General features: G+C 43.4%; 1 protein-coding gene across 1 annotated transcript; it reads left to right on the top strand.

The window, feature by feature from the left end:
- The first annotated feature begins 13,063 nt into the window (after positions 1 to 13,063).
- LOC147894334 (Clathrin adaptor complexes medium subunit family protein) lies at positions 13,064 to 64,673 on the top strand. Its single transcript, XM_087384497.1, has 14 exons — positions 13,064 to 13,259; positions 39,885 to 40,120; positions 40,394 to 40,488; positions 56,933 to 57,136; positions 57,258 to 57,374; positions 57,474 to 57,602; positions 57,939 to 58,065; positions 59,647 to 59,750; positions 60,090 to 60,194; positions 60,291 to 60,385; positions 61,300 to 61,387; positions 61,628 to 61,688; positions 61,817 to 61,890; positions 64,335 to 64,673. The coding sequence occupies exons 2-14, from the start codon at positions 40,063 to 40,065 to the stop codon at positions 64,431 to 64,433; spliced, it is 1,356 nt and encodes a 451-aa protein (XP_087240623.1). The 5' UTR covers positions 13,064 to 13,259; positions 39,885 to 40,062; the 3' UTR covers positions 64,434 to 64,673.
- The last annotated feature ends 7,416 nt before the right edge of the window (positions 64,674 to 72,089 follow it).

The raw sequence follows: 72,089 nt of genomic DNA, 5'->3' as shown, positions 1-72,089 counted from the left end.
GAGCTCAAGAAAGCAAACCAAGTTCGCGGTGTCCTAGTAAGAGGACCAGTGTTGCTTTCCTTTTTCGAGTAGCACAGCCGGAAGTGCAAGAGTGCACTGTCTCAGATTGAGACGCCCTTCGCGGTGTGGCGAGAGGGCAGTATATGCTGTGGGCAAGGGAAAAGCCCTTGGTGACTTTATTTTTCTGATTCGAGGCCGTTTCAAGGCCCGTTTTGGAGGCAGAAGTTCACAGGCACTCAGAAAAAGGCCCTATTTTTACTGTGCGACCACTGCTCTGCAGGTCGGTGAAAAGTTGCCACAGAAGATTGCATCATATGCCTATGCACAGAGATACTAGGAGTTACAGAATCATCCTTATTGCCTGTTGATGCAAAATCGTCACTAAGAAGTGACTATGTGGTCAAATACCACTTTCGTCAGTTTTGCAGATTTGCCCGTGTGAGGCAGAAGCTCTGTTTTTTGCAGTGACAGAATATTTTGTAGTGTTCTACAATGGCGTCTGATTCTCTTTCACAGATTGTCACTGAAAAGCTTGACAAGAACAACTTCCAAGCATGGAAGTTTAGAATTTCCTTATGGGAAAAGGATATTGGGAGTTCATTACAGGAAATGAAGAAGAACCAATTCTTCCTAATGTTCCCAATCAACAAGAAATGCAAGCATTTAAAGGATGGCATGAGAGAGCCAGAAAAGTTATGTACTGGCTGTCTATCAGTATTTTGGATTCTATGATTATGCATATTCAGGATGCAAGTACGCCAAAGGAGGCATGGGATACTTTGGCAAAAATGTACAGCACAAATACGCAAGCCAGGAAAATGCAGCTCAAGCAACAGTTGCACAATGTGCAGAGAGAAAATATGAACATCAATGACTACCACATGAAGATGAAGAAAATTGCAGATGCACTTGCTTCCATTGGGTCGCCAGTGGAAGATGATGATCTATTTTCTGTGACCTTGAATGGTCTAGGAAAGGATTATGCATAGTTCCGGACATCCGTTGCCGTCCGTGAAAAATTTCCTGATTTTGAGGAGTTGTTTGCTCTTCTAATTTCTGAAGAGTAGAGAAATGGTGGTGCATCTTCTTCAGGAGGAACTTCAAAAGAAACTGTCTTCTACTCAAATGCTGGAAGAGGTAGAGGCAGAGGTAGAGGAGGCCGATCTGGAGGTCGTGGTAGAACTCAAAATATGCAGCAAACTCAAGAAAACTAGTCCTATGGAGGAGGACGTGGTAACTCTAGAGGCAAGGGGAGCCAAAGAGGTCGTGGTGGATGCCAGAGAGGCCAAAATGCAAACAGCAATGTTGAATGCTACTATTGTGGTAAAATGGGTCATATGGCTACAGACTGCTACAAAAAGCAGAATGACATTATGAATGGAAAATTGCGGCAAGGCAATTATGCATCTTCTAGTAGACAGGGTGATGACAGAAATGAGCATCTATTTATGGTGCAGCACATAACCAATTCTGTGACAAGTGCAGAAGCAAGATATGGTGTGTGGTATGTTGACTCAGGTGCGTCAAACCACATGACAGGTCATGCAGAATGGATGCAAGATGCAAGGAAGATGGAAAGACCAGGATTTGTGGAGATTGGTGATGATACTACACATCCTATTGTGCATATTGGTAAAATTCCTTTGTCTATGCAGGATGGGAAAAAGAAATAACTGTCTGATGTATTTCATGTCCCGAATATCACCAAGAACCTGGTTTCTGTTGGTCAAATGGTTGAGCAGGGCTTGTAGGTCAGATTTAATCCTCATGGATGCTTTGTTGAGGATATGAAAAATAACGGTCGCTTGATAGCAAAAGGAAAGAAGAAGAGCAAGATGTTTACATTGGATGCGGACATGCCTGAATTGAGTGCAGCAATGTTTGCACATGGGACCAGTGTAGCTGCAGATATTGATATCTGGCATAAACGCATTGGTCATGTTAATGTACAGCGACTTAAATCAATGCAGGCCCAAAATATTGTTGCAGGATTGCATAAATTCAAGGTTGCAGAAATGCATAAGGTATGTGAAGCCTGTCAATTTGGAAAACAGGCAAGGAAACCATTTCCTAGGCATGTTCAAGAGAGTAAGAAGCCATTGGAATTAATCCACTCTGATGTGTGGACTACTAAAGCTGCATCTATTGGAGGCTGTCATTATTTTGTCACTTTTATTGATGACTACAGCAGAAAAGTTTGGGTGCATTTTATGAAAAAGAAAAGTGAAGTGTTTGGGCATTTCAAAGCTTTTAAAGCTATGGCTGAAAAAGAAAAGGCCTGTAAATAAAATGCCTTAGGTCAGATGGAGGGGGAGAGTACCTCTCAAATGAGTTTGCAAGGTTCCTGCAAGAGCATGGCATAAAGCAGCAATATTCATGCAGTCATACCCCACAGCAAAATGGACTTGCAGAAAGGAAAAACAGGCATATTGGAGAGGTATCTTGGGCCATGCTAAATGAAAAAGACCTGCCAGATTATTATTGGGCTAAAGCAGTTGCTACAACAGTTTACATAATGAACAGGACTCCCACTACAGTAATACATGGCATGACGCCAGAGGAGATGTATACTGGTAGGAAACCAGATATTTCTCATTTGAAAATTTTTGGTTGCATTGCCTATGTTCATGTGCCAGATGAGTTGAGATCCAAGTTGGATCCAAAATCTGAGAAGTGCATCTTTATTGGTTATTCTCTGCATCAGAAAGGGTATAGATGCTATAACCCTTCTACTCGTAAGTTTACAGTGAGCAGAGATGTTTTTGATGAGATGAGCAGCTGGTATAAACCAGTAAATGTGATGATTGATGTAGATGCACAAAATGGTAATGCTGCACAGAATTCACACAGCAGCAATCACAAAATATTAGTGGACCTACAGTGTCCTCTAGCAGTGGTTCACATACTTCGCCATGGACAGGCAGATTGAGATCAGGAGAATCTCCTCAAAGCAATGCAGATAGTGGTACACAGGTATCACGAAAAGGAAAAGAGAAGGTAGATCAGCCCATGTTTGATGTGAATGCAGGTCACTCTTATGTGGATGGTGAATCCAGTGGCTCAGAACAGAGCATTGATGATGAGTTGGGTATTCCTTCTGTTGTTACACCCGGAGTAAGGAAGACCAGGGATGTTTTGAGAGCACCTGGAAGTGAGCCTATTTTGCACAGGTCTACCAAAGCTAGATATCCTGTGGATAGGCTGAAATATGATGGATTTACAGCCATTCACTATGCCTATATGGTCAAAGTGATACAGGAACCAGAACCCACTTCTTTTGAGCAAGCCATGGGAAAAGAAAAATGGGAGAAAGCCATGGATGAAGAAATGGATGCCTTGGAAGCAAATGCTACATGGGAATTGGTGCCTTTGCCTAAAGACAAGAATGCAATTGGCTGTAAGGGTTTATAAGGTCAAGCACAATGGAGATGGTTCTGTGAACAGATACAAGGCAAGATTAGTTGTCAAGGGGTATGCACAGACATATGGCATTGATTATGAAGAAACATTCAGTCTGGTTGCAAGGATGGCAACTGTAAGAGCAGTCATTGCTATGGCTGCATCAAAGGGATGGTCTTTACATCAGATGGATGTAAAGAATGCCTTCTTGCATGGTGATTTGCAAGAAGAGGTCTTTATGGAGCAGCCACCAGGTTATGTTCATGCTGCTCATCCTGAGTTTGTTTGTAGGTTGAAGAAAGCCTTGTATTGCTTGAAGCAAGCACCTAGAGCATGGTCTGACAAGATAGGACAGTATCTTGTCACTATTAGCTTTCAAATTTCCAAGGCAGATTTCTCACTTTATGTGAGAAAAACAGATAAAGGTATTATGCTGCTTGTCATTTATGTTGATGATTTGATTATCACAGGTGATAGTGATGAAGATATCCTTCATGTGAAAATGCTATTGAAGCAGAAGTTTGAGATGAAGGATTTGGGAGAGCTGCATTATTTCTTGGGCATTGAGGTGATTAGAACACCAAGTGGGATACGGCTCTTGTAGAGGCAGTATGGATTGGACATGCTGTCTAAATATGGGATAACAGGCTGTAAGCCTATTTCAGTTCCTTTGGAGCAGAATGTGAAGCTGAGCGCAGATGCAGGTGAGCTTCTGGAAGACCCTACTATGTAAGACGCATAGTAGGAAGTTTGATTTATATGACTATTACCAGGCCAAATTTGAGCTATGCTGTTGGATTAGTAAGTCAGTTTATGCAGGCTCCAAGGAAACTGCATTTGGATGCGGCTAGACGCATACTCAGGTATGTGAAGTCCACATTGCAATATGAACTATTTTATGAGGCTGGGGTTCAGATATAGTTGCATGGATACACTGATGCTGATTGGGCTGGTAGTATTTCTGATAGACAATCTACCAATGGATATGTGTTCTCTTTTGGGAGTGCTGCAGTCACTTGGAGCAGCAAGAAACAGCCTACAATTGCCTTGTCGAGTACAGAGGCTGAGTATAGGGGTGCAGCAATGGCTGCATGTGAGGTAGCTTGGTTGCATAAGCTACTCTATGATATGCATCAGTCTAAAGATGGGCCAGTTGTCATTTATTGTGACAACATGAGCACTATACACTTGGCAAATAACCTAGTCTATCATGCTAGAACAAAGCACATTGAGGTGCATTATCACTATGTGTGGGAGAAGGTTTTACTAGGTCTTATTGATCTAGTTTATGTCAGCACAGAGGATTAGGTAGCTGACATATTCACAAAGGCATTGGGCGCAAAGAAGCTGCACAAGTTCAGAGACCTGCTTGGTGTGCAAGAATTGGGATTGAGCTCGAGGGGAAGTGTTGAGATATCGAGCTCCACCACTCGTGATGCGCCAGGGTGACCGTTGTGCATTTATGTCACCGACTTGTTAGCTGCAGATGCAGATGGTACACCGCCCACGAATAATAGCTGGATGATAGCTATCCTTATGTACTCTAGTTTGTGGCTCAGTTAGTATGCCACCTTAGTTAGCTGAGTTTGGTTTGAGACCCACATATAGGGTTCTTCTATTTCTTTGTACAAGAGTTCTTTTGGCTTCACAACTAAGAAGAGGAAAACTGTTTTCAGCCTCCACCTTTGTGTGTATTCCCCCATTGTGTATGTGAGAAAGCCGCAAGTGAGACTCCTTCCTTCTCTCCCAATATCTTCACAAATGGTTGGCTCAAGTGAGGGCCACTACGGTGGTTCATTGAGGCCTATTTAGTAGTCACCGTCATGGTTAGTTGAGGCATATGGCTAAACCATCAAACAGTTCTCCTCCATACTGTTAAGGCAACTTTGTTGCAAGCATCAAAGGCTAACCATAAGTCTTTTCAACACAAAAAATTGGTGGCTTGAGTTTTTATTAATTGAATGTGGCCATGGGCATGTGATTAAGTAGATCACTACAGCGGCCCATAATGCCAGGCATGGTGGCTCCTTCATGATTATTTGAATGGGTGACATGTGATTAATTGGTGGCTTGATTTTTGATTAATTGAATGTGGCTCATGATTATTTGGATGGTACCACTGGGCTTGCATGTGAGTAATTACTGGTTAATTACCCGTCACCCGCATGGATGGGCTTGCATGAGATTTTATGTCCCCATTGAGAAGTGATATTTTTCTATTATTTTTAGTGCGGTTAATTACTAGTCACCATAGTGGTATGTGATTAAATAGTGGCCCATGATTCTATAATTGGATGGGCTTGCGCTCCAGTCTAAATTTTACTCTAGCCTTCAAAATTTTAGGATTTCTTCCAAAATTGTGGCTCTATTTGGAAGCCAATTTTTTTAAAAGGCATTCTAATGAAGCATTGATGGCAAATAAAGCCTCTAAAGGTTGCAAAATACAACATCACTAGGCAGCTACACATGTGATTGATTAGCGGTTTGAATTCTAATTAATTGAAGATAGCTCATGATTATTTGGATGGCACCATCGGCATTGCATACGTGCAATTAATCTTCAAGTCACCACAGTGGCCCTATGGTTGATTAATTGATTGGTGGCTTGAATTTTGATTAATTGACGGTGGCTCATTATTATTTAGATGATTAAGTAGAGTGCCATTGTTACTATTTAACCGTGGCCCCAAGCATGGAGAATCCTATTTGGCTGCTTTGCTCCATGCTCTCCACTTCTAGATCTCATTTGCTCATCCACTCCCCTGCTCTTCTATTTGGCTACTTTGCTCCAGGCTCCCCACTTCTACCTCTCATCCACTCATCTTCTCCCTTGCTCATCTACTCCATTGCTGATCCAACACCCTCATCTCTTTTCACCTACCCATCATCACCATGCCTCCTACCAATCCACATTTTATCCCCCCTTGTATTAACATGATCTCCCCATCTTGTATTCTTTCTTCTTCAAGGTGATGGCATTGCATCCCATAGGATTTTAGATGCGGGCACTTGTGCATAGTTTTCAAATTCTCCATTGGCTCCCCAAAATTTTCCATGATGCCACCTTGGATGGCATCTACACAGCTGGCCTCTTTTTAGTTGTGTTCTATAAATACCCTATAGATGTTTATGAAGGGCTAAGGGTTTTTATGATAGAGTTCTATTTAGTTGTGTTCCTGTTGTGTTCTATAGGTACCCTATTTAGTTGTGTTCTATAGATACCCTATAGAAATTTATGAAGGGCTAAGGGTTTTTATGACAGAGTCTTCTCTCAAAAAGTTAGATGCAGCAAGCTGGCTTGTATGACTATGATAATGTATTACTTTCTATCAGCAAGCCTCAATGAGGCTCTCAACAATGACTGAGTTATACAATATCCTCTTTGGATGTAATCTCTTTTGTTCAAATTTTGCTCAACGAGGCCCTCAGCAATGGCTGAGTTGTTATCCTCATGGGATGTAATCTCTTTTGTTTCAACTATAATATGATACTATTGTGACAAAACATGTCTTTGGATGTAATCTCTTTTGTTCCACTTTTGCTCAATGAGGCTCTTAGCAATTGCTGAGTTGTTATCCTCACCGGATGTAATCTCTTTTTTTTCAACTTAATATAATACTATTATTACAAATATGTCTTTGGATTTATTTTCTTTTGTTCAACTTTTGCTCAATGAGGCTCTCAGTAGCAATGGTTGAGTTGTTATCCTCACCAAATGTAATCTCTTTTGTTTCAACTTTAATATAATACTATTATCACAAAAATTATTACTTACCAAATGAAAATGGTTCTAAAAAAGCACAAAAATGATATACGTTAGCCCTCATTTAGGATTTACTACAACTAGCATGGTTGCTGCTAGTTGCAATCATTGCACAAGCAATAGTTGTACAAGGAAATACATTTTTCTTGGTTTAGGATTAATTGCAAGCAGCACTAAAATCACTCCAAGAACTAGCGGGTTGGCTGGTTGAAAAAATACATTTTCCTTGGTTTAGGATTAACTGCAACTAGCACTAAAATAGCTCCAAGAACGAGCGTCGTGGTTTTACAAGGAAATACATTTTCCTTGGTTTAGGATTAAGTGTTAACCACTTATTTTAAACTATTAATGCACTATCATTACACTATAACAACATGTTTTTCTAACCACCAAGCTAGTGTAGATCTGCATGCAAAGTACATTTTCCTTGTACCAATGCAAAAAAGCTGATGTAGATAATGGGTGGTGAGTTGCAGCAAAAGTCCTACCGTAGATAGATGATAGGTGGCAAGCTGCGGGTAGATGACGGGAGGTAGAGAGCCATCCTGAGTCAACCAATAGACTATGCAGTCAAAACAGAGTCTGATGCACAAAGATGCAACACAGAGATTGATCATTGCACAAAGGAGGGTAGAGCTCCTCATATAGTGACATGTGTCGAGCTCTGTGGTGTTTCGAACAACAAGTTTTAACAAATTTTATCCCATTATTACATTAGCGTAGCAATCATTACACTGGGAAAATTTTCAACAAGAGCACAAGTCTACCCCAAATTCAAAATCTCACCAAACCAGCATGTCACTTTTGGCCCCAAAATTGCCCCTAAAATAGTTTCGCAATTGGCTACACCTGATCGTGCATTGACCCCTCCTTCAAAAGCAACATTAATCAATTTACTCTGTGGGTCCCAATTACCATTGCCTTTGTCTTGGCTATGTTTATCCGCATGCCTGAGTGGCAAGTGCTGAATTTTCCCAGTGCATCCAAATGTTCTTGCATGCCCTTCTTACTCCTTGTGAAGACGACGACAATAAGGTTTCTCACCATAGGCATGCAATAGTTTTTTGCCATCTTGCTATCTCCCCCCTTGTGTATCAGTACAATACTACTAAGTTGCCATTCTAAGGGAAACCCTTCATGTAGATGCATATTCATAATCTTGGTATGTGTTTTCTTTGTCTTCTCTCCTGCCCATGCTAGCATTGTAGCCACTAGAGGCATAGTCATAATCTCGGTATGTGCTTTCTTTGTCTTCTCTCCTCCTCATGTTAGGGTTGTAGCCACTAGCCCTTGTGTGTCAAGAGCATTTCCATTTGCTATCTTTTTCAGCCCTTTTCCTACATCTTCTTCTATCATGATGTCATTTGCTACTTTGATGGAAAAGTCATGATCTACGTTTCCTTCCCCCTCTCTTCTGTAGAGATCCTTGATGAAATGTATCATGTCTACTACATGTAATTTTTGAAAAATCTTCTTGGGATTTCATTTTAGATCCTTGAAACTTTCAAGCTGCTTGCTCTTAAGGAATATTCTCTTTTTGTTCCTTACCACCTGTTTGTATGCTTGAGCTTTTCCCTCTTTCTCGTTTGTATCTATTAATTTCCAAGTTGTATTTCCATTTTTTCATTCTTGGTCATACTGGTGGTTGCATTTTTTCTAATAGTCCTCCCTTGCTATTAGTGAAGCACTTTTGGGTTGTTACCAATAGCAATTCAGTTATGCATTTGTTCATTGCATGGCAAATAGAAGGCATCTAACTTTGTGATAGGCTTGTCTCTATTTCCTCTCATAAATATGTGCTTTTTTGTAGTCCATTCTTACATTCTTAATGGGGTTCACAATAGTTTTCTTATTTTTTATAACATTCGTTGTACCTATGATGCCTAGATACATTTCTCTATGGCCGGTGAACTGGAAGAGTCTCCCCCTCATTCTGGAGATTCAAGCATGTGCCTTGCAAATTGGCTTATGATCACATAGTCAATACACTTGAACCTTGAGGAGTTTTGCATGCGTAACTTTCTGTGCCTTTGAAATATGAATTGCCATTACAAATTTGCAACCCAAAGCATCCACATAGGGTGAGGAGTTTTGATGCCCTTTTCTTGCCTGTTTTTTCTCCATTGTCCTCTTCCAATTCTTCCATCCATTGTGATTATGCCTTGCATCAAGCCTCTTCTTGCATTGAAATCCGTTTTGTGAGGATAATTGGATGCTCTTAAGAATCCTAGCCATGTCCTCCTCTAAACGCATAAAAAGAGGGTCTTCACAAGATAAATGGCTATTTTTTTAGTTGATTGAGTTATTCGCAGTTGTAAAGTACCATGCTGCCATCCTAAAATTTGCCTCTTCTACTTGTATATCTAACTACATATATTGTTTATATGGGTCGTCTTTTTTATGATCTTGATTGTTTTTTCTAATGTCTTTGTGAGGTAGCATGCTATCCCACCAAAACCTCTCCCTCCTATGTGTGTTTTTGTGTTCCATGTTGTGTTTTCAAGAGTCCCTCCATTAGAAAGGATTCATTCCCCTCATGTTCCGATGTCTCCAATACTATAAGTATATGCGTCTTTGCTATTTCGTCTTCCAATGCAATGACCTTGTCCAAATTCCATCCTCCCACATTCCATATTTTGATCATGAGGGTCTGAAGTCCTTATTTATGCCTCTCCTCTCTTTTGCTCTTTCCTATAATGACAGCTTTCCTATCTTTCATGTAGGCATTCTTTACTTCATTTTTGGCATTTCTAATGACCTCAAGCTCCTTGAGTTTTTGGGTGTACTGACTCCTTGTAAGGTCTTCATTTATCCATATGGAGTGTTCCTTGTGATGTTGGTTATGATGATTCAACACTTTGAGGCAGGATTATGCGTCCCATAATTTAGTAATTATTTGTCTCGATTTTTGTCCTTTCCTCCCCACTCTGAATGCATCTTGCCATGTTGTTGCAGATATGTGCATGGTATTCTAGAAAAACATCCATGATGACCTTTTCAATGTTCTCATTTTCACTCTCCTCCACCCCCACAATTCTCATGTTGAAGGCTTTTTCTTGTTGCTCTTTTGTCTCTCATTTTATTGTTAACTAGATCATCAATAATATTGATGATGTCTTTTCTTTTTGGCAATTATTGGACCTGCTACTGTTTTGTCTTTGCCTGCATTTTTAGTTCAGATATTTCCTTCTCTATTTTCTATTCCATGATGTGTACTTTGGCATAGCTTGTCTCTATTTTATTTTGCATTGTTGACACTTTTTGAGACAACACGTTCACAATGTCTCTCAACAACTACTCAACTTCTTGAACCAATGGGGCATTCTCATTGTGCATTTTTTATCAAAGCCTCATAAAATTTCCCTTTGAAGACTCATATAAATTAGAAAGGGGGAGCATAATCCTCAAAGGAGATCTTTTGAGACCAAAATATGAGACTTGGATCTCGTATAAGCCTGTCTATGGTTCCATATTCACTCTACTCACTTAAAAAATTCACACCTTTTCAAAACCACAGCAAAGCGAGCCCGAACCAATTGCAAACTTCATGTAAATTTTGGGACAAAATTCACATATTTATTCAAAAAAGCATTGTGTTACAAAATTTTAGGGAACAACTGCTCATAAATATCAACTATCCATAAATATTATCTTTACATTATCAACTCCTGTTACAATACTATGTTTCCAACACTAGATTTTTCCAAAGAGTACCATTATTCAAGTGATATATATTCTGCTTTTGCATGCAGAGATCATAAGAATAAAGCTTGGAACACGTGGCACTGTGCTACTGGTAGAGTTTGATGGACTTGCATTGACCATGGAGTCTGATGGACTTGCACTGACCATGGAGTTTGATGGACTTGCATTGACCATGGAGTTTGATGGACTTGCATTGACCATGGCTTCTTCCATAGCCTTCTATGATGCTCAACATCCTCGTTAACTTCAAGAGGCGCATCACTAGACTAGGTGCCTTCACGCTTGGAGGAGAGCCTCCTTCAGTAAGCTCAAAATACCTCAGGGTAGACTTCAACAATCCCTTGATATGTTGGTTGCAATGTGGCTGCGTGTAGCGAGCATCCACCGTGAAAAATCTAGAGGCCACATCATTTGGTGTAATAGAGTATCAAGCGATCATTGACTTCTACAAGCATTGAGCCCACACCATATCCATGCCACGCCCTTGAAGCAAGATCATCCATGATGCAAATGGGTAATACTTACCTGCTTTGCAACATCTTAAGCACACACCTAGTAAAAGGCATTCAAAATCAGCACCCTAGTTTATACTTCCAAAACATAAACGACCTATCAAATATATTTCCACTATTCAAACAAACCCAGTTCTTCATTTCATCAGTGCCACAACACACATACAATTCGACTCATGACTCTATATCTTCCATGTTAATGCTTTTGGAAACCGTTTGGAAGTGTAGCTACCTGATGTCCTTTAGACCATACCCAAGCATGCAAAGCCCTACACATAATCATCCCACCCATAAGTCTCTTCCTACTGCACATAATGTATTTTTGAATAGCCTTGTACATAGCTCGTACGCTCTTCGCAGAACGACTTGGCACACCATCTGGAGATGCAAATGGAATAGAGACCCTTTCCTCTCTATCAAACAAAGGTCTACAAGACAACATGACTCTGAAAACTTTTTGACAGCGCCAATAAGAGACACGTGTATGTGAGCACCTCCTACACCGATTGTCATGCTCACCTCGTACCAAAAAGTTGACTCGTGCTATTGAAGGTGAGAAGGATGTCCGACCCTCGTACCCTCCTCACACTTTACCGATAGGTGGTCTGCCTCTACCCCTTTTCACAACGTTTGACCTGCATGCAGCTTTACAATCGTTAGACCCAGAGCATAAACACAACCCGCACAGTGCACTAACTCAAAAACACCAACCTTTGTGCTTTTGGGCCTCGGCCCTTCGCTTGCCTCATGTAGCCAGTTTGCAACGCCATCGACATCCTTCTCACCTTCAATAGCACGAGTCAACCGTTTCAGCTTCATCCTCCACTCTCCTCACCTCCATCTTCGCTCCTGCCACCCTCACTCCCTCTAAATCCCTACATCTCGACATGGGCATGAATATCTATCATGGTGGAGCAATTTAATGCTCTGCCTCCTTTGGCTTGTCCCCAACTCGTCGTTGCCATGTGGTGAGCATGAAGAGGCTTTTGGGCGCTTCTACTTAACTACCCTAATTTGACCACTAACCTTACATTATGGCCCTAAACCTTATATTATGTCCTTATACTATCCGCCCCCGGGTCCCCCTCATCTTTTACTGATCACCCATTAGAACTCATCGCGGGCACCTATTGGCAATGAAGTTGGTTGCTCACTCCAGCTTCTCTCAGTAAATGTCTACTTGTAATATTTGATTTTCGCTACACTCCAAGTTCTCTCAGTAAATCTTTGCTTGCAATATCTGATTTTTGCTTCTAATATCTAAGCTGTTTGTTACGTAAGGGTCAAGATCCATTTGCCAATTCTTGATGATGAGAGAGAGAGAGAGAGAGAGAGAGAGAGAGAGAGTTTTAATTCACAACACTAGCTTGCTAGCAAGCCAATAGGGTCACATAAAGGATCAAACAAACAGAGAGCCGTGGAAAGAGAGCCTTAACTAAGGCCGTTTACACACTTGGCCCACCGTGGGCATGCCCAAGGTTCATGGACGGGCAGGATTGCCCGCCCATAGTGGAGATGCATTCAATGAAAGTTTTGAGGGCTTGAGCGCCCATAGTGTGTAAACACCCTAATTAAATACACAAGTGGTCCTCTGCACGCGGCCACCTCTGCTCGCGCCATCTCAGTGGTCCCCTCCATGCCCACTCGCCATCGCCCTTAAAATATGCGGTAAATCCCCTGAGAGGGAAGAGCCGGGAAAGCAGCAAGCGGGATTCCTCAACCGCAAAGATCCACGTGGGATGTAAAACTTGATGGTGTGAATGTTGTTTCCTTAGGCACGTTGTTTGTATGAGCAGAAGTTGCATCGGTTATTGGGGATCTGCCCTCTTTGGATTTGACAGTCATGCAGCGGACTGAAGATCTGAACTCGATCTCGCAAGGTTTGTAGCCTCTTGCATTGCTTGATCTTAATTATCGGTTGGTTGCAGCCTACTTCCAAATTGCTTGTTAAGAGTAGCTATTCTAGTTTGAATGTGTCGGAATAGGGATTATTTGACTGAGTTGATTGAGTCTGCACTGTCACAACTGAGTGTACAACTTTTCGAAACTTTCGTCATTTGCTGGTTCTACGTCTCCTAGATATTGTGTCTGGAGGGAATGGCGATGAGGAAGGAGTCGCATCCTTTCTTGTCGATGGATTGCGGAGATAATTCCCAGCGTTTGTTCCTATGATGTTTCAACCTGTCGACTTAGGCAATCTCTCGCATGAATTTAGACGAATCTAGTAGGGAGGAGTGGTGCCTCAGATCGCTTTGTCACACCCAACCTTGAAGATTGTCCTGTATTCGCTCTGTTGTGCAGATTCAAAGTAAAGGGAAGCCCAAGTCCCGAGCAGGTTGTGTGCATCGTTCATTGCTACATCTTGGTGACAAGCAAGGCTCTGCCTGCAAAAGGGTAGGAATAAACGAGCTTTGATTTTGAGCTCCTCACCTGTAGGGCGCTGATGGGGAGGCCTTTTACATCATGTTTCAAAAGAAAAGACAGAAAAGTTTATGGATTTATTCTATTGAAACGCAAGTCTTATGATGAAAGCAGTACTCCTCGACCCATCTATGCACTCTGGTAACTCATCCACGAGTTGCCAGGGTGATACAATGTTGTAATTACGAGAAAACTGACATGGGAACTCCGCTTTTATGTGACTAAGTTCCTTGTGGAAGCCCTTAGTGCTTGAACACATTGTCTAGACGTTGTTAGGTAACCTCAGAACTCAGGAGCATCAGATAAACTCTGGATATATGCACTTGAAACCACTAACCATATCGCCAGAGTGCATTTCGACTTAGTCGTTTCTCTGACTACTCAGCTCTGCACAGCAGTCACACTATCTGTGACAGGGCCTCGACCATCCTGGATGCTCCAGGAAGACCTGCAATTGCCACCATACAGCATTTACCCATTGCTGCACCAGACATCATGTTCTGGCCTCCGTACATGGTGCTGTATCATCCATACTTGTTGCTGCAGCATCCGTACAGGTATGTCCTCTTTTAAAGCTACGTTGCGAGCCCCAAGTCCTGGACGTGTGGCAGCCCACATGACAGTCTATACTGCAGTCCACATGGCTAACCTGTGGATGTTTCCCTCATCCATGTGGCATCCAAACTTGATGCACACACAACAGACTATCAAACCCCCCATTCATACATTGGCACCAAGTCCTTGTGCTCTCCTCATATGGGGGCTCACAGGTGGGACGATGGACCCTATTTTCCAATGCTCCCTTTCATTGTCACACCGTGGCCCTCAATGAGCCAAAGACATATATACTCCATCTGCTCCCTTTGAGACAAATGTCGTACGAACAGGGCTGGCATGCTATACAGCTCAGGTACAATCTCTGGTTACACCCAGTTGTCCCTCTCTGAACTTGGGAACCTTCTAGATCCTGAAGGGAACCAAGTCCTCTAGGCCTGTTTCAACCCATTATGCAACTTGCATGATTGTCGTCACAACATACATCCAGAAACCTTGAAATTAGTACAGGCTGTCTCCAGACAGAAGCTCGAAATGAGGTCCTCTCAGGTTAAAATCCTGAGCCCACCAAGATATAGTTATGTAGATGCTGTGGCCCCATCATCATCAGTGTCAACTGTACGTAACAATTCACAGTAGTCCTTGGAAGTGTCCCTTTTCTTACTGGTCTCGCCTTTCTTTAACTTGCCCTTCGCTTTACCTTTGGTAGTGATGTTGAACGCTTTCTTACTGCCATTCCTCGTAGATCAACAAGGGAACATACTCCTCGAAGGTCAACATCTTTGATGTCTCTCCAGCTGTGAAGGTTGTCACTAACCCAATGAAGGTGCTTGGCAGTTTGCTCAGCATGAGTGGCCAACTGATTGCTTTCCACCTTTGGACCCATAGCGGCCACTTGATCCTTTAACACTCAGACCTTGAAAAGATGATCACTCACTTGGTAACCTTCTTCCATGTTCAGCTTGAACAATTGATTTTGGAGCATTACAATGCGATGGGTATAGATTGGGTGGTTTGTCCCATCCAACATGCCCATCACACCAAAATTTTGGAATTGGCATTGGCGTGTGGTCACCATTCGCACCTGTGAGATCTTACTTCAAAAGGAATTCTTCTACACACTGACCTGCTGAGTCGAAGTCAATCTTTGTATTGGATGGCTTGATCACAAAGGCATACACCTCTTGGCTTCAAATTCAGCCTCCAATGTAACCCTAATCTTTGTATTGGATGGCTTGATCACAAAGGCATACACCTCCTAGCTTCAAACTCAGCCTCCAATGAAACTCTAATCTCTCATATCTTAGCGGCCACTTGATCCTTTAACACTCGGACCTTGAAAAGATGATCACTCACTTGGTAACCTTCTTCCATGTTCAGCTTGAACAATTGATTTTGGAGCATTACAATGCGATGGGTATAGATTGGGTGGTTTGCCCTGTGAGATCTTACTTCAAAAGGAATTCTTCTACACACTGACTTGTTGAGTCGAAGTCAATCTTTGTATTGGATGGCTTGATCACAAAGGCATACACCTCCTGGCTTCAAATTCAGCCTCCAATGTAACCCTAATCTTTGTATTGGATGGCTTGATCACAAAGGCATACACCTCCTGGCTTCAAATTCAGCCTCCAATGAAACCCTAATCTAAGCACACAAATCCTATGTGTGAGAAAGGCCTACCTCTTACGACGTCTCAATCGTCGAAAGATCCTCTGTGCATCAGGTGGCATCAGATGACCCAAAGCCCACTCTTGTATCAGATGGGCTCTCGCCTCTCTGCACTCATCGTCGAACCAAGGGTTTTGGGGCATCTTCCCCTCTTGGATCCGCATGGGTCGGCTCGTGGGAAAGGATCTGGTAGCAATGTCGTGTACCACGGAGACCAAGGTGTCGGAGGCACTGGCGAGGTCTATATCATCTCCAAGTAGAGTCAGGAGCTCTGTAGCTAAGTGATTCACATACACTGGGTCAAGGGCACGATCAAAATGGATCTAGATGTGTACAGGCACGTGGGGGACTCTCTGTGTGGTTGGCATAGTGGCAGAGATATTGGAAGGCCAAGTATGAGTGGTTAGCTTCGAGTGGTGGGGGTATGGCTAAGTTGTGTATCCGTGAGACAAAGTCTGGTGGGCCTAGTAGATAGTCCACTGTACTAGACCCACCACCATGCGGGAAGCAGGTGAGTCTCCCAGAAGATGACCATCTATAGATAACCAGGTCGTGGGTTGCCCCCAGCTCAAGTAGATGTCGTATACCCTGTCACCTGTGGGGCATCTACAGAATGTCTCAAAATCCCAAGCTCAGCTGCATCTAGCTCCGGGACTATGTGTGGATCTCTGTCATCTGTGAAGTCAAGCAGGCCCACTTGTTTATGCCCTGTTAGTGCATTGAAATCCCCCAGATGTAGTGTGTCTCCTTGTCTAGAGAACTCCGTGATGTCATCATGGATCGTCTCATATGGGCTGTGTCCATCTGTAGTGACCTCTCGTGCATAGGATGATGTGTTTGGAGGGAAGTAGCACACCGCAATGAAGATAGGTCGGGCATCTGGAAGCTGAACTCATATCCACATGCTCCTCTCTTCGGCCACAAAGATAAGTGATCTCATGTGATTTGAAAAGGACAACCACTCCCCCAGAGCCTCGTACTCTGCTCTCTCTCCTCAACTCCCTCCTGTGAGCTGACTCCCATGTGTATCCTGTTACTGTGGGCAGCCCTCTCTTTGGGCTTTCGCGTGTCTCGATGTAGAAGATCACATCTTTGTCATTATATGTCTCCAAGAAACCTCCTTGGTCAGACCATAGTGTGCCATTACAATTCAATACTACTATTTTCAGTCCGGTGTGTGCACACATCCCATGGGCTTGACACCATTATAATTCTCCCTCTTCCTTCTCATTCTTCTCTTCCTTTACCTCCCTTTGTCGGACGATAACCCTACCATCCCTATATGCAGCTGATTTCCCTGCTTCCCTTGCTACCATTACTCGTACCATACCTTCCGTCAATGCTCCTATTGTAGAAGTATGAGGTCATCATCTAGGTAGAGCCTGGTTCCCTTCAAAGTCCCTCTCGTGCTCATGAGGGTTTTTCTGTCCATGGCTGTCTGGAACTTCAGCACTAGTGGCTTAGTAAGTGCCTCAAGTTTGCCCACCCTCCAAGCTGTCTCGCAAGTGAGGTTGACCCCCATTTTGGTGAACAGTGTCTTGGCATCTCCCATTGGTAGGCCCCTCACCAAGACATTTAGTGCTTTGCTGGTCCTCTTTTCCTGCTCAAGTGCTTCGGAGATGAACTCTTTCTTTGGGGCTGTTGTGCCCTTTTTGAAGAGAGAGAGAGAGAGAGAGAGAGAGAGAGAGAGAAGGGGGGTATTAAGGTTTGCGAAAGGCAAAAATGTCTATGAGATTAAGGAGCCGAGAAACATATGTAGGCCATCTTCTCCCGGTCGTATTGATGCCCTTTGGGCCCTGGTATGTGGCATGTAGCATTAGTTATTGGCACTTTTAGTGTCTTATGACACCTAGTACTAGTGGTACCACTAGGACACTAGGTCCTAGGGTTCTCTTTTAAAGTACTTTGTACTTTCATTTTCCTTCTAGTTGATGTGACGGCTTCCACTTATTGGTCCACTCTTGTGCATCCTTTTGCTTCCGTGAGCCTACAGTGGTATCAGAGCACTTCCTTCTTGGACCTGCTCCCTACTCCTAGCTTCCTGCTTCTAGCTCCAGCTCCCGCATTTCAGCTCCATCGTTAAGCTACAGCTCCTGGACTTCCCGCACAGCTCCTGCGCGTCAGCTCGTCTGTACGATTTCGCACAGTTTGTACAGTCGTACGGATTTTTGTACGGCGCGTTAGCTCGTCTGTATAGCCGTACGGATTTTCCCGAACCGCGTGCCAAAAAATTTATCCGTATAGATCCGTACGGCTGTCCATACAGTCCGTACTATGCGGCAGAAATCTGTCGTACAGTTCCGTACGGCTGTCCATGCTTATGCGTCAGATTTGATTGTATAATTTCGTTTGTACTGTTTTGTACTTGCAGGATTCTTTTGTAGGCTCAGTTGTGCTTTCAGCCATTGTTTGGCTTCGATTTTGGGAGCAGACATTGCAGTAAATCTGCAATTTTTTTGTGACATTTGGGGCTTTTGCATTTGGGCTATGATTTTGCAGGTAGATTGCAGATTTGCAGACAATTTGGGGATTTTCTTGAACCTGCCCCATTTTTGGCTCAGTTTTGCTCTACAAATTGGGGCTTTTGGGTCTATTGCAGGCAGATTGCACGATACTTTCAGATTTGCAGTGAATTTGGCAAGAAATTGCAGACCATTTGATCACATTTGCAAATTACAGCTTAATTTGGGGCTTTTCCAGATTTGGACAACAAGTCCTTTTTTTTTTGCAGTTGCAAGCCTTGAGGCTATCTTTTGGGTTACCTTGTCAGTGCATTTTTGACTTGTCCCATTTGCAATGGCTGGCAACAATCATGATTTACTTGGCATTCTTCGTGAAGATGATAAGTTGGATGGCACTAACTATCTGATGTGGTCTTATCTCATGAAACATATTCTTGTTGCAATACATTTTTGGAATGTTTCTGGGATTAATATGAGGCCAACCAATGCTACAGTGGCTGCTCCTAATGCTGGTCCCTTTGCAGAGGGGACTCCTCCTGATGCTTTATCCTCTAGCACCCCTATTGCTGCTCCTCCAACTCAGGAACAAACAAGATGGGATGCAAGAGATGCAAATGCACATTCCTGTATTGCTTTATCATGCAAGAGAATCATTATTCCACACATCCAGTCATGCAGGACAGCAAAGGATGCTCGGGACAAATTGGCTTCTCTTTATCAAATTCGCAATGAGGCACGTGCTGCATATTTAAGAAGGCAATTGCAGGAAGTCAGCATGAATGAAGGTGATTCTATGGATGCATACTTGACCAAGGTCAAGGACCTCATGGAATAACTTGCCAATATTGATGAGGTGGTGCTAAATTTTCAGCTTGTCAGTACCACATTGAATGGGCTGCCAGATACATATCAAGGGTTTGCTAGAACCCTTCGACTAGTGGCCATAGGTAATCCAAACCACTACTCCTTTGATCAGTTAGTCACTTTGCTTTTGCAGGAAGAGCAAAGTCATGCTAATAGGCAAGCTACTATTCCTGATCATGCATTTGCTTCACAGGAGCCAGGAAAAGGCAAGGCTTCCAAGCCTATGGGCAAGCCTAAATATGCGCCTAACAATGGCAATTCCTCCAATGCATCTCAAAATACAGCATATAAGTCAAAGAAGAAAAGATGCAACTATTGTCGCAAGCCAAGGCATGAAATTTTAGAATGCAGAAAGCGCATTGCTTCGGAGAAGATTGACAATCAATGCCTCACATGCACATGCTCTCCAGGATGATTGGGCATGGGCTGTCCATTGCTCTTTTGAATGAATCAGGATGCAAGCTTGTCACCCTCAATAGAGATAGGGGGGGAGAGTATATGTCAAAGGAGCTTGATGCATTTTTGTCTTCACGGGGCATTGTTCACTCATGCACTATCCCTTACACTCCTCAGCATAATCTTGTTCTTGAAAGGAAGAACATGTCCACTACGGAGATGGCCAGAGGCATGCTTAAGGCCAAGTCCTTGCTCAATAAATTTTGGCTTGATGCAGTGATGTGTGCCAACTATGTGTTGAATAGATCACCTACAAGGGCATTGAGGACTGTTACACCTTATGAAGCATGGAAAGGTAGGAAGCCTTCACTTTCACACATGAGAGTTTTTGGGTCTCTTGCATATGTTTATGTACCATCTCAGCTGAGACATAAGCTTGATGATAAGGCAATCAAATGCATATTTATTGGTTACACCCAGGAGAGCAGAGGGTATCGGTTGTACCAACCAAGTACTGGAAAGATTATTGTTAGTAGAGATGTTATCTTTGCTGTTCGGCTTCTCTTGTGGACTGCAAAGCTAAGCCAGAAGTTGACATGTTTGATGCCTTTGACTCTTGGTTACCTTTGCTTCCCTCAGAGGGGGATTTCGACCAGCAACATCAGCCTCCTGCGGGCCCTTCAACAAGCAATGATCAGCCAGCACCCCATGCTGATTTGCAGGTTCCTCTTCTAGCACAAAATGATCCCACTATTCATGATGCAGTGATTGAAGAAAGAGCTGTCAATAGATAGCAAAGGCAAGTTCCCAGATGGCTTCTTGACACATTAAGGGACATCAAACAAGATCAAGAGGACCTCTTGCTGCCCAGACAAGATCAGGGAATAGACAGATGCATGGTCACTTTCTTGAGTTTGCACTCGCTACAGCTTGCAATGAAGAGCCTTTGTGCCATAAAGATGCTTTTGACAGCAAAGAGTGGATGGATGCCATGAGAGTTGAGCTACAATCTATTGACAAAAATGATACATGGGAATTAGTAGATCTCCCTCTCGGCAAGCATGCCATTGGTACCTGGTGGGTCTATAAATTAAAAAGGAAATCTGATGGCAGCATAGATCGACGCAAAGCACGTCTTGTTGCAAAAGGGTATGCCCAACAACAAGGCATTGACTTTGAGGAGACCTTTGCTCCAACTTCTAGGATTACTACTATTAGATGTGTCATTGCCATTGCAGCACCACCATTGGCAAGTGCACCAGCTTGACATCAAGACTACCTTTCTTCATGGGGATCTGCAGGAAGAAGTTTATGTGACACAACCTCCTGGCTTTGAGGTTGTTGGCTCTGAAAACAAGGTATGCCGGCTGAGAAAAGCCCTTTATGGTTTGAAGTAGGCACCCCGGGCATGGTATGCTAAAATTCATGCACACTTACTACTTCTTGGTTTTCAAAATAGCCCCACAGAGCCCACTCTTTATGTCCGTGGGAGTGAATCTGATTTTATATGTGGATGACATGCTGATCACGGGCCCTGCAAGCTTTTGAAATGTCAGACATGAGACAGTTGCAGTATTATTTGGGCATTCAGTTTGCTCATGTTGAGGGGGGTATTATGATGTCCCAGTCCAAGTATATTGGACAGCTCCTTGATTGTTTTTAGTTTGAGGATTGCAAGCCAATCTCTACTCCAGTGGACCTTGGCTTCAAATTTTCAGCTCATGGTGGGAGCTTACCATGTGATATCACTCTTTACCAACAGGTTGTTGGATGTCTCATTTACTTATGCCACACCTGACTTGACTCATAGTATGCAGTATCCCAGCTTGACAGGTTCATGCACATGTCCAGTCCATAGCATTGGCAGGTAGTGAAGAGAGTCTTCAGATATCTCAGAGGCACTCAGGATTTAGCCCTCTTCTATGGTGATTAGGGTTCACTTACCATGCATGCTTACATGGATAGTGACTGGGTAGGTTGTTGCGACACCAGAGTGTCACATACTGGCAACTGTTTTTTGCTTGGTAGTTCATGTATCTCTGGGCTCAGCAAGAAGCAACCAACAACTGCCACATCCAGCTGTGAGGCTGAGTACAGGGCAGCCTTCACCGCTACAGTAGAGTGTGTCTGGCGTCGACAATTACTTATAGATCTTGGTATTCTCAAGACATCCTCCACTATTGTCTACACTGACAGCCAGAGTGCTTTGGCCATTGCGTGTAATCCAGTGTTTCATGCGCGTACCAAGCACATTGAAGTTCACTATCATTATGTTCAAGAGCGGTCGTCAGCAGGAGACAGAGAGTTGTCCCACCTTCCCACAAAGGACAACATAGCAGATATGTTTACAAAGGCACTTCCTCGTCCCAAGTTCGAAGTCTTTCGACAGGCTTTACACTTGGTTTCCTTTGTTACATGATCTGGCATACCTTGTACATTCAGGTGGCTATATCCTTTTGGATGAACATGTGCCACCATGACCAGAAAATACCAGGTATTTTGAGGCGTTTCTAGAATACTTCAGCCCATACCATGGAGGGGGGTTTGTAGGCCATCTTCTCTCGGTCGTATTGATGCCCTTTGGGCCTTGGTATGTGCCATGTGTTAGAATTATAGATATAATTCAGCAGTGACCAATGTAATTTAATAAGGTAGTTAGGGGCACTTTTCCCTCTTTAAGAGGTTTTTCCTCCTAATCGCAATTAGTTCACTAACTATGGTTAGTGACTACTAAGGTTTTGTCACTAGGACAAAACCTTACCTCTCACTCATTGAGTTGTACTCTTCACACTCTTCTATTGCAACTCAGCTTTCAGCTTTCAGCTCTCAAGCCCTCACTCTCTCTTGCTCTCTCTCACTCTCCATTCTCTCACATTTGGTATCAGAGTATTAGATCCAGCTCCCTACTTCTTTCTTGTTGAGCTCGAGCTACAACCCATGCTTCGCTGCTACACCTCGTCCGTACAGCCCGTACGATTGTACGGAATCCGTACCGTACATGTCGTACCGTATTTGCGTCGTACATCACGTCCGTACAGCTCGCCGTGGTCGTCGTACATCGCGTCCGTACAGTTCGTCGTCAGACTGTACGGTTCGCCGTACAGTGCCGTATAGCTCGTCGCCACCAGTGATTACTTCAATGATGACAATACAAATGACACTGATGACTCCTATGTCTCTCTCTTTTGATTGTGCTGCTACTATTTTTTACTTCAAGAAGATTTCTTAGAAATGTTTTGATGAAACTCTCCCATGGGGGCTGGTTGTTCTTTACCAAAGAACATGTAAATATTTATGATGATGATATTCTAATACAACGAAAACTTTTTCTACCCAAAAAAGATAAAAAATTTTCCGAAATCAATTACAACGTTGACAAGTACTTTTTTCCCCCTGCTTAGATACCATCAATTCCTTTGGCTTAAATATTTATGCCATGGCATTGACAACACAAAAATGTTGTTGGTAGTAGGAGAGGATAATATTAGTGATATTACCAAGAGTAGAAGGCATTGTCACACATTGTCAGCTAACAATTCCAACATCAATTACATGCTGACAAGTCCATTTTTGTCCACTACTTAGCTACCATCAATGCATTTGGCTTGAATATTTATGGCATGGCATTGACAACACATCTATGTCCTTGGTAGTAGGAGAGGATAATCTTACTGATATTACCAGCAGCAGGTTTACAACTACAAATCTACTTAGAGATTCAAAGGCCTCTACGCTGGATGTATTGGAATAAGTAAAGGAGATAGACATGCTATGAGGATGTCATTAATGTTACTATCTTTAAAGTTATATGCATATTTATCTGTCTAGCATTAAGGAAACATATGAAATTTTAAATAAATTATAATTTTTTGCTACTCAAATAGGAGATTTATAAAATCTTTAATTGTTTTGTATCACTCGCTTTTTTTGGCTCTCGCACTTTTTGGTAATCCTCTTGAGAGAGACTATCCTGGATAAGGCTTCCGTTCTTAGGACTGAGATGAAGGAGAATTGTCTCGTGCTGCGGTACTAATGGGACCACATCATGGCTTTGTAAAGATACAAGTTGGAATTGAGACAAGAAAGCCGAGCTATGGCCAGAGCGAGCAAATGGCCTAAGCAAGGATGGTGGGCTCTTTGAGACACAAGAAAAGGGAAGGGAGTCAAAGTCAAAGCTGGGAAAAGGAAGGATTGCAAGGCTGGTGGTGAGTGTGATCACCAACTACATTAAAAGGGCAATGAGAGGTTGCAAAAGGGAAGGGGGAGAAGAAGGCAAAGGGAAGGGTTTGATGAGGCAACTGGGGGTGGGATTGAAGGGGGAAGGAAGGCCAAGGAGATGGGACGGATGATGGTAATAGAGGGACCAAGGGTACCTCAACCTACACAAGGCCCTAGAGGAGTCTCATCAGTCGATTGGGAACAATATGCTGAGGTGTCCGAGGACGTCCTGAGGTTGGAAGAGACCTCATTCTCACTGGCTGTCAAGGATGTGCATGGCATCTTCGATTCTTTACAACTTGTTCGACTTCTTACGTTCCACACGAGTCCAATCCCCCTCGAAAGGCTTAACCCAAGGGATCTAAGACTCGTGTTTTTGTTTGACTGTGCGGAGAGGCCTATCGTCTCTCCTCTCGACTGTGCGGGAGGCACAACTTGTATTACGAGGGCAAACTCTCACTAGGTGCTCCTTCTATTTGCACCTAAGACACTGTGTTCAGAGGCCTAAAACCTTGATCCTTTGTCTAAACTCACCATTGTCCAAGGTCTCTAGAAGAAACTCCTTGAGCAAGACTCTAGGAACTCTGCAATCACCCTGAGCCACGCAACACCACCATCCGCAAGGACCAAGGTTATTCTGGACAGGGACTCTTAGCACAATTCAAAGGCAAGCCTTGATGGAAGAACGAATGATTCTATATTCCTTCGAGAGCCTTGAGAAGCATAACATCACTAGAAACCTCGACACATGATGTGTCATCTCCATGTCGTCTGCCATAAAACCGTGGTACCAAGGTATGAAGAAATTGGGCTCTGCTTCACAAGGACCTTGGAACATGGGGCTCAACTCCACAAGGGCCAAGGAAGCTGGGGCTCTGCTCCACAAGGGCCTTGGTAGTGACGCCTCTGCCATGGTCACCTTCTGAAAGGGAGTGAAGGGGGAAGAAGAGCAAGAGAGTGAGAGTGAGAGAGAAACACTCAAGTGCGGGTGTGAAAGAATGATGAGCCACACCACAAACTCACTTGTGTTTTATTAGGATTAGGTTTACCCTATGACTGTCTTAAGACAGTCATAGGTGTCCTATCTTTTAATGAAGGGTTGGCAATGTGCCTTTACCCCAACAACCTCCCACCTAAAGGCCAATGTGCCTAAAGGGGAGAAAAGAATAAAAAATTACAGCAATATACAGTTACTGTATACAAGACCATAAAGTAAGAATGGTCTCATCCTAATCCCATGATGTGGCGGCAATGTGCAAACCGCTCTGTAGGCAAGCTCTTAGTGAGCAAATCTGCAGGATTATCATCAGTATGCACTTTCACAAGCTCAAGTCGCTTGTCTTCCAGTACCTCCCTGATGAAATGATATTTCACTTCTATGTGCTTGGTCTTCTGATGAAAGACCGGATTCTTTGCCAACATGATAGCACTCTGACTATCACAATGCAAAACTGGCATATCTCCTATAATGCCCAAATCTCCCACCAGCCGAGTAAGCCATATTGCTTCCTTGCAGGCCTCAGTGTCTGCAACATATTCAGCTTCTGTGGTTGACAGTGCAACGCATTTCTGCAACCGAGACACCCATGATATAGCACCTCCTGCAAATGTGAAAATATAACCGGTAGTAGACTTCCGGTTATCTGCATTCCCTGCATAGTCTGAATCTGTAAAACCATGCACCAATGCATCTTGCCTACCATAGCATATGCACAAGTCTTTGGTACCCTTGAGATACCTCAAGACACCTTTCACTGCTTCCCAATGCCGCTTGCCTGGATTTGCCATATACCTGCTGATGACTCCCACCGCAAAAGCAATATCCGGACGAGTGGCAACCATGGCATACATCAAAGATCCAACTGCAGATGCATACGGAACCTTGGCCATTTCAGCCTTATCATCATCTGATCTGGGGCTGTCCTTACTGCTGAGTTTTAAATGTGGAGGCAACGGGGTACTAATAGACTTCCCCCCCTCCATTTTAAACCTCTGCAGTACTTTGTCAATATACTCCTTTTGTGACAGAAACAAAAGTCCCTTGGACCTGTCACGAGTAATCCGCATGCCAAGAATATAATTTGCATCACCCAAGTCTTTCATATCAAAAGACTTATGCAGTTGTTTCTTCAAAGCACTAATCTCATGCTGAGATTTACTGGCAATAAGCATGTCATCCACATATAGAATGAGTAGCATCAAAATGCCATCCTTTGCCCGTTTGGTGTACAAGCAATGATCGGTCTCACACCGATGATACCCTTGGGACTGCATGAAGGCATCAAACTTCTTGTACCATTCCCTTGGCGCCTGCTTGAGTCCATACAAGCTCCTCTTGAGCTTACACACAAGCTGCTCTTTCCCTTTAACAGCATATCCCTCTGGCTGACTCATATAGATCTCATCATGGAGATCTCCGTGAAGAAAAGCTGTCTTCACATCCATCTGACATAAATCCATGTCGTCATGAGCAACAAGAGCTAACACTGTTCTCAAAGTAGTCATCTTGACTACAGGGGAAAAAATCTCATCAAAGTCAATGCCCTTCTCCTGCTTAAATCCCTTGGCAACCAATCTGGCCTTATACCTCGGTAAAGCATTTGAATCCACTTTGACTTTGTAAACCCACTTGCATGGCAAAACTTTTCTGCCTGCAGGTAACTGCACCAAGTCCCATGTATCATTCTGAAGTAGGGAGTCCATTTCTGATTGCATGGCTTTCTCCCACTTCTTTTTCTCTGTTCTTCCCATAGCTTCCTTGAAGCTGGAAGGCTCACCACAATCTGTCAGCATGATAAAATCAGCCACATTATTGGCCTGGAACAAACCTGGCAGGAGGCCGTTGTACACGGGAGCTCCTCCTAACAAAATGTTCCGGATTAGGCTGCTGTCCAGCCTGTTCTTCATGCATGACGGGTGGCTGTACCACCATATCTGGCTGTTCTACAGCCCCATCTGCTGGCATATCCAGTGGTGCATCATTGGCAAAATTATCTGGCTGATTTTCAGCCTGTATACCCTCTTGAACAGGGTTATTTGCAGCAGCCTGCTGCTGCATATAAAAGGGCATTCTTTGCTGTCCAACATCATCATAAATAACCCTCTTGTATTCCACAGGTTGCACGGGTTCCTTGTGTACACTATCCTCTTTAAAGATGACATCATTGCTGCGTATAATCTTCCGTTTAACGGGATCCCATAACCTGTACCCCATTTCACCTTCGTCACCATAACCCATAAAGATGCATCTGATAGACTTTGGATCCAGTTTGGTGCGTAGTTCTTTGCGTACATGAGCAAAGCACTCGCAGCCAAATACACGTAAGTGCTTATATGAGGGTGGCTTACCAGACCACACCTCCTCTGGCACTTTCAACTCCAAAGCCTTGTTTGGCGACCTGTTAATAATGTGAACTGCTGTTTGCACGGCTTCTGCCCAAAAGCCATGGGGTAATGCAGCATAAGACAACATACATCGAACCTTCTCCTGAATAGTTCGATTCATTCGCTCACTTACACCATTTTGAGATGCATTATGAGGGGCTGTGAGTTCCTGTTTGATGCCCTTAGCTTCGCAAAACTGCACAAAAGCATGTGACACATACTCACCTCCATTATCGGATCTGAGGCATTTCAGCCTGCGACCTGTCCGATTCTCAACCTGAGCGACAAACTTCTTGAAAGCATCTAAGGCATCGCTTTTATGCTTCAAGAAATAGACCCACACTTTGCGTGTGGCATCATCAATAAAAGTAATGAAATACTTTGCACCCCCTAGTGATAACTATGGCATCTCACACATATCAGTGTGCACTAGATCAAGCGGTGCTCTATTCTGGGGAGTTCTCCTCTTATGAGGAGTCACAGAATGCTTGCCAAATATGCAATGATCACAAGTAGGCAAATCTGAAAAAGAAAGAGATGGCAGATAACCCAAACGTGACAGTTCTTGCATTCCTTTAACGGACATGTGTCCCAACCGGCTATGCCACAATGAAACCTTTGGTAGCTCGGTTATGGCAACAACATGATTACCTACACTGGAAACATAAAGAGGGTACAAGGTATCACTCTTAAAACCCTCAGCCACTACAACCTGGCCATCAGTAATCACCCATTTGGAATCCCCAAATGTGGTGTGGTAACCACTGTCATCCAACAAGCCAGTGCTAATCAGATTTTTCTTGATTTGCGGCACATGGCGAACACCATCAAGCATAAATGTGCGTCCATCAGGAAACACTATCTGTATACTGCCAATCCCTGCAATCTGACATGCATAGTTGTTCCCAAGGTGAACAACTCCATGAGTACCTGTGTAGGAAGTAAACCACTCCCTATGAGGAGTAACATGAAAAGAAGCACCTGAATCCAAGAGCCAGGTGTGCATGTCATGGTCATCAATAACCAAGGTATGTGCAATTACAGCAGAAGAACATAATACCTCATGTCTGTCACTGTTACTGTCCTCTGCTGCAACATTCACTGCATCCAAGTCATCTACCTTGGCCTTGCCTTTGCCTTTGCTTCCACTGCCTGCATCCTTTGTTTCAGCCTTCTTGGCTTTCTGATCCCGTATGAACTTGAAGCACTTAGACTTCACATGTCCCTTTTTGCCACAGTAAAAGCATTCAATATCCTTTTTGCCACGGGACTGACTGCGGGATTTGGACTTACTAGCAGATCTCCCCTTCTGCTGAGTCCTGCCTCTATCCTGTACCTGCAAAGCATTTGAAGACTTGCTGCCCGCATTATTTTTCCTGCTCATCTCCTCCATAAGGAGAGAGCTCTCCACATCAGCATACATAAGAATGACATTTGAATTTGACAGGGTGGTCTTGAAAGTGTCCCAACTCTCAGGGAGGGTACACAACAAGAAAGTAGCCTTAAACTCCTCATCAAGGTTCAGTCCCTGTGCAATAAGCTGTGTAAAGATGGCATTGAACTCACTCACGTGTGAGGTCATAGGTGTACCTTCCTTCATGCGAAGATCAACCAGCTTCTTCAACCAATAAACCTTACTGGCTGAACTCTTTTGGGCATATAACTCTGCTAGCCTCTGCCATAGGCCATAAGAGGTCTTTTCAGTCTGAACATTGAACACAAGAGTATCAGAAATAGTAAGCATGATAGCTGCCCTTGCGGACAAATCAAGCTCTTCCCAGTCATCATTTGTCATGTCAGATGGCTTGACACCCTTCAGCCTTATGGGCTTAGAAATCTTCTTTAACAGAAGTACATTCAAACACTGTTCTGCCCATAATGCATAGTTGTGTGCTCCTTCCAGTTTCTTTATGTTCAGAATCGAAGAATCACTTCCCCCTGATGCCATATCAAATAAGGAAAGTACCTGACTCCCTGGAAGTAAAAAAGACTGAATAAAAATTCTGATTTCTCAGAAAAACCTGCTCTATTCAAGAGCCAGAAGCACTCTCAATGGTGTTGTTTTTACTGTCAGGAAAATCTGCAGCAAAACAGTAAATGACCCTGCAAATACTGTACCTTCTGACACACTGTACTGTGCTCAAAGAGGCATAAAGACAGTAATTTCAGACTGCTGCAGCTGCTCAACAAGTGCTCAACAGTGCATAATCATCTGACAAACCACAAACACTGCTGTAAACACTGCTGTACTGACTGTACTGATCACTTCTCCCACCTCAGATGAGGTATTGCACTGAGTTAAATTGCAGAAACCACTTGGCAAACACCCCAAAAAAAAATGACACTTCAGCCTGTCACATAACCTGCAACAGTAAATGGAATAAATCCCAAGCAATCACCCTTATACCAAGGGGAGAAAATGCATCTGAAGATCTCTGTCGGTAACCCAAGTGCTATCAAACAAAGTCTGGGCAAAAGCCCCTTGATCTGACACCTGAATCAAGTGGAGAACACCTCAACACTGAGGTAGCATGCAATATGAAAATCTCTCTGACAAAATCATCCACCAATGTAATGCATATACTGCCCTGTGTAGAAATGACATACACAGATCCCAACGTACAAACACTCAATGAGGAACCTTTCTCTGAGTGTGGCACAAGAAATGTGACGTGCAAGAAAATGTCACCTCGACATTGCGGAAATCAAGACAAATGTGTGCTCTCTGGCACCACACTGCCTCAAGGCATACAATGCATCACCTTCCGGGCAAAAGCCCTATGATCTGCTCACCTGTAAACTGAGATTCAAACCCAGTAAAAGCATATGTCCTCTTGCAAAATCAAGGCATTACATTCCCAGAACAGAATAACTGTGCAATCAACCACACACTGTGGTTCCTTCACCTCAAGCACGAGATGAATGAAAGTACGTGCTGTACTTTCAAGATAAGACAGTTTTGTGAACTGAAAAATGACCCTGAATCAAGAGGAATGAAGAGCAGAATGCTGTTTCAACTCTCTTTCTTCCCCAAACAAAAAATGCCTTTTGTACTTTCGTACTTGCTGTACTTGTACAACAGCTAGATCCAAAGAAAAAGAAATTTCTTCGGACACAGATCCCGAAAAACCGAAATAATGTACCTCCCTGCTGCACAAAAATCGAAAAAACAGCTCCCTGTACCTGCGCTGTGGAGATCCGTACGGCAGTACGACTTCTGTACGGAATCCGTACAACAGGTACGGATAACCGTACCTGAGCGCGCTGCGCGCTCTGGTTTCGCGCAGCCTGATGCTGTGCACAGGCTGCTCTTGCACAGAAGAGCAGCTAGTAGTTGTTGGACAAGGGAAGGGCCCGCGCCAAAACGATGCTCGCGCCCTAGCTTGGAAATGCGCCGCCGCCCTGCGCCAAGATCTGCTGCGCCGCCGTACCCGCGCTCGCTCGAAGTCCGTCCGTACGACTGTACGGATGACGTACGGTCGTACGGCGCTGTCCATACGTCCGTACGGAAGGGGGGTGGGTAGGCTAGGGAGTGGAGGGGAATGGCTCTGATACCAGTTGAAAGGGAGTGAAGGGGGAAGAAGAGCAAGAGAGTGAGAGTGAGAGAGAAACACTCAAGTGCGGGTGTGAAAGAATGATGAGCCACACCACAAACTCACTTGTGTTTTATTAGGATTAGGTTTACCCTATGACTGTCTTAAGACAGTCATAGGTGTCCTATCTTTTAATGAAGGGTTGGCAATGTGCCTTTACCCCAACACCTTCTAGTGCCAGAGTTTCGTGAATCTAGTCTCAAACTTGACTCTGAATGGGCATGCAGTCCTAAAGGAATTCTATCTACTGCTTATTCCAGGAAAGGGAGTTCTTCGTACTGTCATCCGTACTTCCGTACTGGACCTGCTTACGTTGGATGGACAAAAGCAGTAGAGCCTAATCCGCCTTCACAGCCACCCTCATCCACGTTTAAAACACCCGAACAACACTATCACAAGGCCAAAGGCATTCATTCAACATCCTTCTCTACATATACCTTCTAATACAACTCACACTCTGGCCTCACTTCCCCGGAAGCCAAAGAAACTCAAAAAGAACCTAGTGGACCACACAGCCCAACACAAGCTCCTACTGATGACTGAGCTCAAGCTCACTAGGCCTTCAGATTCTCTAGAAAACAAGCTTCCCTTACAAAGCATACCAACTCACGGCCCTCTTGTATCCACAGTATTGATCCAAGCCTCTGTGGTTGAGATCCTCTCCCATTCGAAAGCTCCCGACAGCCATTGCTACAGCTCAACTGTCAAGCATCATTCCAAACGGCCTTCATCTCTATCAACCTACGTACCTCTTCCATTGCTTCCTTCTTGCTCACCAAGCTCCCCTACACTGTGAGCCTCTCTTGTGCGGTTCCTTCTCCCTTTGATTCCTTCCTCCCAGCGTACCCCTTTATCTTTATGCCAGCCTCCCTCCTTTACTCTCCCGTCATCCTCCGAGAGCTCTCCTGCTCTCTTTCTCTTGTGTTGTTCCAAGTTCTCGGATAAAAGCATAGCCCTTCAGAAAGTAGCGTCTGCCCCTATGCTTGTGTTCGCCATCAGCTCGCCTCCGATAATTGGCTCATCCACCAAATCACGTGATTATCCGCCTTCTTTAACTCATCGCCTCTCCTTCATGGGATGATCACAGCATTACTACCCTTCTCTTGCTCACATAGTTGCTCACATAGTTCATGGAGTTAATGGTCACTGTCACCCAGCTCCGCCCAACCTGCAATCGTGAACTTGGTTGAAATCTACACTCTCTAAAATTCCTCGACCTCTGCTCCTTCTTCAAGCTCACGTCCCGGCCGCTCTTGGTTGCTATTCACTTGCTCAGAAACTCCTATCAACGAGAGCCTCTCCATCTCTAAACTCACGTATCACCCGGGTTGCTATGAACTGCATAGCGTGCTTTTGCTCACGGAGTTCTGCTATGTGTGCCCAACGACCCCTTCATTCACAACTTGCCACACCCAGCCGGACTCCCAGCTAAGGCAACGACCACCCTTCCGTCACCCCTCCAGTGATCACAGCCCATAACGCAGCCTCCCCTTCCGTTCGGAGCTTTCAGATCATCACGCCTCCTTCTATCCACACTTTCACTACTCAGCCACTTTCCTTTTTTTACTCCCTGCGCTTCCTCCTTGTGATCCCCCAGCTCGTCCGGTCTTCCCTCAAGCTCTTCTTTCTGTATCGCGTCGCCACTCCAAAAGCTTCCTCGCTCTATCAAAAAGAGTCCCTCCTCAAAGACACTATCCCCGTCTCAAGATCTCCCAGCTTGCAGAACAAACGACCTCCGTCGTCTCATGAGGTCCTCCTAGCCCACACAGTCCTTGTAACCTCACAGCTTCTCTTCTCACAAGTCTTCTTCATCAATGTTATTTTCTCTTGACGTAGTCTGCCATCGCAACTTCTTTACTTTCACAGAGCATACTAGCTCACAGACTCCCTTACGTGATACCAACAGCCTTTTAAAATTGAGACGCCACCTCCTGAAACTGATCGCTCATCACTTCGAGTCCCTCAACTCTTTTGCTCTCAATCCTTTTCCATCAGCCCATGACAGTCCTGTTGTCCTCACCAAGCTCTGTTGAGGGATTCCCCACTGTCGTGTACCCCTAGCTCGTCCGGTCTTCAAGCTCCTTCTGAGCTCCTTCTCCCTGGAGCACACCGACCTCCGGCTTCCCCCCCCCAGCTCACCCTCTCCTCGTAGCATGCTACTTGCAGTCGCCACCTCGCCCTCCAGAACCTCCTCGCCTCGTCGTCACGTAGCCACCTGCATGGATACCTTTTTACTATAGACACGTCATTCCATGCTTTTTACCACTCTCCCAATCCTTCTAACTATACCAAAGCTCTTAATGCCCATATGGTTCTAGTTAGGCACTCACTCACTTGCATGCCACCAACACTTAGCATTTAGTTCATGCCCTCATATAGAGAGAACTCGGGACAACCATGAAAGGCGTATGTCATCCCACAACAAAACCCCATCACACTCTGAATATCATACTTTGGATTATCTGGTGATCCTACACTGCACTTCATTATCTCCCAGAAGTCCATGTAGAAGCGTCTTCCATCTCAAGACAATATGTCATCAGTGTGGAGTCCATCATGAGGCTACCCACAGCTCATTTCCACAACCAACTAGCTATGTACATAGCTATGCACTCACCCAGCAACATGCAACAAGTGAAAAATATTTTTCCTTTTTATCCACACAACGTATAGTAGGTAGTCCTCTGATTCCGTACAGGAGAAACTTGCAGGTGATCTTTGGCAGGCACATTTTGCAGACAGCCATTGTTTGGCTCAGTTTTTTGGGAGTACATTTGGGGCATTTTGTTTGTTGCAGACATTGCAATCATTTTGTAATTTCGGAGCTACACTAGGAGCAAACATTGCGGATTTGGTCTGAAATTTGGGGCTTTGTGCTGAAATTGCAAAATTTGGGGCTTTCTATACTTCTGCCCCTTTCTGGTTGCAATTTCAAGCTCGAAATTCGGGGCTTTCAGTTCTGCAGTACAATTTCTTGAAGAAATTTGGGGATTTTGTAATTACACTGCAATCTTGCAGTGAAATTTGGGGCATTTGCAGACAGAGTGCAATTCTTGCAACATTTGGGGCTTTTGATCTATTTGCCCCTTTCCGGTTGCAATTTCAGGCCTATTTTGGGGCTTTTGTGTTGGGAGAGCAATTTTGGAGATTTCAATTCATACTGCCTTTCTTGAAGTGTTTTGAAGCACTTTTGGCAGATTCTGGAGAGTTTTTGATGCTTGGACAGATTTCTGACAGTGCAAGGGCAGAAATCTGAGTTGCATTTACAGCCAGTGCTTGGCTGTGTTTTTTGGGAGTTGTGCATTTCATTCCCAGTAAGGGAATTCAGTTTTGTATCTGCTTAAATCTCTTTCTCAGATATGGCCCATCAAAATCAGAATGACTTCCAGTTCGGTGGTCTTTCATAGGAAGACAAGTTGGATGGTACCAACTACTCCCTTTGGAGTTTCATGGTACGCAATATTCTGATTTCTCACAATTTATGGGATTATGTGAATGGGGGTGAGATCCGACCAGCAGATGTTGCACCTGCTACCCCTCCCCAGCAAGGAGGTGGAAGAGGTCGTGCACAGGGTGCAGCTGCAGGACAAGTTGTTGGTGCAGCTACAGTCACTACTCCAGAGCAGAAGAGATGGGATTCACGGGATGCCTTAGCTTTGTCATGCATCTCTCTTTCAGTGAAAAGATTTATCATTCCGCATATCCGGTCGTGTAAGATCTCGAAGGCAGCGTGGGATATTTTAGAAAGCATGTATGCAGCCCGGAATGATGCAAGGGTATCTTTCTTGAAAAGAGAGTTAAGTAATACACATATGGAAGAGGGTGACTCCATGTCAGTCCACCTCACAAAGCTACAGGATCTCAGAGAGCAATTGTTAAACATAGATGAAATTATTCCTGATTCAGAGATGATTACAACCACTCTGAATTCTCTTCCTGAGTCTTATCTCAGCTTTCATACCTCGCTGAACTTATCATTGAGGGGGGGTGCAAATCCTCTCACTTCTCATGAGTTGATAGGAGTTCTGCTTCAGGAAGAGCAGACCAGGAAAAATTTGGCTTCACGTGTAGGTGAACAAGCCATGCTCTCAAAGTTTAAGTAAAAAACAAAGGGACAGGAAAAGACATCAGTAAATCAGCCTTCCAGTGGGTCAGGACAGCCTTCACAAAAGGCTAAAAATGATGCAAGTAAGCCCAAGAAGAAGGGTTTTTGTCACTACTGCAAGAAGCCAGGTCATCACATAGCAGAATTCAGGAAAAGGCTTGCAAAAGAGAAGAAAAACAGCTCCGGTATGGCTGTTTCAGATTCAGCTCCTCATGCATCTGACAGTGGGGATGCTGCAGCCAACTTTGTTGGACAGGATTATGCCTTTTTATCTTGCATTTCAGATTCTAGGCTGGCTGCTTCAGATGCTCGGGATAGTACAGCCACTTGCAGTGATGATACATATGCATTTTTGACTTGCAGTTATGACTCTTCTACGGATGCATCTACTTTCAGTGTCAATGAAACACTGAACACTTGGTATTTTGACAGCGGTGCATTCAAACACATCACTTCTAGGAAGTGTCTTTTTACTTCCTTGCATCCACCTCCCGTTGGTAAGAAAGTCACTTGTGCCAACAACTCATCATATTCAGTACGTGGCACAGGAGATGTTGAGCTCACTGCCATTGATGGCTCAATTTTCAGACTTTCAAATGTCTTATATGTGCTTGGTATAACCAAAAATCTTCTTTCAGTGTCCACTCTTAACAGAGTTGGATTTCAGGTCATCTTTGAGGATGACAAATGTGCTGTCCGAGACAGGGAAGATGACTATGCCTTAAGGTTATCTGGTACTCTGCTGCGTGGGCTTTTTCAGCTTGATCTTTTGGAGAAAAGAGCAGCCCATGCTCTTGCAGTTTCTACCCCTACAGCTGCCATGCAGAATGCAGAATTATGGCATGCTCAATATGGCCACATGCATTACAACGGCTTGATGACACTTCAGAAGTATTCCATGGTTGATGCATTGCCACCTCTTGAGATACCTCCTCCACATGCCTGTGAAGGGTGCATTTTAGGCAAGATGCATAGACTCCCCTTCAAGAAGGATGGTTCAGTTAAAGCTGTCCGCAAATTACAGCTTATACGCAGTGATGTCTGTGGTCCCATGAGGACTCCATCGTTGGGTGGTCATCTCAACTTCGTTACATTTATTGATGATTACTCCAATTTCACTTGGGTTTTTGGGCTGAAACACAAATCAGAAGTGTTCACGGTGTTTAAACACTTTTCAGCCATGGTTGAAAATGAAACCGGACTCAAGATACAGACATTGCGCACAGATAGAGGTGGGGAATACTTGTCTGCAGAATTTGATGCTTTTCTGAAAGGCAAGGGTATTGTGCATCAGCTCACAGTCAGGCTGACCCCTCAGCAGTATGGCAAAGGTGAGAGGAAAAATAGAACTCTCATGGAGATGGACAGATGTATGCTGAAAAGCAAACACATGCCTCACAAATTCTGGCTTGAGGGCTTGATGTGTGCCAATTACATTTTGAATCGGGCTCCCACTAAAGCTTTAAAAACAAAAACTCCTTATGAGGTTTGGAATGATAGAAAGCCTTCAGTGGATCACTTCCGAGTCTTTGGATGCCTTGCTTGTGCTCATGTGCCAGTTGAATTTAGGCACAAATTGTCAGATAAAGCCATTAAGTGTATATTTGTTGGGTACAGTTTGTTGGGTACAGTGTAGAAAGCAAGGGGTACCGTCTCTACAATCCTGCTACACGCAAGATCATAGTCAGTAGAGATGTGATATTTGCTGAAAATTCAGCTCACTCTCAGGCTGAATTTCAAATGCCTTCTTCTTCAGAGAATGTCTTTGAGGGGTTGCTACCCATTGCCTTCGGTTCCCTTGCTGATTTTTCTGATGCAAATCAGAATTTACAGCCACCTCCAGATGCTTTAGTTCCGCCACAGGATGTCTTGCCCCCTCCATAGGCAGTGGAATAGGTGGTGCAGCAAGAAATTGCAGACATACATGTAGTAAAAACAGTCCCAAACTGGCTGTTACAGACTCTCAGGGAGAGTAAAATTGATGCTCCGTTACCTGGCAGGACTCGCAGTGCAGCAAGGCACATGGAAGGTGCTAATTCAGTGGAATCAGCATATGCAGGTACTCTTCTTGATGAGGAGGAGCTTGCCACATTCGAAGAGGCAAAGGACAATGTGCATTGGATGAATGCCATGCAGGATGAGTTGCAGTCCATTGCAAAAAATCAGACTTGGGATGTTGTAGACTTGCCACCGGGTAAACATGCCATTGGCACATGATGGGTTTTCAAGGTCAAACGGAAGCCAGATGGCTCCATTGACAAATATAAGGCAAGGCTGGTTGCTAAAGGCTATGCTCAGAAAAAGGACATAGATTATGAGGAGACATTCGCTCCTACATCCCGGATGACCACCATCCGATCAGTTATTGCAATGGCTGCACATTTTGAGTGGAATGTTCATCAGTTGGACATAAAAACAGCCTTCTTAAATGGGGACTTGCTGGAAGAGGTGTATGTCAAACAACCTCCGGGCTTTGAAATTACAGCAAATGCACTTCAAGTATGCAAGCTCAACAAAGCTTTATATGGGCTGAAACAGGCCCCTCGTGCATGGTATGCCAAGATCCATGCCTTTTTGACCAGCAAGGGGCTGCACAATAGTCCTATTGAGAGCACCCTCTACATCAAGATGGATGGGGGGGAAATTTTAGTCATCCTTCTTTATGTCGATGACTTACTGCTCACAGGGTCCAATGAAGACAAAATTGCAGATTTCGAAGCTGATTTGCAGACCAACTTTGACATGTCAGATTTGGGGCTGCTTCACTTTTATTTGGGGATCCAGTTCTCTCATGAGAGACGTGGCACTGTTATGTCTCAGTCCAAGTATGTTCAGAAACTCTTGGACAGATTTAACATGCATGATTGTAAGCCCATAGCCACTCTACAGTCTACAGTGGCTACCTCATCATGTGAAGCTGAGTACAGGGCAGCTTTCACAGCAACAGTTGAATGTGTCTGGCTGCGACGTCTATTTGCTGATCTTCATCTGTCTTTGGAGGGTCCTTCTCCAATTCTCACTGATAGTCAGAGTGCCATTGCAGTGGCAAAGAATCCAGTGTTTCATGCTCGCACGAAGCACATTGAGGTTCACTATCACTACGTCAGAGAGAAGTTGCATGCAGGAGAGATCAGTATGATCTTTGTGTCCACACATGACAACGTTGCAGATATTTTCACCAAAGCACTACCACGTGAAAAGTTTGAGGCATTTCGCAGGGCCCTGAACTTATATCCGTTTGGTGATTGATCCGCCTTGTACATGACATTGGCACTGCAGGGGGGTGTTAGAATTATAGATATAATTTAGCAGTGACCAATGTAATTTAATAAGCTAGTTAGGGGCACTTTTGCCTCTTTAAGAGGTTTTTTCCCCTAACCGCAGTTAGTTCACTAACTATGGTTAGTGACTACTAAGGTTTTGTCACTAGGACAAAACCTTCTCTCTCACTCATTGAGTTGTACTCTTCACACTCTTCTATTGCAACTCAGCTTTCAGCTTTCAGCTCTCAAGCTCTCACTCTCTCTTGCTCTCTCTCACTCTCCATTCTCTCACACCATGTAGCATTAGTTATTGGCACTTAGGTCACCTAGTACTTTTAGTGTCTTATGACACCTAGTACTAGTGGTACCACTAGGACACTAGGTCCTAGGGTTCTCTTTTATAGTACTTTGTACTTTCATTTTCCTTCTAGTTGATGTGACGGCTTCCACTTCTTGCTCCACTCTTATGCATCCTTTTGCTTCCGTGAGCCTACAACATACCCATGGGGGAGAACTAGGGTGTCGAGCACACCTCCAAAGGAAAAATTATTGATGAATTGCTACACGAAAGCTTAGAGTAAATAACACGGACTTTGAGAGAGCCCTCTATTAGTTGGGAGTAAATCTTGTCGTGTCATGTCATGGCTTGTCTCGTGTCTGAGGTGCGTGATTTGAGCTATATGTGGGCCTGACTAGGATCCCATTGAGAGTCTTGATGTCTTTGGAACATATCAAAGATCTGTCGCTGGTGCACCTAACTCCTCTTTGCAAGGTGTGCTTGGGGGCGATGTGATGTTACTTGATGTTATGAGGTTGCTACGATGGTATCCAAATGGGTCGACTGCTTGCGAGGCTCGCAAATGGGTCTTGCCAACATGATATGTCTAAAAGTCGAGGTCACGGTTGTGGGCGTTCCCAATCATTTATTCTCTTATGAAGAAGTCTATGATTTGCTGCTGTCTGGAGCTGCAAGACTGACATGGGAGAAGAAAAGGTAGTCTTTGTAAGAATTTACTATCCATTAGTCAAACAACTTAAAATAAGATGAGAGTAGAGTTTGATGACAAAGAGGTGCTAATTTGGTCGAAGGACCATTAAAACTGTTGTGCTTTTGAAAGGCACGTCAAGAGGGAAAATTTCCTTCTTTTCTACATAGATTGCGGATAATTGTTTGTTGGAGAGATCCTTGTGAACACTATAGCGACAGTTAGTATGACATTCCTAGTTTTGAAGAGTTTACTGAAAGATGGGATACTAAAACCTTTAGTCAGTGTTTGCACATAGTGAATGCCGTTCTTTCTACATTAATGGCATAGCTTAGACCATATAGAGTTTTGGTAAGAGCTATCAAAAGCATGTATATAGGATTTAATGCTGTTGAGAGGTTGCAAATTAACTGTCATTCTTTTATCTTAAAAATTCCTTTAATTGATGTATGGTAGCAAGTGTGCGGAATGCTGCCTTTATTTAGAGCTGAATTTAGTGAAGGGATGCTGCTTGATCCTTTTCATTGGCTGAATATTCATGCATTATGAAGCATCGTTCCTTCTCTCTCATGTGTTTTTGTTTGCAGTTGAGGTGGGAACGCAGGCAAACATCTCAATGGCTTGATTTTGGAATGCCCATCCAAGTTAAAGGACCGGAGTTAAACTAGTGTGTGTTTACAACTCTTGTAAAGAAGGAAGAACAAACGTACGACTGCAAGGGGGCCACGTGGGCACAGTTTATGTGCCTTCCGCACTTCATATGTCATGATTTCTCAGTTTTTTTTATTGTCCTTGCGAGGAGACAATATTATTTTTAGAGATTGTAAGTATCGTAATTTTCTGGTAGTATCCGTGTATGTTTTTTTCAGTCCAAGTTGATCTTCTATCTTCGTCTATCTTTTGGGTATAGTAATTTTGTGTATTGTATGTAGCATGTGTTCCCTCTTGGAAAATAATTGTAATAATTCTATATCTTGACTGATCTTGAAGAGGGGGCTGAGAGGGGGCAAGAAAAAGTTGTGGTGTGTGGGTTCAAGTAGGCTGGATAGATGTTATACATTGCTGACGATTTGGTATCTTGAATTGAGAACTGCAGATCGTGGTGATGTACCTAAAAGCAGTGCAGAAATCTTCTTTAGGAAAGTGAAGTTTTGGAAAGGCGAAGAGGGGGAGGAGGCTCCTCCTGTGTTTGTAAGTGACCTATCATGGTGTTGTAGCAAATGCTATTTTTGCCTCTGGAGAAGAGGCTTGTTGATCCTGTGCTTGGTTTGGATTTTGTTTAGATTTTGCTGAATGATAAAGGGATGCAAGCTTGAAAACACTCTCCTTTATTTCCATTGATGCTTTGGCTTTGAATTCATAAACATAGGATCCTTGCTACATGGCAAGGGGCCATATTTTGGTAGCAATTGAATTGCGTTATAAAGAGGATGTGCTTATCAGGATGTAATTAGAATCGTATGCAAAATCGTAACTTAGAAGGGTTACTTGTATAATAGCATAGCAATTCATGGTTGTGCAAGAAGTGTTTTTAACGGGGGTTTGAATTATATAATAGAATATTTGATTTATGATGTGACTCACAAAAGTTATGGTGTTATTGCGGCTCATTTGGAGAGGCACTGTTAACGGTATGTCAAGTCTATCATTCCCTCTCCTATTTTAGCATGATTCTATAGAATCAAAGAAGGAAGATAGGCTTAGGAATGAGAAAGAACGGCTAAGTAACCTTTGCTCCTACAGGCTTGCAATTGAGGTAAGCCATGCTATATAGAAAGAGAGGCGTATTAAGGTCTGCTAAAGACTGCAAGGGCCTATAAGACCTATAAGTGTGTGCAATGACGTTATCTCTAGAGACAACACCTCAATAGAATCTCAACAAGTATAAAAAACACAGATAATATTGTTTAAGCCAAAATGAGAGTAGCATATGCTGTGCAATAGTAGTAAACATCATCATCATGGATTGTCTCCTCGGGGCATAAGCATCATCATCATGTAGACTCTTCTGCATTGCCCTGATGACTTCATCTATGAGCAAACCTAGCCGCTCTATGCTGTAGGGTTGTGCAGATCTGGCTGACTGTTTGGTCCTAATTTAGGCACCTTTTTGGAGCACATCTAGAGCTGTAGGGATTGCAGGGACAAGGTATTTTAGCCAGAGGTGGAGACCTGTGATAGGTTTTAGCCCTTGGTATGGCCTTGTAGGCTAATTTGTGTGCTGGTGCGTACTTTGTACACTATTAGTTCACTTGGATAAAGTTGACCCTTAGACTTAATTTTTGCCCCATCGGTTGACTGAGCTAGGTTTTGGTTTTAGCCCTCAAAGTGATGTTCCATCACTTTCAGTTGTACTTCTTCTTGCACTTGAGTGCTGCTGCAATAACACAGCTCGTTTTTTAACTCTCCAGCTTTGTTTTGCTGCTCCATTGCTTCCTCGCAACCCTTAAGTGGTATCAGTGCAGTGTCCCAGACCTGCTTGCCCCACTTCCACCCTGTTTGGAAGAGTTTTGTTGTGAGAAAGGGTTAGCAACTGCTGCAAACAAACTGTCCAGGACCAGCCGCCACCTGCAGCAGCTTGACTGCAAACTTGCAACCTGTTTTGGAGCTTCTTGCACCTGCTTTTTGCCAGTGTGACTTGATCTATAACAGTTTGAAGCTGTGTGGTGCTGTTTCCTGCCTGAGCGACTGTTCCTGCAGCTGTTTTGAGCAGATTTTCTACACTGTGCCTCCTCCAGGAGGTTCCTAGACCTGCTGCTCTGCTGCACGACTTTTTTTGAAGCTGTTTTCAGCCGTTTGGAGCTGATGTTTGCTGCACAACATCTGAGATAAACTGTTCTTGTTTTGAATCTCAAACAGTCAACCAATCATCTCTCTGAAGGCACATTTCGGGCGACTATTGCTTTTGTGCATTTCTGAGTTGAGGCTGTGAATTTTGGAGCTGTTGAGCTGCTTTTGTGGACATTTCTGTGCACTTTTGTGGAGCATTTGTTAGAAAACAGAGGGTGGAGGTTGCTTGCTAAGGCCAATGCTCCCGCCCATGAAACACGCAAGTCTTTCCGTGAGGTGTATAGTGTAGACGTGCAAACAGTAAACGAACTGTGCTAGAGAGAGATGTAGAAACAACAATATATATTTGTATAATGTGGACGAAATCATATACTAAATATGAGAACAATGTACCACCCTCTATCAGCAGGGTGCTGACTGGATGTGGACCCTATTGGCTCCCCAAAACTGTTTTCCTACCTCCTTGTGGCACCTGAAAAACACTCAGCTTGTGTTGCTCTCCTAGAGCTTGTGTGGGCTGCGTAGTGGTACCCTGAAATCAAGCCTTCCTGTGGCTCCCTTGGACAGCCAATCGTAAGGCAGTGCTTGCTCTTGATTGTTGTCTTGTTGCTGCTCCTCTGCACACAATCCATTCTTCTACATGGGGTAGATCTTCCCCTTCGTGTGCTCCTAGAATATGTGAAGACCTGATATCTTCTCTTTCTGCAAACAGTCATTCCTCTGCATGGCAGCTGGTCTGCTCCTTGAAGTGGACTGGATTGCCCAAGACTGAAGTTGAAAAATCAATGAGCTGCTGCTCCTCCCCACCTAGCTCCCCGCTGCCCCCTAGCTCTCCCCTCAGCTCTCAGCCACTCCTCTCTCTCCATCCCCTGCCTTGCCTCCCTCTCCTCCTCGCGGGCTGCTGTCCCCCCTGCCCTCCCTGCGGGCTCTCCTGCCCTCCCTCGGCTGTCCCTGCCCCCTGTGACAGCCCCTCCCCCCCACGGCATTCCTGCCCCAGGCTCTCCTCCCCTCCCACGGCTGTTCCTCCTTTCCCCCCGGCTGCTCCTCCCCTCTCCCGGCTACTCCTCCCCTCTCCCGGCTTTTGATGCAGCCAAATGTCAAGTCGGGGGTGGTTTCGGAATACTCCCGGCTGCTCCTCCCCCCGAGGCAGCCCCTGCCTGCCCCTTCTCTTCCTCCTCCCCCAATTCCGCCCCCTCCTCCTCCTCCCCCCCAGCTTTGCCCCCTCTACAATCTCATTCTAATAGGACCCCCCAGCGTGAAAAATCAATTAATTAGTTACGGGTGTGTGTTGGGGAGGGGGCATAAGGAATAATTAAACTTGAGAGAGGTTGATGAGGGTGTGTGATGTATGAGAATATGATGAAGTGTGGTGGATGTGTGCAGACAATAGGACCTACCAGCGTGAAGGTTTCAACTTTGAGCTTTCATTTTCAAGTGGAATCTTGGAGCGTATTATTTAGTTCCATATATGATGTATGTACATCAATAATCATGGTAGAATGTAATTGATTGTTGATGGCAAATAATCATTACATTCTATGGATAGTCACTAGTATTTTGTCCCTCTCTCCTCTCTTTCTCCTCCTCTCCCTTCTCTCCCTTTCCTCTGTTGGAAACTTACAAAGCTGGCATACCTTACGTGCCTTAATTTTTTTTCCACACAGGACAACGTACTAGCAATCGTGCTGTACATATGGTACCTAACGTATGGTACCACCTTGACTTAGAAGCCTGTGGAGGCATGCAATTGTGATAAGTACAGCGGAAATGAACAGAAATGGAAGGAGAGAGCAACCCTCACACACACCACACTGAGAGGGAGAGGGGAAAATAGAGAGAACTGCAAGTAATCTCAGGCCAAAATCGTGAGCCCTAAATTGTTGAGCATAATTCAACACAGACCCACCCAAACGTAAGGGTATTGGACTAGTTTTCAGATTCGCCAAGTCTTTCTTTGTGTCGAAAGATAGAGGATAACGAAAAGGAGATACTCTAGAGGTGCATCTCCATAGGGCAATCCACCCTTATCTAGTGTCAAGTTTGATCTGTAAAAAAAAAGGGGTTGTTTTCATTGCAACATAAAAAAGAAACCATTCCCAATAGTCTCCCTAACCATTGCAATACCAGTGCCAAACTCAAACTAATAATTGGGGAATAGCAATTCCCTGATGGGGTCGCCTTGTAGTCTCCTTTCCCTAGGATATAAGGGACTAAAGAAGACACAGAATGCAGTCGGCCCTTTCACTTCTCTTTTGTCAAGAAAATTAGGTGATCTATCCTTCAGAAATACTCTATCCAGAGTATTCCGAAACCACCCCCAACTTGACATTTGGCTGCATCTAAAGCAATCTGCAAGGATTAAGGCCTTGCTGAAGACGATATTGTTTCAGGTTCTGAGGCCAGGCCTACACGCACTGTTACTGGTGCTACACCTGTAGCCTCTGCTTCTTCAGGTGATGGGTCTTCAGGTGTTGGTTCTACTGCTATAGCCGGGACTCTTGCACCTCTTGCTCCAGGTGCTTTACCTTCTTCAGGTGTTGATTCTATTGCTATAGCCGGGACTCCTGCACCTCTTGCTCCAGGTGCTTTACCTCCTTCACAGGAGCAAATTCAGTGGGATGGTCGTGATGCCAAAGCACATGTCTTGATTGTTCTTACAGTGAAACAGGTTATTATCCCTCGTATTCGGTCTTGCAAGACAGCTAAGCAAGTATGGGATTAGCTTGCATCTTTGTAATGAGGCGAGGGTTGCCTATCTCCGGAGGCAATTGAAAGATTTAAAGCTTGTTGAGGATGGTAACATGAATGCCTATCTCACTAACGTGAAGGATTTGAAACTTGAAAGAGCAGTTGGCCAACATTGATGAGATTATGCCTGATTCTTAGCTGGTTTCTAATACCCTTGATGGGTTGCTTGATTCATATCAAGGCTTTGCTACTACATTGAGGTTGGTTGCAGGGGGTGATGCCAATCATTTCTCATTTACCAGCTTGTCGCTCTTCTTCTTCAGGAGGAGCAAAGTCGTGTGAATCGCAATGCTACTATGGCTAGTGATCAAGCATTTGCTGCCCATCATAAACACAAAGGTAAAGGCAAGGTTTCAGGTGGAAAGCCCTCTCATTTCCATGCTGATCATTCACATGGTGTCTCTTCTTCAGGGGATAACAAAAAGAAGAAGAGATGTAACTATTGCAGGAAACTTGGGCATGATATTTCTCAATGTAGGAAGCGCATAGCATTTGGAAAGGAAAAGAAAGAGTCTGGTCTTGCAGTATCTGGTTCTTCTAGTGCAGAAGATCGACATGAGTTCGCTAATTTCACACAAGACCACCATTGGGCTTTCTTGGTTACATGTCAGTATAATCCTGATGTTCATGATGCTTGTATGGCAATTTTAGATGTTCGTGATGCGTGGTTCTTTGATAGTGGTGCTAGCAAGCAAATCACTTACTGCAGGAAGTTATTCAGCTCATCGGAGCTTACTTCTAAGGGGGACAGTGTCACATGTGCCAATAATGCATCATATACCGTGAAAGGTATTGGGCAAGTTGCTCTTACTTCTGTCTTTGGTGGTATTGTCACTCTAGAGCATGTGCTTTATGTTCTAGGCATCCGTAAGAACCTCATTTCTATTTCAGCCATTGCTACATGTGGCCTTCAGGTTATTTTTGATGGTGTGAGGTGTGCAATGTATGATGTTACACATGCCTCTACCTTGGTTTTGACTGGCACATTGTCTAGCGGTCTTTACAGACTTGATGCTTGTGACAGATGTTTAGATGATGATGCTGCACTTGCCGATGCACATGCCTTTGCTATTGATTCTACCATGGCAGATACTCATTTGTGGCATGAGAGGTTGTGGATCTTCCCAAAATGCATATGCCTACCAAACATGTTTGTGAACCATGCTTACTTGGTAAGATGCACCGTGCTGCGTTTCCCAAGGATGGGAGAGTTGGTGCTTCACGTAAGCTTTATATGGTTCATAGTGTTAGAAAATACCCAACAGAGGGTACACGCAGTGGAAGACTTATAGTAATGCCCAGGAGCTCACACAGTGTGCGGTGTGGGTTGTGGAATCACAAACTTCTTTACTTATGTGGATACAATAGGTGTGCAGACTCATCAATAGACAATGAACCAACCAGATAGAGAAACCACCAAAATATATATTTCCGTCCACAACTATGGACACAATACAAAAGAGATAGATCCAGAGTCCCACCAATGGTGTGGTCCTCTGATCTTACCACAAGGTCCTTCTCCTATCTGCTGGCTATCTCTAGACTCGAGCCCGCGTGCTCCACCCAGAGCTTCTGTCGACTTTCCGTCCAGATCACAACACCTTGCTGCCCTGAGAGACAGCCAAGGTTCAGCCCTTGAGAGCTGTCTGCAGCACACCTTCTACTCTCCTTCACCTCCAAGATGAGGCCCAAGAAAATGTCTTCTGGCTGCTCCTGTCTGTTGCCGGTTCTGCTGAACTGTTGGATGTTTGAATGAGGCCCAATGGCCTCTTTATATAGGCCCCAAGGGGGCTGGCAAAATACCGACCAGCCTGCAGCAGACTGGCCGACCAGACTGGCCGACCAGTCTGTGGCTGGTCCAGCCCTATAAGGGCACACAACCCAGGTTTTTTGGCCCAAACTTCCAGGGCCCTTTGGCCCTCCATTCAAGGCAAGGGTCCAGCCTATATAAGGCATGCCTACTGCCCACTGACAGCCACATTTCCTGCTCCACATCTGGGCCTGCACATCCTTCCATATCTGCACCTCTGCCAGGTCCTCTTCCTATCCACGTGTGCCGTACTCCTGTACATCCTGCTGTCTTGACCCGCCAACAGTTCCGCGCCATCATCAGGGTCTGTTGCAGGCCCTTCACCTGCCCACTACCCTCACCATGCTGACGCCATCTGCAGGTCCCAATCCTGTGAGGTGCTGCCCATGTGGCAGCCCCCTCTCTTTCTTCTCTATTGGGCACATCCTGCCCTAGGTCTCCCTCCCCCACGCACTCCTCATTTGGGGGCTTACAGATGGGGAGGTGACCTTTCCAACACCCCCTCTCACCGACACATCTCGGCCCAATGCCAACACGTCGATGAGGATGCTCCAGTAACTCCCTGGTCGTAGTCCTCTGGAACTCTTCGATGTCGAAATCTTTTCCTGGCTTTTCATCCAGTGGCTCCTGCTCCACCAGGTCCGGTTCCGCTTCCGCACACCATCCTGGTACATAGGTCCATCTTTGGTAGCACCTCCTGGTAACCACCTCCTTTAGTCACGTTCGCGCCTCTAAACTCGAGCAATCCAGCCGTCACGATCTTCCAGTTGTCCCCCTCATAATGAGTGAACAACCTGGAGTCTTCCAGGCACCATGCTCTGAGGGTCTGTTTCAACCCGTCCTTCCTTTAGCAAGGTCTGCAACCAATGAATATTTCTAGATAACCTGAATTATGAACTCTCGCTGAGTTCTCAAGCAGGTACTCTTCTGGCTCAAATGCAAAATATCAAATACATACCAGACTGTTGTACTGCCTGAATGTTCGCTCTGAAAGCAAACTCTCATTGAGGCACCCACCAAGCGCTTGTGTAATCCTGTACTGTTCCCTTCTGAACTCCAGCATCCATTTGACCATGAGACCCCAGGGCCTTCCATGGAATCCACCCTCATGTCAGTGTCAACAACCACACACCTGGAAGGTACCAAGCGCTCCATGCTGTCCTTCACCTTCACAAAGGCTTCTGACTCCTCGTCGACCCACATCTCTATGTCAGACATCCTCACTGTGATTTCTGGATCAACATATCTGACCTCGGTAACACTCGGTGATGTCACCAGGAACAACTCTTTGATTACCACATTTGCTTTGGCCTTTCCCTTTGAATCTGAGTCAGACTCCTTTTTGTTTTTCAGATCCGCATTTTTCTTTCTGCAGTCCTTTGCAAAATGTTCGGGCGTATCACAATAGAAACACTTCTTCTTGTGCTTTCTCTTCGAAGTCCCCTCGTCGTCAGAGTCATCTTGCTTGGACTTGCCACCGTTAGGCTTGCCCTTTCCTTTGCCAGCGGAATCCTTCACCAGCATCGCCTTGTCATCTTTATGCTCGTTGTAGAGCTTCTCCCGAGCTTCCTCTTGTAGCAGTAATGGACACAACTCCTCAAACGTCAGAGGTTTGGTTCTTTGTCCTGCTGTCACAGCCGTAACAAAGCTCTTGAAACTCCGAGGCAGTCTCCTCAGTACCATCAAGGCCAGATGGCATGAGTCTGTCTTCTGACCAATTGCTGCCAGCTGATCCCTCACCACCTTGACCTTCGTCAAATGGCTATGTACCGTATCTCCTTCTTCCATATCAAGATTGTAGAGTTGATGCTGAAGAAGCACAATCCGGGAGGTATTGTCTGTCTCATACAGATCCTTCAGGGTGGCCCACGCCTCTACTGATGTCTCGGCCAGCTGGATATGCGGAACAACGGAGTCTGCCGTAGTCCCTATGATTATTGCCAGGGCATGGGCATCTCTGTCTTCCCAAGCTTCAAGCTCCTCTCTGTCTACTGCCATGAGTATCTCCCCTTTCCTATCCACCATGTCCTCCGGCTTTGACTCCTCTCCTGTGGTCAGCTTCCACAACTTCCGAGCCACTAAATGACTCCGGATCTTCACTTGCCAGATCGGGTAATTAGTCCCGTCCAGGTTCCCAGACTCTCCAAAGTTAGGGATAGTGAAAGAGAGAAAACTGCGGGAGGAGGAAGGGAAAGCAAGGGCTGAAGAGGCTGTAGAGGTCGACATCTCTGCTGTATATACCACACAGCAAAGTCAACCAAAACTCAATTTCAGTAAACCAGAACTCTGAACGCACCTGACTGAACCTGAGTCACCCTCCTTCTCGCAAGGGCACAATCCTCTAGTTGTGGAAGTCGATTCCCTAGAGCTTCTGAATCAGGGTCGTCCTTCAGCAAGGTCCCTGCCTTCAGGCTCCCACACCTGTGAGCCTCCTACTTGGGCTCTGATACCATGTTAGAAAATACCCAACAGAGGGTACACGCAGTGGAAGACTTATAGTAATGCCTAGGAGCTCACACAGTGTGCGGTGTGGGTTGTGGAATCACAAACTTCTTTACTTATGTGGATACAATAGGTGTGCAGACTCATCAATAGACAATGAACCAACCAGATAGAGAAACCACCAAAATATATATTTCCGTCCACAACTATGGACACAATACAAAAGAGATAGATCCAGAGTCCCACCAATGGTGTGGTCCTCTGATCTTACCACAAGGTCCTTCTCCTATTTGCTGGCTATCTCTAGACTCGAGCCCGCGTGCTCCACGTGGAGCTTCTATAGACTCTCCGTCCAGATCACAACACCTTGCTGCCCTGAGAGACAGCCAAGGTTCAGCCCTTGAGAGCTCAGTCTGCAGCACACCTTCTACTCTCCTTCACCTCCAAGATGAGGCCCAAGAAAATGTCTTATGGCTGCTCCTGTCTGCTGCCGGTTCTGCTGAACTGTTGGACGTTTGAATGAGGCCCAATGGCCTCTTTATATAGGCCCCAAGGGGGCTGGCAAAATACCGACCAGCCTGCAGCAGACTGGCCGACCAGACTGGCCGACCAGTCTGTGGCTGGTCCAGCCCTATAAGGGCACACAACCCAGGGCTTTTGGCCCAAACTTCTAGGGCCCTTTGGCCCTCCATTCAAGGCAAGGGTCCAGCCTATATAAGGCATGCCTACTGCCCACTGACAGCCACATTTCCTGCTCCACATCTGGGCCTGCACATCCTTCCATATCTGCGCCTCTGCCAGGTCCTCTTCCCAGCCACGTGTCCTGCGCCGTACTCCTGTACATCCTGCTGTCCTGACCCGCCTGTACGTCGCCATCATCAGGGTCTGTTGCAGGCCCTTCACCTGCCCACTACCCTCACCATGCTGACGCCATCTGCAGGTCCCAATCCTGTGAGGTGCTGCCCATGTGGCAGCCCCCTCTCTTTCTTCTCTCTTGGGCACATCCTGCCCTAGGTATCCCTCCCCCACGCACTCCTCATTTGGGGGCTTACAGATGGGGAGGTGACCTTTCCAACACATAGTGATGTTTGTGGACCCATGAGGGTTGCAGCTCTTGGGGGATTCTACTATTTGTTACTTTTATTGATGATTTCACCAGGTACACTTGGATTTTCGCATTGAAATCCAAGTCTGATGTTTGTTCATGCTTCAAGCACTTTATTGCCTTGGCTGAGAATGAGAGTGGGCTGCACATTGCTCACATTAATACAGAGAGGGGGGGTGAATACATGTTGAAGGAGTTTGCTGTTTTCTTGGTTTCCCGTGGCATTAATCATCGATGCACGGTGCCTTATACTCCTCAACAGAATCCCGTGGTTGAGCGGAAGAATAGATCCACAATGGAAATGGTCAGATGCATGTTGAAAGGTAAAAATTTGCCTAAGAAGTTGTGGTTGGATGCGGTCATGTGTGCAAATTACATCTTGAATAGATGTCCTGCAAAGGCGTTGCAGACTATCACACCTTATGAGGCTTGGACAGGTCGTAAGCCTCGCATTTCCCACATGAGGACTTTTGGTGCTTAGCTTATGCTCATGTGTCTTCATAGCGCCGCACTAAGTTGGATGATAAAGCTGTTAAATGCATTTTTCTTGGGTTTAGTTTAGAGAGCAGGGGCTATAAGCTATATCAGCCCCGCACGGGCAAGTGTTTTGTCAGTTGGGATGTTGTGTTTGTTGAATCTTCCACTATGCCTTTGCTGGACTGTCAAAAACAGCCTGTTGTTGATACCCCAGACATATTTGACAGCTTGATGCCTTTGTTTCCATCCGATGCTCGGGATGATGTTCCATGTGAGGCTGTCCCTCCTCCATCTGTTGGTCATTTACAGCCACATGTGCACGCAGAAATTCAGCCTGCTATGCCTATCATTGATAAGGATAATTTGCACCGGGCTCTTGACCAGGAAAGAGCAGAAATTCAGGAGCCTAAAGAGGTACCCCGTTGGCTCCTTGACACATTAAAAGACAGCAAACAAGACACTCCTCTGCCAGCCCGTACGAGAGCAGCTATCCAGAAAGAGCATGCTAGTTTTGTTGCTTATTCTTTGGTTGCTACAGCATGCAATGAAGAGCCATTATGTCATCAAGATGCCTTTCAAAATGATTGTTGGATGAAGGCCATGCAAGCTGAATTGGATTCTATCCATCCGAATGCAACTTGGGAGTTGTGTGATTTGCCTTATGGCAAGAATGCCATTGGAACTAAGTGGGTTTACAGGATCAAACGGAAAGCTGATGGTTCAGTGGACCGTTACAAAGCGTGTCTTGTTGCTAAGGGCTATGCTCAGGAGCATGGCATTGACTTCGAGGAGACTTTTGCTTCCACTTCCAGGATCACTACCATTCGCATTGTTATTGCCTTTGCTGCCCACTTTCATTGGCAGATACATCAGCTTGATATTAAGACAGCTTTCCTTCATGGGCATTTGCAGGAAGAGGTCTATGTTTCCCAACCTCTTGGCTTTGAGGTTGACGGTTTTGAAAGCAAGGTATGCCGCTTGAAAAAGGCCCTCTATGGATTGAAGCAGGCACCTCGGGCTTGGTATTCGAGAATTCATTCTCTTTGCTCACACTTGGCTTTCAGAACAGCCCTACAGAGGCTACCCTTTAATCCACAAGCGTGGGACAGATTTGCTGATTTTAGTCCTTTATGTGGATGACATGCTTGTAACTGGGATACATGCTTAGCAAATTACAGATTTTAAAGTTGATTTGCAGCAGACATTTGCTATGTCTGATCTTGGTCTTCTACACTACTATCTGGGCATTCAATTTGCTAGCAGTGAGGGGGGTATTTTGATGTCACAATCCAAGTACATTGGACAGCTTTTGCAGCGTTTCAGTTTGAGGATTGCAAGCCAGTATCCACACCATTAGAGACTGGTTTTCACTTCTCTTTTGAGGATTGCAGCGGTACATGTGATGTCACTCTCTATCAGCAGGCAGTTGGTTGTTTGATTTACCTATGCCATACGAGACCTGATCTACAGTATGCTATCTCACAGTTAGTAGATATATGCACAGCCCATCTATGCACCATTGGCATGTCGTGAAGCGTGTTTCAGATATCTTAAAGGCACTCATAATTTAGGCCTTCTTTATGGGGCTGATACTTCACTTGTCATGCATGGGTTCACCGATCCTACGGGACGAACATCTGCAACCATGACTCTAGATATTTAGGTATCCTGAGCCATGTCCAGGATACTTCAGCCCATACCATGGAGGGGGTTTGTAGGCTATCTCATGGGCTATCCATAGATGCCACTTATACCTTGGTATGAGCCTTGTAGGCCTAGTTATAGTCAGTTAGGACTATTGGTACAGTTAGTTTATGTACCATCTAGGTCAGTTAGGACACTTAGTGCAGTTAGGGCAGTTAACCCTAGAGTTTTGTTATGTTGGCTCTCCCTTGAGCCTCCACACTTCGGTTTTGCAGCAATCTATTACAACATCTCTTTTTTCTTCATTGTGCTTCCATTGCTTCCAACACCCAACAATCCTGACTTGGCCAGTACTCTATTGCCAAGTATACCAAGCTAGCTCACTCCTAGTGATCTAGATCACATCTTCTACCTTAGGTCATAGCCCTAGGTTAATCCTAACCTTGGGATAGCCCTTATGCTGACCCCTTGATCTAGTCCTAGACCCTTGTCAGCCTGGCCTAGGGTTTAGTGGATCTCGTATCTAGTTACCTCTAGTCGTGGATGTAACACTGCAGCAGTACGACGGGGTTGGGGGCAGAGCTAGGAGCTTGGATCAAGGACACATGGATCATAGAACATGCCACAGAAGTACGGACATGTATGGAGCAAAACTGTAGGCTGTACGGATCTTTTGGAGTGGCTCTAGGACCTGAAAATGGATAGAACGGAGGCTAGATGGAGGCGAGACATGCGCAGCAAGTAGACACCTGCTTCGAAGCAGTTTGGGGGGCCAATAGAGCCCTAGATGGGGTTGGTAGAAGGGCAGGCCTACTTGGGCCGGTGGTAGCTTGCCATTTGGCTAGGTAGGGCTTGCAAAGGTCCTCAAAATGAGGGCCCAACAGGGCAGCTGGAGTGAGCACAGAAATCGGGTTGGGAGGTCGATTGGGTCTGCCCATTTCCCCCTACCAGTCGGTTTTTTCGGAGGAGGCCTATATAAAGAGGCCAGATCTAGAGGTGCCTAGCAGATAGTAGGAGAGCTTTTGGTAAGATGAGAGGACCACGATTTGGTGGGACTGTGCATCTCTTTTGTATTGTGTCCGGTTTTGGACGGAAATATACCATTGTGGATTTTATATCTTTCTTGGAGGCTTGAACACACTTATGGTTGTGAGTACACACAAGTAAAGAAGTTTTGATTCCAGAGTTAAACATGTCTATGTGCATTCCTGGGGATGCTCTATCAATCTTCCGCTGTAGCATACCCTCTGTAGGACCATTTCTAACATTGTCTTCCAATAATTCGCTTTCAAGGATACCATAGTTTTATTGCTCTGAATTTCGTGGCTTGCTATCAATCAAACAACATCAGAATTTCTGCAAAGGCTGATGAAAATATTCCAAACATAACAATCTTAAAGAGTATTTTCCAGATATGGACCAGAGATGGCTACAAGCAGGTCCAAAATGCGCTCCAAGCCTTCTAAATGCTTGAAGATGAAGATAAATCTTTCTGGAGATACACTTCTAGAGAACACTAGTTACTGCGTTTGAATCCTGGACTTGATAAGAGACATTTCCATAAATTGGATAGATCGTAGGACATCGACCACCTTAAGGTTTTGGTGTTTGGATGCTAGACCAATTTATGGAAAGCTCTAGTTAAGCGCACTCAGGCATGGACAAACTCGCCAAACCTGGCCAGCACCATGCCACAGCAGGGGCTACCCAGGGGCAACTGCTTTACCCTCACAGGAGCGGGCACACCCACAACACATGCCCTCACTCATCTTACCCTAGGCTCACACTGGGCGGGCACACCCACAAACAAGGCCCTCTCTCTCTAGGTGACATTAGTAGCTTTCGGTGAGTAGATAGGGCAGTAGAAGACCCTCGCTTGGGTCTACATCCAGGAGATGGAGGGATAGAGGGGCTGCTTACTAAGCTTAGAAGTGCTTCCCTCCTAGGCTGACCACCCAAGTAGTAAGGAGGGATCATTGGACGGAGAATCTACATAAGCTGAGGAGGATCACACGGGCTCAAGGATTTAGAGGTGCCAAGCAGATAGTAGGAGAGCTTTTGGTAAGATCAGAGGACCATGGCTTGGTGGGACTGTGCATCTTTTTTGTATTGTGTCTGATTTTGGACGGAAATATAGCATTTTGGATTCTATATCTTTCTTGGAGCAGTGCCTATTTACTGGCACTTATGGTTGTGAAGTACACACAAGTAAAGAATTTTTGATTCCATAGTCAAACACTTCTGAGTGCATTCCCGGGGACGCTCGACCAGTCTTCCGTTGCGGGATCATTTCTAATGTGGTAGAAGAGCGCTGACGGAAGTTGACGGGAAGTGGAGCTTGAAGGTAAGGACCTTGCTCAAGGAAGACCTCGATTCATTGCTGGGGAATCTGCTTCCACATTTGAAGGATTGTTCGCGTGGAGAGAGGCTCAGCTTCCAGGCAGGATTGCACCCTTGGAGGGAGGCTCAGTTCATGCAGGTGTACACCACTCTAACTTTATCCTTTTTCAGCTCATTATCATGGCCAACAGATATTAGATCCCTAATTTGGTGAGAGGGGTAACCTCGATGGGACCACTGAATGCTTGGAGCCACTTAGTGTTGAGGGATTTGTGGGAGATTGCGACGGGGAGAGAGCTGATACCTCAAGCCACTGTGACTACTCTAGCCATATTAACGACAGCAACAGTGCTGACCGCGGCAGACCCTATATTAGTGAGGGCATGACTGATTCTGTTGTAGAGGCCTTGGCTATCAACCAATGGGTGCATGCAAAATACACCATAGGATTTAGCAATTGAAGTTCCTACATTGAACTTCCCTAGCTCTGGAAAGTGGTCAGCTTCACCAATGGTAGCTGAAAATGAACCTTATGCCAACTATTCTCATCAAGGGCCCAGTGGCAATGGTTCTGAATTACCCGCCACCTAGGAATTCTGATGCACTCACAATAGCATCTACAACATCCCATACTACTGCAGACCACGCATCTGGATGTTAGTATTTAGGCTATCTTTAGTGTAGACCTTAGTAGTATCCAAACAGTCGAGTTAAGGTCTATGAAGATCTCATTCAAGATCTCTAGAAAATCATCTTCCAGATTTCCTCTTCTCTCCCTCCCTGCTTGTAAAGGGATCCCAGACCTGTCTTTCAAGACCATGGCCACGAGGGGGAGGTGTGGGTGGAAATCCAGCCAAGTATCAACTAGGCTTCCGACATCCCAAAACCATGTCCATAAGGGTAACTTTGTCCAGAGTTTCCCACAAACTACCAGAAGGAATCTTCATTCCAAGGATTGCATCTCTTGATTTTCTTCTCGTGTGAATAAGAAGTTTTGGTATCCACATATTTGGATTCCTTGTTTCAAAGTCACCGGCGGGTATTCCCAATTCTCTCCTTGAGAAACCCCAAAATTCCTCTGTGTTCACAGGAACATAGAGTCTTATATTATCTTGTGTTCCACTCTTAGTGCTCGATCCAAGCACATAGTAATCACAATGATTACCTTTATTACCTTTGTTTTTACCCAAGTTAATCCTCACATCAGGGTATAAAAGCAAATAAGGGTTTTCTTGACACATCCGTGACATTCTTTGAAAATAAAGTTTTCCAATTATTAGGTGTACCATAGAACAGTAGGCTAGTCCAGCATAAACTGTTCAAGCCCAAAGGATTTGTCCTTAGTCCATCCCAAGTATCCTTAGTCCATCCCAAATAAGACTGCGCATCCCATACTATGCAGTCCCAGCCAATCTGGCTGTCGTTAGGGAGACACAGGTTTGGGTTTTATGGACTAAAGAATAATTCAAATAGTGAGAAACAAGACCTTCTAAGAACATTAAATAGGAACACATCATGTGCAACATACCATAAAAGAGAAGAATAGTAAAGATACATTACATGGTGTTTGGATGGCTTGACCAAGTTGTGAAAAAATCTCGTTAAGCACACTTGGGCTTGAACAAACTTTGATGAGAGGTAGATGTTGAGACTGCAACAAATCTCTTGTTTACTTGCTTGAAACTTTACAACTTTAGCAGGTTGTTTTTTATAATAAATGTCTGATATCATTCCAAAAATAGAAAAATACACATGTTTTACTCAAAAAATGGCTGCTTATATGAAGATTATTGGCTTTTCTTGCTGTGAATTGGCTGGAGCTGATGCAAACTTGCTGGAAATTGCTTGAAAGGTGATAATTTTTTAGGAAGGAATGCTTTCTAAGCTGATGTCCCCGCTAAATTGTAGCAAGAGCAAAGAGAAGAGAGAACTGCTGAGAGCCTGGAATTAGGGAGAACAAACTCAAAGATAGAGGTAAAGACGGGAGAAGAAAGAAGAGATGGAATTCGATATAGAAGATGAGATCCACCAACCACTTGCAATCATCCATCTAGATCTTGAAATTGATTTTGGGGGGATTTAATGAGATCTGAAGAATTGACAACCAAGCAAGCGTGTGCATTCTTTTAGAAGGCCTTTCCCAGGAGTTTTAAGGTTGATGTACTGTATTATAGAGGTTACAGCGTTGCACAATTTCTAGTTGTAGTGCTTTATGATGATCATATGTACCTACATGTAGTCTGACACTGGTAAATGAATTTGCTCTTGTGTTGTGGCAGAATGTGGATGGAGTAAACTATCTACATGTGAAGGTTGCAGGGCTACTGTTTGTGGCAACATCAAGAGTGAATGTATCACCAGCTCTTGTCCTTGAGTTGCTGCAACGGATCGTTCGTGTAACAAAGGATTATCTGGGGATTCTTAATGAAGAATCATTACGAAAAAATTTCGTGCTGGTTTACGAATTGCTTGATGAAATGATAGTGAGTAAAAGCTTTCGAGGTTAATATGGAGCTTGTTAAATCATAGGGTAATTGTGTTGTAGCTTGTAAGCTGGGCTTGGTAGTATGTCTCAATTGACAGAATGTTGATACTACCTTGAAGGACTTCGGATATCCACAAACAACATCCACAGAAGTCTTGAAATCTTATGTTTTCAATGAACCTGTTGCTGTTGATGCTGCAAGAATGCCAAATCTTGGTCCTGCTGCAATATTCATGGTGAACATGACCTCATTGCTTCACTTCATTTCTGGTTTCTGTCAATTACGTCACCTGTTTACCTGAGTTTGTCTACATATAAGTCTTTCTATTTTCCAGCAAGCATCAAAGCGGATGCCTGGTACTGCTGTAACCAAATCAGTTGTAGCAAATGAGCTTGGTGGGAAAAAGCGTGAAGAAATATTCGTTGACATAATTGAAAAAATAAGCGTGACCTTCAGCTCCAGTGTATGCAGACTCAACTCAAGTCAGAACTTTTTTTGTCACTCAATGCTATCCTTTATTTTCTTCAAAACCAGCTGTTTACTATAAACCCCATCACAGAATGAAATTGCAATTCCTCTGAATTATGTTCTGGAAGGACAAGAGTTTACTATTCTGGATTTGCTTTAAGTGATGTTTTCTGGAAAATCAATTCTGGATATAAGGTAGGAGGTTTTACATCAAAATATGTGTTCACTTTACGAGGGCTTCTTGGGTTCAAGAAGAAGTCTTGTTGTGGTTTAGATGGGCAAGTTGAAGCAAAACAGGATTGATATCTGCCATTTTTTAATTGTTGAGCAGGGGTACATCCTAACATCAGAGGTTGATGGGACTATTCAAATGAAGAGCTACCTAACTGGTAACCCAGAAATCAGACTGGCACTGAATGAGGATCTTAGCATTGGCTCTGGAGGGGGTTCTAGCTATGGTAAGCATATTAAAATATACGCTTCTTGTCCCATGTACTTCCACTTGTCCGTCTCCTCCCGTTTCCTTAGGCAAAAGGTGTGATGAATTGACATTCTTTATGATCAAGGCTAGCCTTGGCATCGCCAGCAGATTATGGGGATGGAACTTGCTACAATCAATACTGTTCAACAGTCTTTTTTATTGTAAGGATGGCCAAACTGGATCAGATTTGCTCTTGCATAGGATATTTCTGGGAAGTCATTTATAAATATCAACCTGTTCGATGCTTTTCATCACCTTCCATAGAACCCTTTAGTCCTGCAATCCTATGGGATATCAAAGGTTGTGGTGGAGATTCAAAATCGCCTAGCTGGCTGCCAATCAAATCCCCACCCACAATCAGTCCTACACAAGAGCAGCTCAAGAGCTTGACTTGATTTCATGTGCTATCTTCTCCTCCTCCTCTATGCTACCCAAGAATGTTCAACATTGTCTTATGCTCCTGGATAAATGAGCTATCCTGGTGGCAATTCTCTCATTGTGTTACCTCGATAGCATATCTCAGACTCATCTATGTATAATTGATAGATAGTGCCCAACAGAAAAAGATGGTCCAGGCTCCTGATCCACTACCTGCATGGCATTCTTTGCATAGTGCGCTGCGTATTCAGATTTGTCAATGGCAAGGGTTGTTGCTCTGCACCGTTACATGAGTGCCTAAATTGTCTTAAAGATAAGACACGTAAGACATGTCATTGTGGTTATAATAATAAATATTAATTAATATATGTATAACCAAAAAAAAAAAGGGAGTGTCTAAAGGTGTTTTAAGGTAAGACACATGTCTTATCATAAGACATGAGTGTCTTAACAACCATGTCAAGAGCAAAGCCCTTGGTGAGGAAAGAGGGGAATCCTGGTACATTTTGCAATGCAAAAGCACAAGTGCTCGATATAATTCAGGCTTCACATTTGTGTTTTCGCTTTTTGGATTTTTTTGAATGGGCTTGTGAAAAGTGTGAGGCATTGCTCCTCGGATATCTCTAGTAGTTTGCAGGGACTTTCAACTACTATGGGAAAGCTGTCTCTTTTCTTCTGTCCAGGGACTGTGGGAACCTATGGAAATGTACTCCTTTGTTTGGTTTCATATGGCAGCTAGCAATTCAGCCACATGTGCCCTTATGAACACATAATCTTAGGCTGGAAATTTATGATATTTTACAAAGTTACTTAACATACATGCAGCATTCCTGCATTCCATCCCTGCTTCCATTCCTTCCATCACGTCTTTGACTGTGCTTATGATGATACTTCTCACTGTCAGTACTTCTCTAGTGGATCTTGTTGCTTGATTTGAGATGCTGTGAGTCTCCAGCCAGGCCTGAGAGGGTGGGCATTTGCCTTATAACAGCATGAAACCTGATCTTTCTTCTTGTTTGTTAAAGAAATCCTTCTTTACCTGTTTGCATTGTGTTTTGGTTTCGGTTATGGTTTAAAATATGTATTTCGGGTTATTAACAGAAGTTACTGCAAACCTTCTTGATTATGCTTGGCTGGTTAAGTCTTTGGCCAACTTATTCTGATATCTTTTCCATTACAGAGTATGGGAGTTCAGGAGGAATGGGCTTGGTATTATTAGATGATTGTAATTTTCATGAATCTGTGCGCTTGGATGACTTCGACTTGGACCGAACACTTACTTTGGTAAGCTTTGATATCAGTTAGGACTCTCAAGTATCCTACAACTGCATGTTTTGAATAATAGCAGGGAAATTAGCCAGGGGATGTGTCAGTTGCTTCTTATTCAAAAGTCTGTGATGTTAAAAAGTGAAGTCTCTTTACTTCCTTTCTGTGTTGTGCCTTTGTTTGTTTAGATTTCTAGCAGCTCGTTGGGCTCTCAAATGAAATGTAATTCAGCCTGACTCTCCATGATTTGTTAGGATGCCCACATCCAACAAGAGTTTCCCTTTTTGCGTGCTTCTTGCATCTGAAAAAGGTTATCAAGTTTGTTGGTTGTGTTTTGTGGTTTTAAACCCACTTCAGGTGCCTCCAGATGGTGAATTTTCTGTAATGAATTATAGAATGACTCAAGAATTCAAAGCTCCATTCAGGGTTTTTCCAATCATAGAAGAAGCAGGACCATTCAAGGTTTGAGATTAAAAACTCTATTTGTGGTTTCCCCTCCTCCTTTGCATTAAGTCTGATTGTTGCTTTTGGTTCTAATTTCATCTGAATTCTACTCAGGCGGAATTGGTGATCAAGGTTCGTGCTGAGTTTGTAAACACGGTTACAGCCAATTCTATAGTCCTTAGAGTTCCTCTGCCAAAATCTACAACAAGGTGATGCATATTATGTGGATTTGTTAATTTGAAATTGTGGTGAAAGGTGGATTGAAATTTCAGATTTAAAGATGTTATAATATTGCTAATTTTGTTGGGATTTTGAAAGAGAGACTTAGGTGAGATGGCATTATTCTTGCAATTTACTTTGAATTTGACAATCTCTCTCTCTCTCTCTGAAAAATGTACATTTGTGCATCCTCAGCTGCATGTAACTAATTGGGCCTGTGCGTATATGCTAACAAACCAAATGAAAATCTGCTCCTTTAGGTTCAGTGACTCTCAAAATGCAGTAATAGCATTTTGCTTAAATGCCAGATTTACAAATTAAGGCTCAATGCAAATGTGGTAGCCTAAAATTACACCATCATCCATTGAAATTCGAAATGATAGTAATTTGTCAAAAGATCTATTACCGCAGGTGCCAATGTTGAGACCATTTGGGCTGCTCTTTTGATATTTCCAATTGATCCAAAACGTGTGGAACAACTATGGCTTCCTAGAAACCTTGAAGCTAGCAGCCTCTCAGAGGGGTGTCAACAACATGAGCAGTTTGTATGCTGTATATGTAAAAGAGAGAGGAAGGTAGACCATACATACATGAGGAGTGTCAATAACATGAGCAGTCTGCATGCTTAATATGTAGAGAGAGGAAGGTAGACCATACATAAAATAAGGGTCAAAGATGGACAGCCTGTCCCTTAGGGGACCTTATTCAAGTGCCCCACTTGAATAAGATGTATTTGAAGTTAAGATATCCAAACTTAGGCTGGTTTGTTTGTGATGGTTTCAGCACCCTGCACATGATGAGATGGCCATTTCTTTTTTTATGAAATTGATTTTTAAGAAAAAAAGTCTATGCATCCCTACATATAAAGTGATGGTTTGCTGTAAATTATATGACCTATTTGCAGGGTGAGCTTTGAGTTGGAGCTAGGAGCAGCAGGGCAGTCAACAGATTTCAAAGAGGGAAACAAAACAATTGAATGGAGTTTGAGAAAGGTTGGCATAAGGCTCTCGTCATGTACTGAATATGGTTCTTGCAGGTGTAGAAGGAATCATTTGGGGATATTAAGATGTGCCTTTGTCCTTTCCAGTATAATTGTGACTTCTCGACTGTAAACTTAGTAGTGAGCTGGCACTTAGTAAAGCCAGTGTTAACTGGGGAGTTTGTTTGAATTCTAGTTGGTCGAGTTCAATGTTGCAGGTGGATATTATCCATTTTTTCTTTTTTATTTGCAGATTTCCGGTGGTTCTGAGCACATATTACGTGCAAAGCTCACTCTCTCACAAGAAAGAAATGGTAAATTCTTGAAGTTGCTTCGTTGCTTTTAATGCATTCATAGTGCTCCCCTTTTTTGCTTAGTTTCAATGAAATCTCCAATTAGAAGTTTTAGAGTAGAAGATAATCCACTTGTTTGTATTCAACAGGAAATATAAAAAAGGAGACGGGTCCGATCAGCATGAATTTTACCATCCCTATGTTCAATGCGTCAAGGCTCCAGGTCAGCTTTTAAAGGATATCTTCTGCTTAAATATTTTGAAATCTCTTCAAAGTGGGTGGAGTATCGTTTGTATCTTTGTGAGGGTGCAGGTTAAAGGCATTCTTAAAAAGTAATGCTAAGGCACTATTAAAAGAAAAGCAACAGTACATAAAGCAAGATAATGGCTAGCCTATGTTGCACGAAACGTGGTAGTTTTGAAACGTTTCTGAAACGCCACTTGAGTTAATAGGAATAGGCTGAATAAAGTATATTTATGCTCGCATATAGAAACTAGCAATCAAACAAAACATGCACCATATAAGCTAGACATGTGCGCAAGGCGAGCAATTGGATTCTTGGAGGGCATGGAGCAGATGATCCTTGAAGATGAGATTCGTATAGTGCATTGACGAATTAGTTGTGACCCATGTAGATCGTCTACTCCGAGTCTTGTGTTACTTCTAAAGCCTTCGCTATGCACCCATCATGATAATGCAAGAGCCTGCCATCATCTCTTGTCAATACCTGCCTTGTTGACTTTTTTTTGACGCACTTGTAGATTAGGCGTTTCCAAAACGTTTCCAAGTTTCGGGAACGCCACAATTTTGGAAATGTTAGGGAATGGTATTTCCCAACTTTTTTGGAGGTTTCCTGCAACTAATTGGCTAATTTTGATTTGATAGATTTACTAAAAAAGGTATAACATATGGCTACTAAAAATAGGATGGGGTGGCACATGAGCAAACCCCCCAAAACATGAGTACACAACTGACCAAGCCAAGTGGCAAGGCGTAATTTACAAAAAACCAAGCAACAAAACAATAGAGCATGATGATTGAACTTCTGAATGTGACAAAAAATAGGACATATCAATTGGTCATGGTTATAGACCACAGCAAAGGGGGGAAGTCATGAGAGGGTTTGATAGTTCTTGCATTAGTGGGTTTAGATGGTAGGAGTGGCAGGTGTAGCCACAGTTTCTGGCCTTGCTTCATCTCCATTGACATAATCCCAGAGATGTCTGTAAACCAAGATGTTGCAAACCATCAAACTCCACAAGGAGTTGTTGGTGCCATCCAACTTATCCTCTTGTGTGAGGACTCCAAACACCTCATTGGGGTTGTTCTGAGTCATTTCTGCCAGAAAACTAAAAAATGCAGCAAACTAGACATGAGTCTCTAAAGGGATTTTGTCAAGCCTATATGAGAATAGCCTCACCATTATATGTCCTCTTCAGCTTCTACAAGCTTCCAATGCAAGACACAATTTCCAAGATCGAGGTTTGTGGCCTAGTTTCTAGAGCATTGGGGCAAGGGATAGTGACATGGCTCATCAACTTTAAAGATTGACATTTTGGAACTTTGAGCAACACAAGGGAAAGTCACCTATCATTCCCCTCTTGAGCTAATGTCTCTTCATTTAAATAAAAAAGAAACTTTTCTTTTACTTTGAAAAAGAAGGGAAATCTCCCTATTTTTGTTATGGAGAGCATAGATGCACTAAGGAAAGAAGAGGATAGCAAGTGAGAAATAAAGGGAAAGAAAAAGCAGGTGAGGAGGCTCCTTTGATGACTGTGTTACCAGTCGAGGAAGAAGGTGATGAAATTATGGATTTCACACTCAAACTTGAGGGTTGAATTGGTGAAGTAGAAAGTCAGCTAGAGACCATTTTAGCTATGCTTGAAAATTTAACAAATAGCACAAAAAGGCTAACTAATTCTCAGCTAATCACTCCAAGTGTAGCTACACCACCTCTCTACCACATGTAGAGGGTACCTCTCATTCAAGAGAAACCTCTAGTGTCATGAAAGACTTAAAGTCAGTAGTTTTTAATGGGGAAGAGTAGCAAAGAAATAAAGATGCCATTAGGCATTTATTGAAAACGGTAAGACTTAACGATGATTTAAAAATACCCCCCAAGTCCTTGAGGCCTAGTCTTGGAGACTAGTTTGTCTCTTGGGAAGAAGGCTCATAAAGTAATTCCTAAAATCAGCTGTTCCTTGATGCCAAGAAGAGTGAGGTTTCCAAGGAAGAAATGTATTAGCTGTGTCATGTTTTATTTGCTAAGGGGGTCATGGTGGATCCCAAGAAGACTTATATTATTAAAGAGTGTCCTACTCCCATGAGTCAAGATCTTTCTTGGGAATGTGTAGCTACAATAGGAGTCTTATTCGGCTTTTCCCTTCGTACTTTTTGATTTGGATAAGAAGAGCTTTGTTGTAGTTTGCATCAATTCTAGTGTGAGTCTATTGGAGTGGTTCTTATGAAGGGTCATCCTATAGCCTTTGAAAGATGTAAGCTTCAAGGTGCTGAACTAAAGTACAATATTGGCAATTGTGCATGCTCTCAAGCTAGCTCCTACAATGCCCCTCACCCTTGCCCTAAGCCCCCTTGCCCTCACCGTTCAGAGAGAGAGAGAGAGAGAGAGAGAGAGAGAGATTTTGACTAAACCTTTGTCTGTGCCAGGTGCGTTATTTGCAAATTGTTAAGAGATCAAAGTCGTATAATCCCTACCGTTGGGTTCGATATGTCACCCATGCAAATTCATATGTCATCCGTATTTAATGTTTATGTTTGAAGCTGTCATGGGGTGTCCATTGTACATTTCTATACCCACTTAGGTTTATGGAAATTTTCTCTTACACAAGGGCATTCTCATAAAATAAATAAAATTGCAATTATTAGTCTAGAGAGGTAACATTTTGCATAGTTCCAAACATTTTGCTATGATGTTTTGAGGTTTTATTAGCATCAATAGGGAGGGTTGAATGTCCCATGGATATTGGTAGTTAGTTCTCACTTTATTACTTTTTCTTCCATACTTTGCTTTGTTAAAAAAGGTTAATTTTATGTTTACAACTTCCTTGATGTACATACTACAGTTGCAAAAGTGAACGTGATCCCAAAAGCAAGTATTGGCAAGGACTCGTTAAAATTGGTAATTAGCACTTTTATTAAACTTTAAAGTTACTCCTTGAAATGTACATGTTCTTGTTTCTTTCAATATAAGACCTTTGATAGACTTCTAAAATGAATTCCGTCACCTTGTTTGATAAAGAAGATTCATTCATATGTAATTGTGAAGATTAAAATACATTATGATAGTAAATAACAAGCAATGAAACCTCGTTCTTGGTTGCGAGAGTCTCACTTATAAGCTTATTGAAGAAACCAACTCCAACCGATGTCACTGATAAAAAACTTATCTATCCTCTTCAAGGAATTCCAAGCCTATTTTGTTAGTTTTTGTGCATATTGAATGGTGGAGGTTGGGATTAAGTGCTATATAACTGACAACATTTGGCATTGTTATCAAGAAAGAAAGCACGTAAGTGGTCATAATCATGTTGTCGAAACTGAGATTTTAACTTAATGTATAGATTTTTTGGATGGTTGTGAAGCTTTATACTAGCCAAGGAATCAATTGCCCACACAAGAAACTTAGGGTACCAACATGATGATCCTGTCGTACAAAAACCACCTTTTTTCCCTACCATTAGATAATTATCAAATTGAGACTAACACCCATTGACTTTGCTAGTATGCCATCACCAAGGCATAGCTTGGGCATCTTCTATGAGTAGAGGACTTGAAAACAGAGTGGAATCATCATTGCTAGACCTAAAGTTCAGGTTCTAGTCCAAAATAGGTAAGAAGTTAAGACTTGCAGTCATTCAAGGAATTGCCAACTGTATTGTAGGTAAGCCTTAGGGGCTAAAGACCGTAAATAGAATGAAAGCATAGGAAAACATGCTCATGAATGAAGTAATAGCTTAGGAACCAATACTTGAGATACACAAATTGTAAGAAAAAAAAGCATAGACGAGTGACAATCATATGCTTGGGATAGACAACTTGTAAGATGTGCAAAGTAGGGCCAAGTGTCAATCGTATGCTTCACAGTAAACTTATGTTTTGATGCATCGGCGATAGATTCATTTTCCTACTTTAGAGGCATGTCTCACAAACTAGAGTTGTATAAGGACAACTTATACCCTTTGTATGATGCCATGGGAGGCATAAATGACCCTGGAAGAAACCAATAAGGAAAGGTGGAAGAGTAATATGATCAATGACATACATTTATACTTCCACCTTGAGTATGATTGCTATATTAAGGGAAACAAATGAGGCCAATTTGGGAAGAGTTTGAAGTGCCCAAGTGTGGGTGCCATTACATTGCTCAACAATGCGAGAATGCAAATAGCATTTTACATATTTCAATTTGTGCTTAAAACATATTCAAATGGAGAGATTATGGAAAGAGATTTTGAATAAACTTAACAATATTGGTTGCACAATCACAAATGATAATTCTAGAAAAACTTGTTTTTATTTTTCAAAAAACAAAGTAGATGCATTTGATATAGTTTGAAAAGCAAATTGGAAAATTCATCAAGATACTCAACTATGATACTTTTTTTTGAGAAATTGCAAGTTCAATAGATACAAGAGAGGGAGTCGAACGGCGTACTTCTACGGAAAGAATAGAGTCTATAGTGTGTTAGATTTTGTTTGCACTCACATGCATTAAGCAAATAGTTAACCATCTCCTAGTATTTAGATCAATCTCTTGGTAAATTTGGGAAAAAGAAAATCAAATGTGGTTAGTCCAAGGCATATCGAACATGGAGCCCAATTAGAAGGAAACTTATTGTTTCCAGTGATCTATTCATACTTGAAAGAGGCTAAGAGGAGTCGTGCTCTTTTCATGGGATTTATATGATAATTTGCACTTTTCATGTTATAGAATACCCTTCATATTATATTGGTACTTTTTGATCTTGCTCCATCATCTTGGCAGATATTTGGATTAGCTTGTTATTTTAAGTTCATTTGAAATATTAAAGCATGAGAAGGAAGATATGCATTTAGAAGGCTTAAAAAGGCGTTGAGAGGATGTAAGGAGCTCTTCAAATGTCACTATCATAGCTATGGCATAACTATAAGCCTCCCCCTCGGGTTCGCTTAACACACATACACGCACACACACATGCATGCTCTCTCTCTCTCTCTCTCTCTCTCTCTCTCTCATCTTCTTGGAGCACCACCACCATTCGCCCATACACAAAGTAGGAGATCCCTTGGACACGGGGAATTCTTACACTTATGATTGGCCACACTTTGGCCAAGGTCTATGGGTTGGTGCTAGAGAGGAGGTTCAACGGTCACACAAAGGCACATGGGCAGTGGGCTCTAGGATAGGTAGTTTTCAGTGACAATAGGACACCCTTGATCACATCTTCACTTTGAGGGCCATCGTTGAGGAGGTGAAATCGAGGCGCCATAAAATCTATGCTTACTTTGTAGAATTCTGGAAGATCTTCGATACTGTCCTACGCTCTCGTACGATCAAGAGGCTTCAGAGATGCAGATTCCAGAGGTCTTGATATGAGGAGTGATGAGCCTCAATGAGTGCGTTAGAGGGAGAGTTTGGGCCTGAGGTGGTTTATCAAATTGGGTTGAGAACACCTTCAGAGGGAAGTAGGGATGTCCTCTTTCACCGATCCTCTATGAGCTCTACATTGACGACATCACATCTTTTATTGACCACCTAGGAGGCAAGGGTTCATTGCTGGCTAAATAGTGATGCAAATAATCCTATATGCAGATGACAACGTCGCTATATCATCCTTAGCAGAGGGGTTGCAGAGACATTTGGAGGTAGTAGAGATGTTTTGCAAGGAGACATATTTGACAGTTAACCTTAAGGTTATGATCTTCAATACCTCACGTGTTGTACTACACCGACATAGTTTCACTTACTGAGGTGAGCCAGTAGAGATAGTGCGGTCCTACACATACTTGGGGGCAATCTTCACAGGGCCAGCCTATAGGATGATACATGTGGCTAGAGCACAACTTACACAAGGCAGTGCTTTCAGGTGCACTTCTAGATCCACCGACAAAGGGTTGGCTTTTTGACACCCTAGTGAGGCCGATTTCCATGTATGTAGCACCTTTTTGGGACGCAACCTTTCAGTGACGGAGTGGATTTGAGCTGCTACAAGTGATTATGGGCTCTAGGACGATCTAGAGCAAGCCCTCAGTCCCACACCAGATAATACATGTAGCGTTCACCATGACACCACTCTAGATCGATACCATCTTTCAGACAATGATTTTCCTCCATAGAGTATGGGCCTTACCTCACTGGAGACTACCGAGGTTGGCACTACTTTAATATGGTTAACACAAGCGCTATTTCTGCTAGTAGGGAGAGATGGAAAGAATAGCAATATGCCTTGGCACCCTATGGGCCCAAGAGCCTTTGGTTGTAAAGAGGAGAGTGTTAAAAGGAAAAGGGTTGGCCCTCCCTTCAAAAGGTGACTTGTATAAAAGGCCAAATGGTTGACTTTGGTCTTTTATTGTTTGCACAAGTTTGAATACAAGCTTCCTGTTCTCTTCCAAGAGAGTGTTTTGGGTGTTCTCTTGTGTCCATTGCAGTGCCCTTGTGTTTGCCACTCCATCCCCCTTCACTCTCCTCTTCCCTCGTCCTTTCTCCCTCTCCCTCCCTTCTCCCCTCTCTTGTCCCCTCTCCCCCTTCCCTCTTTCTCTCGTGGAAACACATTGCAACAATTCGGAGGTCGCTTGAGTGACACTTGCGTGGATGGCTAGTGCCTTGCATTGCTCTCATAAGGAGTAGCTTAGAGTGGAGGCTCCATCGAAATCTCTTCAACATCCCCATGACACGTGAGTCTCCGCCGAGACCCACACAACAAACTCAACCCAAGGACTTCAGAAGAAAAGCATCCCAACCTACAAATAGAGACAAGACATCTCCTACGTGCTGATCCAATCACTACATCACAATATTATGTTCATAGATTCCAAGCTCTAAAAAATATTATTAAAAAAGATGAAAAAATCTTAGGCAAAATAACAGATTTTTACTTCGTAACTAAATTCCAAAATAGAGGGAGCCAACACGATCATGGTCTTCTATGGATTGACAATGCACCCATCTTTGGAATATCTCCAAATTGTGAAATTGAAGCGTTCGTAGACAAATACATTTCAACAGACATCCTACAACTCCATCCACAGCATAGGCAAATTCAAACACATAAACATCGGAAAACATGATACAAGCGTTAAAAAAAATATAGATTTGGTTTACCACGCCCACCCACATCATCTACAAAAGTATTAGAGCCTTTCACCATTCCTCCTAATAACAACATTATAAAGAAACACATCAACTTAATTTACAAAACTTTATCAATGGAAAACACACAACTATTGGACTACGATGAATTTTTAAATGCTATTAAACTAATAGAAGATTAATACTTATTAGCTCTTCGAGGATCTATTTCACAACCAACACTCTTCTTGAAAAGACATCTTAAAGACATTTATACTAACAACTTTAGTCCTCATGTATCCAACTTATGGGGGGCAAACATAGACGTACAATTCATACTAAATCCCCATGGGGCTGCAGCTTACTGTACATCTTACATGATAAAAATTGACAAAGAGACAACTTTAGCAGTAGTCAAAGAAGCTCTCTAACAAACCATAAATTCTGATGCCCCACCTAATGAACGGATTGGGAAAGTTGGAAACACAATCTTAAATACCCAGCACATAAGTTCACAACAAGAAGTATATTTAGCTCTATCGTTGCCACTCTTTACTTCAACAAGGCAATTTCAATATATTAACACAAACCCTCCAGAGAAACGCACATTACCACTAAAGTGATGCAAACAATTGCAAAAAATGAACCCTCAAAGCATCAAGATTTACTTTGATGACATCATTACCAAAAATGAAATATTGCTCTTCAAGACATTTGTTTGGCAACTTTTGTTAGCAAATACACAAACAATGGAAAAATAATAAAAGAAAGAAAGAAAGCAAAAATCATACGTTTCAACAACTACAATGAGATAAAGGACCCTGAGAACTACTATAGAGAGCAATGTCTTCTATTTCTTCCATTTCACAAAGTGGAAACAAGCCTTGATAACTACACTTTAACATGGCATGATAAATACAACAACAACAAAGACATTATTGACCCAAACAAAGAAAAATTCAACAAGCTAATTCCAAAAGTAATGGAAAATTCAACAAGTAATTACACCAACACAAGCACATCAAATATTGAGATGAACAATAACATTGAGGCCTATGACATTGCAATAGACATGCCCAATCAACCCAAAGCAAAGCAACTCCCTAAGCACGCTTTTAAAAAATATACAATGGCACCAAATAATGATTACTACATTAACTTTAGAGCCTTGAACAACAACCAACGTTTGATTGTAGAAGACAATGCTAAAAAAAAGGAATGTCCCCTCACAAGCATTTCACCTCTTCTTGACAGGAAATGCAAGAATAGGAAAAACATTCACACTTCTGACAATAGTACAAGCACTTTTGCGAAACTACTCACATAAACAAACACATAACATAGACTCCCCAAAAGTTCTTCTCCTAGCATATTTAGGAAAAGTTGCTTTCAACATTGGTGGCACCACAATCCACTCCGCACTACACTTGCCTCTAATGGCATCACACTACACAAGTCTTTCGAGTGAAAAATTACAAGAACTGTCTCAACTCTACAAAGACCTTCAACTTGTTGTCTTTGATGAAGTATCTTTGATAGGCCATTCCACATTAGTTGCGGCTGATATGCGACTTCGCGAAATCAAGCACAACCACAACGAACCCTTTGGAGGTGTTGATATTCTCCTATGTGGAGACTTGTGCCAAGCTAGTCCCACCAAGGATTCATGGCTATTTATTCACCAATCAACACAAACAACTATGCAAACTTCTTTTTGGAAGGACAATGTCTTGCAATATGAATTAATAGAACCAATGCGCTAAACAAATTCTCAATACATTGAAATACTCAATAGAATAAGAACACGACAACATACAACAAACAACATATCATTAATTCATAGACAACCAATTGAGAAAGAGAGTGTGCCACACCTATTCTACACTAATGGCTCCAAAGACGCTCATAATGAAGAAGTATTCCACTTACTCAAAGAAAATCCTGATATTCCTAAAGCAATAGACAAACGCCACAAGACGTGTAATAAAACAATAAGAATACCTTCAAGTCCAACAAACACAACAGGACTACACCAAAAACTCCAACTGCAGATAGGTATGATAGTCGAAATATGTTCGGGAAATGTCGACATCCTTGATGGCTTGGTGAACGGTGCAGATGGTATTTTCTAAACTTCAAACATAAGACATGAACAATTGTTTGGATCTTATTCAACAATCCAGCAATAGGAAGACAAACTCGAATCAACAACTCAACTCTTTACAATGTACAAATTCCAGAACAATGGACACCAATACTACAAATCACAAGAGAATTCCAAATTGGCAAGAACAACCTAAATTCAATCACACGTAGACAATTTCCCTTCCAGCCCACAACAGCTAGGGCAATCCACTGTTCACAAGGACTATCAAACTTGCATTTGACCCATCAAACATAAAGTCACATGGATTGACATACACAACACTATCACGTATAAGAAACCCCGAAAACCTTCACATCATCAAGCCATTACAACCCAAGCACATCAAAGTTGACAATAACGTCTTAAAAGAAATGGAAAGACTCAAAACAAACAATGGCGTATGACATTACAATCACTAAATACGCACGCCTTAAACTCCCATCAGATAAACATAGTGAACGACAAAAGCCTACTAAGTGCAACAATTCTCTGCCTCCAAGAATTACATAACAAAACAACAACGGGTTTGACATGCTTGCAAAAGTCTCATAGAGTAGGCATTGCAACGTGTTACAAAGACAACCTCGAACTCATTCAAGAAGATTATATTCAAGACCAAGGATGAGAATGCTACTTCACAATCTTCAACAGAAGAACATTAAAAAAAATTGCACTCATAAATGTATACAATTCCCCATTAGTAAAAAGAAACACTCCTTAAGTCACTACAAAGAACACTAGAAAAAATAGATGATGGCACAACAACAAAAATCATAGGAGGGTTCAACATCAACCTTGCTAATTGAAACAAAAACTATGTGGTGGGAAATTTGCAAGCGGCAATCCAGCTTACGCGGGAAGATGAATTTTGTGCACTCTGAAGCTCTAGCAACCAAGATAAATAGTTCCTTCAAGTGTAAGCTTTAGCAACCAAGATACGTAGTTCCTTCACGGGTAAGCTCTAGCAATCACCACCTCTACCGTCTCT

The sequence above is a fragment of the Dipteris shenzhenensis genome, chromosome 14 (assembly GCF_047967505.1).
Source record: "Dipteris shenzhenensis isolate YYH24624 ecotype China chromosome 14, Dip_SZ_1.0, whole genome shotgun sequence".
Classification (NCBI taxonomy): Eukaryota; Viridiplantae; Streptophyta; class Polypodiopsida; order Gleicheniales; family Dipteridaceae; genus Dipteris; species Dipteris shenzhenensis.
The sequence above is the reverse complement of the archived record's forward strand: the minus strand, read 5'-3'. Positions and strand labels throughout refer to the sequence as shown.

Bases quoted from the DNA above. Each gene is read 5' to 3' on its own strand.
- LOC147894334 (XM_087384497.1), top strand. From the start codon at position 40,063: ATGATTTCTCAGTTTTTTTTATTGTCCTTGCGAGGAGACAATATTATT. The intron at 40,489-56,932 runs GTAAGTGACCTA...GTGTTGTGGCAG, and splicing joins AGGAGGCTCCTCCTGTGTTT to AATGTGGATGGAGTAAACTA. The intron at 58,066-59,646 runs GTAAGCATATTA...TTTCCATTACAG, and splicing joins TGGAGGGGGTTCTAGCTATG to AGTATGGGAGTTCAGGAGGA.